Genomic DNA, 72,089 nt, shown 5'->3' on the forward strand with positions numbered 1-72,089 from the left:
GAAACTTACTGGAGCGTCTAGGTGGAATAGGTGGGAGACCACCAATATCCACCTAGATCATTCCTCCCCCCTTAGGAAGCAATGGCTCCCATTGCATGCAGAGCCTCCCTGAGGTGAAGAAATTTTTGTTGAACGTGGTCGCTGGTGAACCACTTGCCCTAACGAAGGAGTTGGCCTGCTTTGACAACTTGATATAGTTGTATCCTCTATTGGCGATTCTTATTGATCTGTGTATCCATGATATGATCAGTTGTGGCTTGTTCCATGCAGTCTAGGCTGAGCTCTATTACTGTGAGTTGTTCTGCAATTTTGAATGTATCCAAAAATGGTGGAAAGTATGGTTGAAGGTTGTCTACATTAAACACTAGGTGCAGACCTAGGAATAGTTGGATGCTGAGCTCGAAGGCATTGTCACCGACAGCCTTGGTGATGGTGTATGGCCCATATCCAAGCGGGAAAAGTTTGCGGTGGGGTCCATTGAGGTTCTCCTTCTACAAATGTAGCCAAACTTTATCACCCGCTTAGAACTTGTGTGGCACTTGATGTTGTTGGGTGTAATATAGGGCATATTAATGGACCAACATTTAATTGTCAATCCAAGAGTTTGTAAACTTGGAGGTGCAACAATGGAAATTCCAGAGAAGGACTTCAACAAGCTACAAACCCTACTTCTCTCTTTCCTAATTATGCTTACAGAATCAAAAGAATGGAAAGAAAATAACACCAAAATAATTATGGTGTCGAAATCAAAATGAAAATACTTTTCAAAAACTCAATGAAAGGAACTTCAAATCAACATGAACAATCTTGATCAATGAAAGAAAGAAAAGCATATATTTGGGACTAAATGTTAGTGCAATCATAAGACAAAGAAATAATTAGGCTATGAAGTGAATTTCTCTTTATTACAAGATTTCCTTCCTCGTCTGAATCATCATTCCTACACTGCAACAACATTTCTGTACTGGAACAGAGTTCCTGCACTAGACCGATATTCTTGTACTAAAAATATGTTCCTGTACCAAATGTATGTTCTATTCTTGCACTGAATATTTTGGCTTTCATACAAGAATTATGGGTTCAGGGTACTCTATTCATGAACCAAGGTATTGATTCCTATACCGAAATAGAGATTCTTTTACTAAGAAATTAGTATTCCTGTACTGAGATTCCAAACCACTTTCATGAAATGTAAAGTGTGCTAACTAGAAATTAACTTGCAAGGAAAACTAGAGCAGAGAAATAATTGCATATAATAAAAAAGACTCCTGATATAGTCATTCATTCGAAAGTGAAATGTACTTCAAAAGCCAAAGGAAATCTCCACTGCAACAGAAAGATTCTTCATGTGAAAATGATAATCTACTCTAAATTCAAAGTATCCCTTCTTTCCTAGATGATTGTTGTGATATTAACTAGATCTGCATTTTTACGAAATAGAGGTTTCAGTTCAAAGGTTCCTTCACTAAATTCCAGTCTTAAACTGAACTATTCCCACAAGAAAATAAAAAAAATCACATATCCTCATAATATGGACAACATTTCATTAACGCTCAGGGAAATACAAATAAATTAACCCCAAGTTATAGAAAAAGCACTTGCATAGAATACATTTGCATACTAAGGAATGAAACACACTTACATAAGGAAAATAAATCCACTTGCAGAAATAAACACCCTTACGGAAGTAGCCTTCACTTGCAGAATTAAAACACATTAGTGCAAGTAAACTGAAACACACCCTTTGCAGAAAGAAAAATACACATCAAAGGAAAGGAATGCTACCACAACCTTCAGTAAATGAACACATCCACACCTTCACACCTCGAATCCGAGTCACATGGTTTATGAAGAAGGAAACAATCTATTAGCTATATAAAAGAAATAAAATACTTATTTATCCAACCTTACATATGAAAATACATCTAACACACCTTACAAAAGAGGGAGAATGAGCTGGGTTGGTTGGGCCTTAGCCAACCAGCTCGTTTCCCTTTTACGAGATCTGAAAAATCAAATGCTTGAATAGTGCATCACATAAAATATTAGAACAGGAAATGAGTAACTAGCATAACTCCTTGTATTAAACTCAATAATTGCAAATGTAGATCGTGGATTGCTATATCTAGCCTAGAAGTATGGTGATACAAAAATTACAATGTAAGCCAAAAAAATCTCCAAAGTATCGCCCCTAAGTCTACCCTAGAATCCCTAATTTATACATAAAACTACGCCCTCGGCCGTATAAAACTTAATAGAAAAATTTAGTGACCAGCCTCCATCTTTAGTTCATTCATAATGCTCCAAGCCTAATGCAGATAATGGAACAAACCCTCGATGAGAGATGTGCACCAATCTTTAACATTTATGATATTTTTGGAGTCAATCCGGAATGAATCGGTCGGTTTTCCACCTGGTACAGGAACGGTGGATGGTATAGGAATGGTGGACGATACAAGAATGACGATTGGTATAGGAATGATAGACGGTACATGAAAAATGAATGGTACAAGAACGACGGATAGTACAAGAACTTTAGATCCTGCATCTTTAGCACATCCATAACACTCCAATCCTGATGCAGAAAATGGAACAAACTCTCAGTGGCAGGTGCGTGCCATTCCTTAACAAATATGATATTTTTGGAGTCAATCCAGAATGAATCGTCTGATTGTCCACTTGGTACAGTGATAGCGATTGGTACAAGAACTTTAGATCCTACACCAACCGAACTTCACTTTATATTAATGACATTTACTCACCATGCCTGAAGGAAATATGAAAAGGTAAGTTACAAAGGAACTTAAATCTATTTAAACATTTTAATAACGAATAAGCTCCTATGATCCATATTCAATAAAATCACAGAAATAGACCAAAAATCATCTGTAAAGGTTTAATTTTAATTGTAAAACAGAGGCTTAGGTAGTGCAGTTAGGATAAAGATAGGGTTAAAAGAAGTAAAATTGTGGAGACCAACAGATGTTGAGCATGGTGTTGCTTGTACTTAGCATTGGCTCTGTCCAATATATCATGGACCTGCTGGCAGATGTGTTGAATGCACTCAATGAAGCTATTAGCCCTTTCGATTTCAGACTGGACATGAGAAGAATCTACCTAAGTGGCTGCAAATGGTATTGCCACATCAATGGGAAATAATGGCTGAAATCCCAGCCCTACCTGAAATGGGTTGTGGCTTATTGAGCTATGGAGATCTCTATTGTAGTTGTGTTGGACATAAGGGAGACTTTCATCCCACGTGCGTGGATGCTTCGAGTTGTACATGTGCAGAATGTGGACACTCATCATGTTGACAACCTCTGTTTGGCCATCAGTTTGGGGATGGAAAGTCGTGGACATAGTAAGTTTTGTATCTAGCATCGACCAAAGACTAGACCAAAATGCACTCAAGAATATTCTATCCTGATCTGAGACAATGGACTATGGGATCCCAAATTTTACTCACACTAGCTCAAAAAGATTTTAGCAGTGGCCTCTACTATGATACTCTTCTTGCAGGCAGCCATGATGGCCATCTTAGAGAATATGTCTCCGATTATGAAAACACAATCGTTGTCATGCTTAATACAAGGAAGGCACGACATGTAATCCATGGAGATAGATTCCCAAGGCCGACTAGGAGTAGGTACAGGAGTATACAAGCCTTTCTTCTTGATGGTTGGTTTGGCAATGACGCAGGCAGTGCAGGATCTAATGTACTTCCCAACATCCTGACGAAGTTTTGGCCAATAAAAATACTTTTTCAATGCCGCCACTAATATAATTATACTTCTGCAATCACAAATCTAAATAATTATACTAGTAAGGTAATATGAACTAGTGCATAGAGTAGTATTATTTTCAATCTTCAACTTGAAACTTCTAAACTATGTTTTGATGAATAAGTTTTTGTTCCTTTTTACTTCAATGATGTGTTTATGATGGAATGACTAAGTGACACGTAAATTTAAGTGTAAACTCTAAATAGAAAGTAGAATATCGTACATCCAAAATCATACACAACCAAACAAGTACAATGTATAACTTTAAAAATCGTTTCCAATTTCAAAATAAATCTAAAATACAATCAACAAAAGAAAATGGTTACACTTGATGCAATTGACGATAAGGAGTTAAGGGAAAAAGGAAGCTAAGGTATTATAACGAAGTGATTGACTGCAATCTTGAAAACGATAATTACCTTTTTGGCTTGACCAATGCTTGGAAGAAAATGAAAATTGCCAAGATAAGAACTAATTATCACAAGCTTCGAAGTGAAACTGGGTGTTGGTCTAATCCCAAAACCCCGTGGGACGAAAGAGTTTGTCACCTTCATGATTCTAAGAGGGTTTAAGATGGAAATAACCTTCTCTTGGATTTCCCAACCCTTATTCACATCCATTCTAATTTTCAAAATATTTGCCACACTACCAACCTTCTTGACTTGTTAAGTCAGCAAAACTATGGTGATATATGAACACTTATATCCCTTCTTTTCAATCATAGAAATAAAATGTTAAAGAATCTCAATTAATCTCTTACTTTCTTAAGGTTTGATAAACCATATTGGTCTTAGTGGACGTTAATCATCATCATCATCATCAATATGAAATGGTATTGGCCCATCATATTGTAACAAATCCTATTTACAATTAAAAATCCTAATAATAAGAATCCCTATGGTTAAAATTATTATATATATAATTTAAAATAAAATAATAATTTAATTAATTTTTACTTTTATTTTTTTAATCTTTAACAAAGGTTATATAGTAGCTAATACCTGCAACTTAACTTAAATATATCTTAATTAAACTTAAAAAATAATAAACAAAAAAATTTAATAACAAAAATAAAACAACTAAGAAATGCTATTAACTAAAATTGTTTATATTAACTTTTATATATATATATATATATATATATATATATATATATATATATATATTTGTGTGTTTTATTTTTTATTAATGTATATAATTTTTTATAATTAAATTTATTGAAATATGTTTTTAACATAAAATAGGTCATATTAAATTGAAAATATGGAGAAAAATATTAAAAGTCACCAAAATGGAATAACAGAAAAAATCAAAAAAATCAAAATTAAAAAATTAAATAAAAAGGAAATAAAACAAAAACAAAAAATTAATGACTAATAGAAATGGAAGTTACTAAACAACCCATAATAAGACCTCAACCAATCACCTTACAAATAAATAGATTTAAATAATAACAAAAAATTATTTCAAATGTTAAACTATGGATAAATGACATAAATTTTTTGTCAAAGACAAACTGAGACATAGTCAAAGTAAAATTGAATGCGTAATATCATGTCTGCCCCAAGTATAATAATGTGAGATGTATCATGATGTAAGTGTTTTAGCACCTATTTATATTACCATCAATTTAATTTACATTAATTTTATTTAATTGAAAAGTTAAAATAATTTAATAATTTTATTTAAGGTCATTTTGATTGTAATTTTTACTTTATTAAAATTCTAATTAAAAAAATCTAAGTAAAAAATAAATATTGAATTTAATCTTTCAATTTAATGAATATATAATAAATAATGAATTAATTAAATTACTAATCAAACCATTTCCTTGCTGCTCTTTCTTTTCTTCATGGTACGAGCAGGCGCCATTGAAGAGCTGCATTGACAATAACTTTTCAAAAAAATTCCTCGGGAATCAAAACTTGAATTTGTTGATACAAAAAGGGGGACCATTTTTCTGCAAGAATATCTCTATTAGAAAGCCAGACATCCTGAACCCAGGGTCCTGGTGGGTATCAAAGGCACTGCAGCACCAAAGGCTGGTAATGCCCACGAATTGCCTGAGCATATCTAGAAAACCCATGAGGCGTCCGTTGTGTTCCAAACGTTGCTCTACACTACAAATGGATTCCTTTATTATGTATTCTCCATTAGGAATCACAAGAACTTCCACAACAGGTCTGTCGGTGCAACCATTTGTAGAAGAGTTTCATTTTTTAGCAGCAGACTAATTGATACAGCGAGAGGATATTTCTCCATTTACAGTTAGTTACTTTTAAATATTTTTTCTCTTGACCTTCTGCATGCTCGAGCTTCATTCAAGTTTTGTACTATATTGAAATTGCAATAATATCCTAAATATTTTGACACCACACTGTAAATAGCACAATGTATAAGCACAATTAAATAGCAATTATTAATTGTAGTTGATATAGGTTGATTAGTCATTTATTATTTTATAAACACAATCAAATAGCAATTATTAATTGTAATTGATATAGGTTGACTTTAGTCCTTTCTTATTTTACCTCCTCCCTAGTCTCCAAGGCTTCAAAACCCTATTTTTTGAGGATTTCTTTTCTGCTAGTGGAGGAGTAGGGATGGCATCGAAAGCCCTCACGACCCACTCTTCTAACATATTCAACAGGTTTCACAACCTCCTTACCACGGCCTATCCCCTTCTATCATTCCCCTACACTGGCGGTAATCTTCCAACCACACTATAGCAAGGTGCCATACCACTGACCCTTTTCTTTTCACCAATACTCACGGTCATGGACTACGCCTAACATTCGTACTTAGTTTATTTCTTCATTACCAAGTATTAGTTATCCTTTATACACGATGAAAACCATGAACATTCATCATAACAACATTAACATATAGAAATGCACAACAATATAAAGTGAGGGGCAACTCCCCGATGTGAGTCTGCTGGTATATCAATATATACAAATCTTCAACTTTTCAGAATACAAGTTAAATCTTGGAGGAAACCCCAAATTTACACTTAGCCAATTTTCACATTCATCGGCAAACTTGGTTGCCCAACTCGTCGGCACCTCCGAACAGTCACCGCACGTTCTGCCCAACTCTCCATTTACTCTCGAACGCCTTCATTCAGCTCGTCGAACGAACTGTGTCGTTTTCCCAACTTGGGCGTGCTCACCGTGTCCGTGTCACCCAACCTGGGCGCCCTCCGCATGCCATGCCACACCGCTGTTCACCATACTCCACTTCACCGTTCAACCATTCGATAGGCACACCTCCATGTCGCCTCGCACGAACGTTCACCCGAACAGGGCGCGCCCACCCAGGGGTCGCCCGTTCACCCAGTCGCATTATCGTTCAACGAGCACCCGTCGTGAAGCCCTGCCCGAACCATTCAACTACACACGCCTAGCATGTTTCGCCCAGCCACCCAACATTCACCTGACGTGCTACTCAGTCACCCTCCATTCACGTTTGCCTTCGCCTGGTTTTCCTAGCCGTCGTGCGGGTTCATCACACCTGTGCCCTGTGCCTTAGACCGCAGAACTCTTGTGTCCAACTCACACTTTTCTTCGACTTGTTTGCTTGTCGAATGATGCCTCTCCGCCATCCATTGCACAATATTCAAAACACTTCGCGTGACCTGCAGCTTTCCTAGCTCGTCCGCGCCCTCGCCCTGTCGCCCTCGCTCACCGCCAACCGCAGCTCGTCCACACATCGTGCAGCTCGCCTGGCGGGTCACCCGTGCCGCCCGTCTGTCGTGACAACTATAGGGCATTACACCTTCCCTCTAGTCCACCCCATTCCTCTCAACAAAGCGGCCCCGAATTCCTCCACGGGGAAGCTATCATAAGCATCCAGAGAAGCCTCCTCCGGTGATTCCTCCATGACCTCTGTCACAATCTGTTCCTCAGACTTTTCCATGAATTCCTTTCCATTGCTTTTCCCATTCTGCTTTGTTTCCATGGAATCAAAAACATGATGAGATCTTATATTGAGGCCATACTCCCCATCCTCTGTTATGATTGCATGTGAAAGTAATATAAAATGTCACTCTCACCTTTTACATTCAAAACAAATGGAATGGATATGGAAAAGGAAAATGGGTGAACTATCATTAGGAACGTCTCCATTATAATTTCATGTTTGTTTTCAAAATTCCTTTAATAAGGCGTGTGAGATGCGTGAACTGGTGACGATCATAATTTTTCAAAGCACGTTGAATAAGGCTTTTATGTGGAGAAGAAAAATAGTGGTGCTCGAGACACTTTAACATATTTTAAAATTGTACAGATCCTTTTGTAGAGTTCTTTAAGCAGTTATATTAGTAGATAATGTATTTTAATTTTTCATCGGCTTACATCTCGGGCTCGAATTGCAGCTCGTATTTGGTCATCTGAATGTTTTTCATCTTTTTCTCCGACCGCCATGAATTCTCCAGCTTGGGGATGACCTTCAGCTTCTTGGCAGCGGGTTTGCTGTTGGGATACAAGGAATACAAGGAAACCATTCACCATGCGCAACGATTATGTAGATCGATCAAAGGCTATAAACGATGAGCTCAAAGTCCAAAATTGACTTGCTCGTATTAAGTATAATTAATAATTATCAGTTTTTCATGAACTCTATAGTTGCCATTTAAGTTTTTTTTGTATGCCATAGTTTAAGTTATTTCTGAAAAGAATTTATGGTTTTTGTTCATCCAAGGGTTAATCTTCATTACAAAATTCTATTATTCTAGTTAAAAAAAATATTTTTAGGTAAGGGTAATCTAATGGCCTTTTTTATCAGTTAAATTTTGCAGACTATGTTTTTATTCCTTATTTTGGGTATTTTGTAAGTAGTGTATCAAATCTATTTTTTTTATTTAGAGTATATATGAAATTAAAATAGCACCATTTATCATTTATATATAAATTAAAACAAACTCTAAATATATTTTACGTAAAAAAAAAATTAAATAATATTAATTAATAATATAATTTAGATTGCAGATTTTATAATCCAATTATTTTAATTAAAAAATATTATTAATTGATTATATAATTTATACCATAAATTTTATAATCCAATCATTTTAATTGAGTTTAAATAGTGGTTTCCAACGCTCATTATTTTCTATTTTTAGTATTTTGTTAGAGGTATATCAAATTAATATTTTTAGTTTGAGCTCTAGAAATTATATATATATATATATATATATATATATATATATATATATATATATATATATATATATATATACATACAACTAAAATATCATCTTTTATAATATGTATACAAATTAAAATATGTCAATACATATGGCATATGGCATACATATCTACAAATGCTTTCCTCATGCAATTTTTCCAATTTAAAAATTTGAACAGTCTCTCTTTGCACCTTTTGGAGCAATTGCTAGATTTACTTTTTCTTGTGTCACAATCATCCTTGATTTTGGTCGATTTTGTCTCAAACTTAATTAAAGATCAAAAAATTTATAATTTTAAATTTAGTTTTTATAGTGGTGGAGTGTTCTAGTGGCAGCCAATTAACCCATTGGTATTCTCACTCTCATGACATGCATCCCTTGTACCTTTGCATGCACTGCAAAAGCTAATTGGAGCTTCTTTTCCCTTGCCCGCTACTTCGTTAATGCAAAGATACAGTTCACATCAAAGATAGCTCTAAAGAAAGTTCCATTATTTTTGCTTATAAATAAATGCACTGCAAAAGCTGACTGGAGCTTCTTTTCCCTTGCCCACTACTTCGCTAATGCAAAGAGATAGTTCACATCAAAGATAGCTCTAAAGAAAGTTCCATTATTTTTTTTTATAAATAAATTCATGAAGATCACTCATTATATCAACAATCTGAAGTAGGGTTATACCATCTAAATTCAATAGTGAGAGTTTGCACCTTGGCCATATTTTCTCTAACATTTGATATTTCACTTCTACCACCACGTTTGGTGTTGGGCTCTCCGGCAAAATGACTTTGGAGCCCATTTTGCTATAACAACCAATATTGAGGTGTTATTTGTATTCCTCATTTCAATTACCATAAAAAATAGTTTTCATTATTTATTTTGTCTTATGATTTAGATCATAGATGCATAACATTTTATTTATATTTTATTTCTTACATAGAAAAAAATGTAAAACAAGCTAGCTATTGTGTTGTATTTTTGTTGACTTTATTGGGGAATTTGACTCATCGCCTAATTCCTTGACTTTGTGTGTGTTTCATTGGGCCTTTGGTAGTTTAGTTTTCCTTGCCTTTTTTTTACTTGTTTTAACAATAGCTTTTAAGTGTATAGGACAAGAAACCCTACGTTTTTTGCTTTTGGTATAGGTGTTTTTAGTGTCTTAAATTTCTTACCATAGCATATTTTCTTTAAGAAAAGTGCACACATATAGTTAACCTAGTGCTTCCAATGCTCATGTGTATCCAAGACTTCTTTCTGTGCTAGACTTTAATCCATATTTTACAAATGTACTCATTCAATGATATCAATATATAATATATGTACTTGGCTTCCTTTATATCTAGATCTCATTGAAAACTCATAAGTGGGTAGTGACAACATCTCATAAGTAGATAACGATAACAACTCATAATAAGGTGATTTCAACTTTATGATTGTCCAAGGACTCATGGTCAAACATTTCTCTCCTTAATCACAAATCTAAATAACTATACTAGTAAGGTAATATGAACTAGTGCAAAGAGTAGTATTATTTTCAATCTTCAACTTGAAACTTCTAAATTGAGTTTTGATGAATAAGTTTTTGTTCCTTTTTACTTCAATGATGTGTTTATGATGGAATGACTAAGTGAACACGTAAATTTAAGTGTAAAAACTAAACACAAAGTAGAATATCATACATCCAAAATCATACACAACCACACAAGTACAATGTATAACTTTAAAAATTATTTTCAATTTCAAAATAAATCTAGAATACAATCAACAAAAAAATGGTTACACTTGATGCAACTGATGATAAGGAGTTAAGAGGGATAAGGAAGCTAAGGTATTAAAAGGAAATGATTAACCAAAATCTTGAAAACCGGGATTAACTTTTTTTCTTGACGAGTGCTTAGAAGAAAATGAATATTGCCAAAATAAGAACTAATTATCATGAGCTTTAAAGTGAAATCGGGTGTTAGTCGAATCCAAAAACACCTTGGGACTTTGATGATGAGGATTTAAGAGGGAAAAGGAAGTTAAGGTATTAAAAGGAAGTGATTAACCCTAATCTTGAAAACCGGGATTAACTTTTTGTCTTGACAAGTGCTTAGAAGAAAATTAATATTTCCTAGATAAGAATTAATTATCATGAGCTTTAAAGTGAAACCGAGTGTTTGTCTAATCCCAAAACACCTTGGGACTTTGTCAGCTTTGTGATACTAATAGGGTTGAAGATGAAAAGCACTTTCTCTTGGATTTCTCAGCCCTTATTCACATCCATTCTAATTTTCAAAATATTCTTTTAAATCATAGAAATAAAATATTAAAGAATCTATATTAATCTCTTACTTTTTCAAGGTTCAATAAACCATATTCATTTTAGTGGACGTTAATAATCATCAACATGCAATGGTATTGGCCCATCATACTATAACAAATCCTATTTACAATTAAAAATCCTCATGCTAATAATCCCTATGATTAAGAATCTTGTTATATATATAATAATTTATTTATTTTTATTTTTTTAATCTTAATAATGTAAGATGTATCATGAAATAAGTGTTTTAAAGTTTATCTATATTACCAGCGATTTAATTTACATTAATTTTATTTAGTTGAAAATTTAAAATAACTTAATAATTTTATTTGAGCTCCATTTTGATTAGAATTTTTACTTTATTACAATTTTTTCTAATAAAAGTACAAAAGTAATATTAAATTTAATTTTTCAATTTAATGAATATATAAGAGATAATGAATTAAACAAAGTCTTTCAGTAGAAATCGCATGAGAGAATTTTTTGGCCGATGTGTTTCAAACCAACAAGTGTGGTTCATCATCAGGACCAAATGAAGAGGTAGACCATGGCAAAGGCCTAAATAGAGAGCAATGTAGAGACATAATTTCAAGTAACAGTTGTATTTTTTTTTTATCTATATAGGCATTGGCATCCTTTTTTATAGTATTCATTGTTGATTTATTCTTCATTAGAGTTTATTTTCTTGATCCTTCGTGTTTTTTGTGTATTTTATCATTCTATTCGTTCTTAGCTCCATTTAGTATTTTTGTTATTTGTTTAATGGGCCCGAGCCCCATATTTTACTATTGACCCCGTTTTATTTATTGATTATTTTTTTTGGATATATATATATATATATATATATATATATATATTTTATTTATTTCTATGTATTTATTTATTTATATATATATATTTATTTTGACTTGTGTATATTTTTGTTGTATTTTATTTATTTTTCCATTAATTATTTTTAATTTATTTTATTTTATTTCCATTAGTTATTTTATTTATCAAATGATCTTGTCTCGATTAGGGTCTTCACTTGTTTTTATAATTTTTGACTCTCCTCCTTTAAAGTTTGACTTTGATTATTTAATTATTTATTTTAAAAACTGTTTGTTTAATTTTTATAATTTTTGACTCTCCTCCTTTAAAGTTTGACTTTGATTATTTAATTATTTATTTTAAAAACTGTTTGTTTAATATAGCGGTTACTTATTAATATTTGTTTTTAATAAACTAATATCTCAGTTTAAATATTATTTTTCGAAAACTAGTAATATTTGGTTTTAATAAATTAATTTAAATATTATTTTTCAAAAGCTAGCCGTTTAATATAACCGTTACATATTAATATTTTAATAAATTAATATCATTATTTAAATATTATTTTTCAAGAACTAGTAATATTTGGTTTTTAATAAATTAATTTAAATATTATTTTTCAAAAACTAGCCGTTTAATATAGTTGCTACCTATTAATATTTTTAATAAATTAATGAAATAATACCATTATTTAAATATTCTTTCAAAAACTAGCCGTTTAATATAGCCGTTACATATTAATATTTTAATAAACTAATATCATTATTTAAATATTATTTTTCAAGAACTGGTAATATTTGGTTTTAATAAATTAATTTAAATATTATTTTTCAAAAACTAGTCGTTTAATATAGCTATTACCTATTAATATTTTTAATAAATTAATGAAATAATATCATTATTTGAATATTTTTCAAAAACTAGCCGTTTAATATAGCCATTACTTAATAATATTTGTGTTTAATATATTAATATATTAATAAATTAATATTATAATTTAAACATTTTTTAGCCGTTACTTGAAATTATGTCTCTACATTGCTCTCTATTTAAGCTTTTCCATGGTCTATCTATTCATTTGGTCCTAATGATGAATCACACTTGTTGGTTCGAAACGCGTCGGCCAAAAAATTCTCTCATGTAATTTCTACCGAAAAACTTTATTTAATTCATTATGGATCGCAAAAGATTGAATACAGAAGAAAGTGAATTATTTAAATTACTAATCAAACCATTAATAAATTATATAAGTAAAAGAATAAGAGTAACTTTAATATTTCAATTTAATAAATAATAAATTAATTAAATTACTAATTAAACAATTTAATATAAATACAAAGTTAATATTAACTTCAATCTTTGAATTTAATGAATATATAATAAATAATAATTTTATTAAATTCCTAATCGAATAAAATTTCAAGTTTTATAAATTTATAATAAACAATAATTTAACTAAACTACTAATCAAATCATCTAATAATTTTATTAAATTATTAATCAAATAATTAATAATTCTACTTCACCTTATTCCAATTACAAAATCAATAAATCTATAATAACAATAATTTTATTAAATTACAAATCAGTCAAAAAAATGTATTAAACTACCCATCAAAACTAAATAAATAAATAAATATAAGTTACCCAAATAAATATATAGAGCTACAAAATCTACATTAACTTTATACTTGAAAGAATTTGCAATTGGAAGGAGGATGGGATGGGCGAATTGTCCGGATACTATTTTTGGTTGGAATCTCGGTAAAAAAATTCAACAAATTTTACAGAAACAGTGTTTAAATCATGTTTTTGAAGGTGACAATGGATTCGGCACCATCAAAATTTTTTGGGTCACCCAAAATCTTGAAATTTAACAACTTTAAACTGGATTTACAAAAATCCCTGCGGGAATTTTCATGATTTTCCAGAAAAAAACAGTCTGGTTAGCCTACGGCGTAATGCTATGCATACGTTGACATACCTGAGCTGCGCATTGTTTATATGTTGACATACCTGAGCTGTACATTGTTTATTGGTCACCTCGCACCAGCAATTATGTCAAAAAATTATTTACCAAACTTCAAAATTTATCCATTGGCTTGAAATTGAATATTGATTTAACTTAAATTAAGAAATTGACTTTAAAAATTATTTATGGACTTGACTATAATATTGACTTGAAATGAACTTGACTATACTATTGACTTGAAATCAACTATGAGTTTGACTTGGCTATTGACCTGAAATCAACTATTGACTTGACTTTGTTAAATACACAAACCTAATCATTTACAGGGAAAATCAAGTACATAATGTGAGTGATCGATGCTCCCCAATGGAGCATCATTAAATAAATATGTTAAACATGGGCTACTCGGTGTTCATTGGTGACCTCACAACGGCAGTCATGTGAGCCATATCCTGACTTGAAAATGTATCTCCGCCTCTAACTTCAGAGTCGTCCATTTAAATTTTAAAGAATTTTTCGTCTTTATCCTTCTGCGGGCATTCCCATAATTACTGTATTTTACGTTTACATTATTTTACTTTTTCCTTAGAAGAGTTTTTCAACATTGAATTATTTTTAACAACATTGTGTTTACTAGTAATTGTTTTTAAATATGCAAAGATGCATTCAATTAATAGAAGATTTAAGAAATCATCTTGAGAAACTAAATCACTAAATATAAAAACTCTTATTTCTAATAAAATAAATATTTGATAAAAGATTATTTGAAAAAAATTGAGAAAACTCTATTAAGAAGAGCAACCTTGTGCTTGGTTGTTTACCTTTTGATGGAAATTGTCCATTGCAACATTTGTTTACGCCCGAAGTAAAATGATTGATGAAAAATTACGCAGGTAAATAGCTAAATGACCACATAATTAATACAATTCCTTATTTAATTCTGGATTAGACTCTGGAATTAAACATCAGTCATTGATCCATCCTCCTCCAAATGATCTATTCTGGACTCCAAGTTCTCAATCATGTCACAAACTGTGCATGCTACAAGACAAGAGAATCCATCACCTCCATCTTTTCATGAACACCATTGTCCAACTATTGATCTATTTGATTAGTCATCTGAATAGACATCATCCTAACAGTCGAACATGTGGCTCCTTTCAAAGTCCTCAACACAATTAGATATTTTCATGATAGAATTAACAAACATCCCAAGTGTGGAACTAGTACAACCCTCTCTACCATCAATAACTCTTGTTCAAACACCAACTCATCGTCATTCATATGCACAATGGTGAAGCTCATTCTTCCCTACCATTTAGCAATATGTATTAGAACATCATCGATCATCCCAATCACATGCATCTCTCTCAAATTAACAAGCTTGAAGGATGCCTAGGCTGGTTTGAATTTCAGTTCAACCTGTATAGCCACATCCTCTCTCATGAAGTTGTGCATAGCCCCACTGTCAACTATGGCCACCATCTGAATAACATTAAGATCTGTACTCACAAAGTCAAGTCAAGTCTTATCTGGATATTTTTTTTAGTAGCATCCCTCATAGAAGTTGCTCCTAATACTTGTAGTTCTCCAATTGTTGGCACATCTTCTTGCTCCAAAGAAGCCATCTTCTATTTCAACAGGAAATTCTTCACCAAATGCTCCTTTCCTCATATCCAACATGAAAGGGGGCTTCTTCTCCCTTGGTGTACATATCTCCTTTGCTGCATCCTCCTTATAAGACTTAGCCTTCTCTTGGTCCTTCGCCTTCTTGCCCTCATTACTATGGCTTCCTTCTTGGTCCTTACTTCTAGACTTCCCTTCCTACCGAAATTCCAAAATTGTATCTGCTATGGTAATATGACCTTCAAGAGTTCAAACATTATGTTTCCTCAACTTGTTTTGATACCATGGTTGAAATCCATTGATGAAATGGTACAACTGGTCTTCATTTGAAATCTCTTTGATCTCCAACATAAAGTTGGAGAACTCCTTAATGTGTGATTGAATCCTCCTTTTATGCCTCAAAGACATAAGGTGATTCTTAGTTATCCATGCTTGATTCCCTGGACCAAACTGCACATACAAAGCCCTCATCTCTACCCATGTTGAAATATTCTCAATGATATGACCAGATGCCAAATCCTCCACTTGGGTCCTCCACCAACACTTAGTTGTCCATATTAGATACATGGTTGTAGCATTAACCTTAGCCTTGTCCGAGTACCCACTCATATGATCCAAGTATTGCTCCACATCCCAATAGAAATTCCCAAGTACATTGGCACTCTTGGTCTCATCATATGGTTCTGGTTCCTTGATCTTCATTCTCACTAAAGTATCGTACGAACCTTGTCCAACTGCGTTCTCCAATACAATGATCATGTATGCTCGCTCATTGGTCAAGGCTACAAGAGAAGCCACCTCATCATCTAGTTACTTCAAATGATCTCCCCATGCATCATCCTAGAGCTACTCCACTATTTGAGCAATCCCCTCAACCTCACTAATGTCATGAAGGAAAGCTTCCCTCATAGTGCCCATGTCCCTTCTTATTTATGCTAATTCATTTTTGCGTGCTTGCATAGATTTCATCATCTGGACCATATGTTCTTCAACAACGACAACCCTTTCTTTTAGTCTAGGTCCATCTTAATTTGTTGACACACTGCCACCTGAACTTGAGTTTTCCATCTCACCTTGCTAAAGAACCCTACACAACAACATCAAATATATCCTTGCTACCAATCATACACCAAACCTCAATATGCTATTATAGGCATTCTAAAACCACCTCAGTGGTGATCTACTTTGATACCACCTATCTCGGATAGCGGTGAAGAGCATCCAAAATCTATATGTGATCTCGACTATGATACCACCTATCACACCCCTAGAGACTATGCACAATTTTAGGCATCCTGTGATCTCCAGTCATTATGGCACCATCATGTTTCTCATTGATGTCCCAACCACTTCAAAATAGGTCATCGAGATTATGCCTCACATAGAAACTTACATTAAACATCTTAGACAAATTATATATCAAAATCTCAAACTTAATTTAAAACCAAGTGTATCGTTGTCTCTTCAATAATATCCACATTCATATGCATATTATAATTGATTTATAACATGAATTTACTTCTCATTATACAAGCCAATATAATCATCACGCAATAGATAATTGTGCAATAATTATATGTGGGAGAAGCTTGTGACCTTACTCCAAAATACACACACACACATATAAAATACTACAATAGGTTTACAACAAGACTTAGTTTAGGTCTCCAACTGAGTCACTCGATTAGTCATCTTACAAAATAAAATAATACAAAACAATACAACGCACAGGTTGTTTCCAGTCGTACCATCATGCATTAAATTGGTGCTAATATGTGGCTATAATAGCTTGCAGCCTACATTAGACCTTGGCTACCTGTCTCCACAACTCTTAGATCGTGCGCACACACTAGTTGTAGGTCAGATCTTTCCCAAAATCCTTGAGGTTCGCTCTCCAACCATTCCAATTGGAAGAGCGACTGCGAGTCCCCAAAGAATAGAAAGACCCAAAATATTGTTTCCCTTATTTTTCATTGCAGTGCTCTCAATCCACTCGTGTTACGATGCCTTCAGTTTTTTTCGTTGCTCCCTTCCTTCGTTTTTCTAACCTCCATGGCATCTCTCTCTCTCTCTCTTTGTATATATATATATATATATATATATATATATATATATATATATATATACGAGTTGAAGGGAATACCAAGGGGTGCAACCCTTGGCATTCCATAAACGTTGGAGTCCCTCCATCTTCAAGCTGGAGCATTCCACTGTCATACAACTTGTTGGTGCATGTCTTGGCACATTAGCTCAACCGCTCAACATAAGTCGAGGGGAATACCAAGGGGTGAGGGCCCTTGGTATTCTGCAAACTTCGCATCCCTTCATCTTCAAGACAAAGCAATCCACTATTATACAACTTTTCGTTGCATGTGTTGGTATGTCGACTCGATCACTCGATTGGGCGTGCATGCCCATCGTCGTGCTCATACACATTATGGGACTTTTGAAGTCTAAAATGGGTCTCCTAAGAAAAATGTACATTCAAAATAAACTTTATCACAACCAATAGGATTCAAGATGATTATGTCAACCATGGGGGATGATTCACCATTTTTGGAGTAAAAAAGTAAAAAGATTAAAAAATAATAAAACTAATTTTTCAACTCATATTCTCAACTTATCTCCCTAAGGTTTTACTCAAATTTTGAGCAGGAGTATGTTGGAAATAATACTGAGAGGGGGGGTGAATCAGTATTATCTAATTCTTTTAATAAATCTTACTTATTTGCTCTTTGAATTAGTTTTGCATGTCAGTACCATAAAATAATGAGCATGAACAAAGAAAACAGATAGTCACACCAAAGAACACAAGATGTAAGGTGGAAACCCAATGTGGGTGAAAACCACCTGCTGCAATATGTCTCTATCTTCTTTCAAATTAGAAACTCCTTTTACAATGGTTTTTTACTGGTGCAGTCCTTTACCAGTACGCAGGCTGCAACCTACAAAGAGCTACAACTCTCTCTCGTTTTCCAGTCTCTCCTGGAAGGGAGCTACAACCCCCTACTTCTTTTCTTACAAGGACCACTTTTCATAAATTTTCAAACTGGATCCATAAGCATCAAATGATCATCAAGTATAAGAGAATCACCCAATCAACTGTAGTAACCAGATCAACAATAATAGGACCAAACCCAGAACACAACAATGATAAACAAAGATTTTAAGAGAAGTAAGCACCCTGTTCAACTGCTCGCCTGCTTACGTAAGCACCCTGCTCAACTGCTTGCCTGCTTATAGTAAGCACCCTGCTCAACTGCTTGCCTGCTTACAGTACGCACCCTGCTCAACTGCTTGCCTGCTTACAGTACGCACCCTGCTCAACTATTCGCCTGTGTACCTCGCTCTGAGTCCTTTCAACTGCCTGCGGACCTCTGCACCTGCAACCCTTCTGTGCCTGCGTACCGGCGCACCTGAAACCCTTCTGTGCCTGCGTACTGGCGCACCTGAAACCCTTCTGTGCCTGCGTACCGGCGCACCTGAAACCCTTCTGTGCCTGCGTACCGGCGCACCTGAAACCCTTCTGTGCCTGCATACCGGCGCACTTGAAACGCTTCGTTCCTGCGTATGCACGCACTTTTCTTTCACTGTACCTGCGTACCTTCGGGCATAGATGATTTCAAGACTTCAGAAGTAACCCAGACAGTGAGATCTATAGATCTGAACATGCGCCGAAGAGATCTCAGTCCATCAATAGATTCGCCTTATTTAGATCTAGACTAGATCTAGCCCTCATAAGATATTCAACCCAAAAACATGCTCAAGCCAAATGATCTCCTTTGCTTTATATAGGAAAGCTCTTCCTTAAAACATGGATCAACACCACGAGCCGACACCATAATAACCCAATACCGTCGGCTAAATACCAAGAGTAAAACATAAGAAAACCCCACATGTGAATTTCTTTGCCTTGAAATGTGTGCACTGGGGGTACGCACCTCCTGAACGGGATAACTGCGGGTATGTACGCATTTTATGTAACACTGACCTGCGTGTACGCACCTTATGTAAGGTGTACCTGCGTACCCCTTATTTTCTTCAATATTTGATAGCTGATCATCAATCTTTGCTGCTGACTTGAAGTACTGTGATCTATCACCTGAATGGGTTGCCATCAAGGACAACACTTTAGCCATATTGCCAACAATCTCCCCCTTTGGACTTGATGGCAACCTCAAAGCTTCAGCTTCATTCTCCCCCTTTGACATCAAGGGCAAAGGGTTATGCTCCCCCTAAGAACATGCTCCCCCTGAATATGAACCAGATCTGCAACGAAGAACCATAATCCACCATGAAAGAGATAGATACATATTGCAGCTACTTCCAAGATCTCCTTCTGCCCATCCTCCATAATGCCAACAATTCATTATATGCTCCCCCTGAACCTGTACCATCAATCAGAAGAGGTTCAGCAATAAGATGATGCATCAACAACCCCCAACTTTTGCCTGAGGTATTCAAAAGTGTCCTTGGGCAATGGTTTGGTGAGAATATCAGCAACTTATTCCTTAGAAGGAACATACTCCAACTTGACCTTCTGTTCAAGCACTTGTCCCCGGAGAAAATGATACTTGATTGGTATGTGCTTGGTTTTTGAATGCATAACAGGATTCTTTGAGATGCTGATTGCACTTGTGTTATCACATAAGATGGGGATTGGTGGTGTACAAGTGATTTGAAAATCCTGCAAAGTCTGCATCATCTAAAGGAGTTGGGTGCAACAAGATGCAACAACAACATATTCCGCTTCAGCTGTAGACAAGGCAATCGAACTCTGTTTCTTGCTGAACCAAGATACCAGTCTGGAACCCATAAAGAACGCACCACCACTTGTGCTTTTCCTGTCATCCACGCTTCCGGCCCAATCTGCATCTGTATAAGCATGAAGTGTAAGATCTATATCTCTAGGATACCATAAGCCATAATTTTGAGTCCCTTGAAGATATTTGAAAATTCTCTTCACTGCCTGAATATGAGTCTCCTTCGGATTTGCCTGAAATCTTCCAACTATTCCAACTGCATGCATGATGTCTGGGTGGGTACCTGTCAAATAAAGTAAACTTCCAATCATAGATCTGTAGGTTGGTTGATGTACTGTTGTAGATTCATCATTTGCACTGAGGCTACATCCTGTGACCATGGGTGTACATACTGGTTTTGCATCTTCCATACCATATTTCTTCAAAATCTGTTTGAGATACTTGGTTTGAGATAAAAAGATTCCTCCTTCTTTTTGTTGGATTTGCAAACCAAGGAAATATGTCAGTTCTCCTAGCAAGGACATTTCAAATTCTTTCTGCATGACCAAGGCAAAGTTTTGACTCATAGCTTCTTCATTGCTCCCAAAAATAATGTCATCTACATACACAACAAGTATTAGCAATTTCTCATTTTCAACTTTTATATAAAGATTGCTATCTGCCGATCCTTTTGAAAAGCCTTACTGATGAAGATATTTGTCCAAACGGTAGTACCAAGCCCTTGGAGCTTGTTTGAGACCATAGAGAGCCTTTTTCAATCTGCATACAAGATTTGGATCATTTCCAAGAATGAACCCATCTGGCTGTTCAATGTACACTTCTTCTTCCAAGTCTCCATTCAGAAAGGCTGATTTCACGTCCATTTGAAATACTTTGAAGTTTTGAAAACTTGAGAGAGCAAGGAACATTCAGATGGCCTCAAGTCTTGCAACAGGAGTAAAGGTTTCTTCAAAGTCTATTCCTTCTTGCTGCACATACCCTTTACAAACAAGTCTGGCTTTGTTTCTAATTACTTCTCCATTTTCATTCAATTTGTTTTTGAAGACCCATTTTGTCCCGATAACATTCTTATCTTTTGGTCTAGGAACCAGCTCCCAAGTGTTTTTCTTTTCGATCTGCTCAAGTTCTTCATCCATTGCTTTCACCCAACATTCATCTTTGCATGCCTCTTTCACATTTTGTGGTTCAGTAGAGGAGAGTAATGCCAAATATCTTGAAGCTTCTGCAACTGTTCTTCTTGTTTGTACACCTGCTTCTTTCTGCCCCATAATCTGAGATTCTGGATGGTTCTTCTGAACATATCTGGATGGAGTCTTTTCTTCTATTCTTGTTTGCTCCTCTGGTTCTTCTTGAGGTTCTTCTTCTTCATCATTCTGTCGTTGGGGGTAGCCTTCATCTTCTTTGATGTCTTCATGATGTACTTGCCTAGGAATGTATCCCTTCTCATCAACCACTACATCAATGTTGTCAACAATTCTGCCAAGTCTTTTATTGTAGCATTTGTATGCTTTGCTATGTGGAGAGTAACCAAGAAGAATGCCTTCATCTTCTCTAGGTTCAAGTTTGCCAAGCTGCTCATCAGTATTCTTGATATAGCATTTTCTCCCAAAGATTTTGAAGTGCTTTACTGAAGGAGTCCTACCACTCCAGAGCTCATGAGGAGTTTGAGTGTTGTTCACCCGGACATTTGTTTTGTTGAGAATAACAACTGCAGCATGTGCAGCTTCACCCCAGAAAGTTGCGGGAGTTCCTGACTCATCAAGCATAGCACGAGCCATTTGTTGGACTGTTCTGTTCATTCTTTCCACAACTCCATTTTGCTGAGGAGTTCTTGCTGTAGAGAATTCTCTTCTTATCCCATGTTCTTCACAGAAATCGAAAAATTCATTTGAAGTAAATTCCCCACCTCTGTCGGATCTGAGGCACTTAATTTTGTGACCTGATTCATTTTCAACCAAGGCTTTGAAGGATTTGAATTTTTCGAATGCTTCATCTTTGTGCTTCATAAGTCCTAACCAGACAAACCTGGAGAAATCGTCAATGAATAATATCAAGTATTCTTCTCCTCGAGGTGTTCTTTTCCTGAAAGGACCACATGTATCTATATGTACTAGCTCAAGGGGCATGCTATCTGATCCTTCTTTCTCTGGAAAGTTAGTTCTGGTTTGTTTTCCAAACTGACATGATTTGCATATGGTGTTGTCAGGAATTTTGATATCTGGAAGATCGCGAACTGCCTGATATTTGCATGCTTTCCTTATTTGTGAAAAGCTTAGATGTCCCAACCTCCGATGCCATAACCAGTGCTCATCATCCTTGCTGAGATAGCATTGTTGTTGTCCTTCTTCAAATATGTACAGATTATTTGGAGTTCTTTTGCCTTTGATCACTGTTTTACCTGTATCAAGATCACGAACAAGACATCCATTTGATCTGAATATAACCTCGATTCTTTGATCACACATCTGGCTGACACTTAGAAGATTATGCTTCAATCCATCAACATACAAAACATTTCCAGCCTTGACCTTTTCTTTTAACTGAGCAATGCCTTTTCCTTTTATAGTTGCAGGAGTATCATTTCCAAAAGAGACTTTCTTTCCTTTTTCTAGAGCAGAAAATGACTCAAGTTTTTCTTTATCACCTGTCATATGCTTCGAACATCCACTCTCAATGTACCATAGATTTTCCTGTCCCTCTGCATAAAATGCTATCCCACATCTTTCTGTTTGTGGTTCCTTTATTCTCCATGTTTTGGTGCTTGAGGCTTGTTCCTTTTTCTGCTGAAACCTGCTCCTGCATTCAGAGTCTTCATGACCAAAGTTATTGCAAATAGAACATTCACCTTCATTTTCAAGAACCGAAAAGTTGTTATAGGTCCTTTTTGTAACCCCGGTCATACTTCTTTGTTTTTGAGCTTCCCTAGTCATGATTGTTTTATATGCAACACATTGAGCTGCTTTGTGACCAAAGTTATGGCAAGAAAAGCATTGTCCATTGAAGAAACTTCTGCGGTTATCGAATCTACCAGCCAATTGATTGTAATTTCTATTGTCATCTATTCTTGAACCAAATTGAGAATATTTTACCTGTAGCTGGTTGTAGCTTTTGTTCACCCTTAAGATGGATTGCCCCTGATAGTTTCTGTTTGTAATTCGTCCCTGCTTTACCTGATGATCTTCATTGTGATTTTGCTCATTTCTTCTTGCTGCATCAAGATAACTTTTTGAGGTGGATGCTTGAGAAGTTTCTCCATTATAGCCCAGACCTGTCTTGTTTAGTGGAGACCGCTGCACATTGATAATCTCATCCAAAGTTTCAGATCCTTTGACAAACTTGAGATTAATAGCTTTTGTTTTCTCAATCTCTTTTCTAAGACCAACAATTTCACCTTCTAATTTTTCAAGATGTTTTTCCTTTTCATCAATTTGAAATTGTAGAGTATCAATGATCATGTTCTTTTCTTCTATACATCTCTTGAGTCTAGTAATTTCATCATAAAGGTTATCCACATCTATAGCATCCATATAATCATCATCTTCAAATGCCATTAACAACTTATATTCATTACCTTGTTCATCTTCATCACTGTTTGATAGACCATCACTATCTTCATGAGTGTAGTAGCTTTTCTTATTTGCATTCTGTTTCTTGTTCCATCTAGCAGGTTCCTTTCCCTTATCCTTATAAGGACATTTTGCAGCATAATGACCTACTCTTCCACAAGCAAAGCATTTAAAAGGTAACTTACCTCTGAACCTTCCAGAACCCCTTTGAAGATTTCTGACAAAATTTTATTCTTCTTCCTCTTTTTCTGGGACGTGGCATGCTTCATAATAATCTCCTTTGCCTGATGCCTTGAAAGCAGCTTCTCTTTTGTCTGATGGACCTCCCTTTCTCATTTCATAAGCAGTTAGAATTCCATGTAGCTGAGACATAGTAAGAATTCGTAGATTTTCCTTTTCTTCTATTGCAGATACTTTAGATTCAAACTTGGGGGACAATGATCTTAGAACCTTTTCAACCACAATAGCCTCTTGTATTTCTTCACCCAAAATTTTCATACAATTAACAACCTCATCTACCCGAAGAAAATAGTTAGCCACACTTTCATCATTATACATTTTGAGAGTCTCATACTGAATTCTGAGAGTTTGAAGTTTAGCACGCTTTACCTATTCATCTCCTTCATAGCTCGTGACAATTTTGTCCCATATCTCTTTTGCGGATTTATAGTGCATTACCTTCATGAATTCTGATTGAGATATACATCCTAATAGAGTACTGACTGCTTTCGCATTTGTTTCATACTTCTTTTTCTCGGCTGCATCTGTAGGAGTAGCTGAAGGAAAGGCGTAGCTTGTTTCTACGATGTCCCAAACTTCTGTACCAAGAGATTGAAGATAGGCAGTAACTCTTACCTTCCAATAATTGAAGTTTGTCCCATCAAAAACTGGTGGCCTGATTAATGCTTCTCTCTCGTAGTTGCTCATGATGAACGATCTACCTTCAAGCGATCAAGCTTCTCTGAAGGACCTGCTCTGATACCAATTGTTGGAAATAATACTGAGAGGGGGGGTGAATCAGTATTATCTAATTCTTTTAATAAATCTTCCTTATTTGTTCTTTGAATTAGTTTTGCATGTCAGTAACATAAAATAATGAGCATGAACAAAGAAAACAGATAGTCACACCAAAGAACACAAGATATAAGGTGGAAACCCAATGTGGGTCAAAACCACCTGCTGCAATATGTCTCTATCTTCTTTCAAATTAGAAACTCCTTTTACAATGGTTTTGTACTGGTGCAATCCTTTACCAGTACGCAGGCTGCAACCTGCAGAGAGCTACAACTCTCTCTCGTTTTCCAGTCTCTCCTGGAAGGGAGCTACAACCCCCTACTTCTTTTCTTACAAGGACCACTTTTCATAAATTTTCAAACTGGATCCATAAGCATCAAATGATCATCAAGTATAAGATAATCACCCAATCAACTGTAGTAACCAGATCAACAATAATAGGACCAAACCCAGAACACAACAATGATAAACAAAGATTTTAAGAGAAGTAAGCACCCTGTTCAACTGCTCGCCTGCTTACGTAAGCACCCTGCTCAACTGCTTGCCTGCTTACAGTAAGCACCCTGCTCAACTGCTTGCCTGCTTACAGTACGCACCATGCTCAACAGCTTGCCTGCTTACAGTACGCACCCTGCTCAACTGTTCGCTTGCGTACCTCGCTCTGAGTCCTTTGACCTGCCTGCGGACCTCCGCACCTGCAACCCTTCTGTGCCTGCGTACCGGCACACCTGAAACCCTTCTGTGCCTGCGTACCGGCGCACCTGAAACCCTTCTGTGCCTACGTACCGGCGCACCTGAAATCCTTTTGTGCCTGCGTACCGGCACACCTGAAACCCTTCTGTGCCTGCGTACCGGCGCACTTGAAACGCTTCGTTCCTGCGTATGCACGCACTTTTCTTTCACTGTACCTGCGTACCTTCGGGCATAGATGATTTCAAGACTTCAGAAGTAACCCAGACAGTCAGATCTACAGATCTGAACATGCGTCGAAGAGATCTCAGTCCATCAATAGATTCGCCTTATTTAGATCTAGACCAGATCTAGCCCTCATAAGATATTCAACCCAAAAACATGCTCAAGCCAAATGATCAACTTTGCTTTATATAGGAAAGATCTTCCTTAAAACATGGATCAATACCACGAGCCGACACCATAATAACCTAATACCGTTGGCTAAATACCAAGAGTAAAACATAAGAAAACCCCACATGTGAATTTCTTTGCCTTGAAATGTGTGCACTGGGGGTACGCACGTCTTGAACGGGATAACTGTGGGTATGTACGCATTTTATGTAACACTGACCTGCGTGTACACACATTATGTAAGGTGTACCTGCGTACCCCTTATTTTCTTCAATATTTGATAGCTGATCATCAATCTCTGCTGCTGACTTGAAGTACTGTGATCTATCACTTGAATGGGTTGCCATCAAGGACAACACTTTAGCCATAATGCCAACAGAGTACTCATTGGATGCAAAATTTAATTCCTCATCCAAATAGTACCTATGTTGCGTACTTTTGATGGACCCTGCTACATGAAAACTAAGAAATACATGAAAAATGTGATTGCAATCACGTTTTTCATATATTTCTCAATTTTCGTGTAGAAAGGTCCATGAAAAACATGCAACATGGGTACCCCTTGGATGAGGAATCAAATTATGCATCTAACAAGTGTTTCCGCTCGAAATTTGAGTAAATCCATAGGGAGATAAGTTGAAAATACGAGTTGAAAAAATAGTTTTTTCTTTTTTCCCTCTAAAATTTGATTATGTCATCTAATCTTATTTTATTATTTCCATTATTATTTTATAATTTCTGTAGGAGGCCCATTTTAGACCTCAAAAATCCCCTAATGCCACTTGTCTCATTTCGTCTCGTTTTTATTAGGCATGTATACTCATTGATGCTTCCACATGCAAACTCATCTTGCCTTTGACTCCTCTTGATTGGGTGTGCACACACACTACCACACCCACACACCAACTTACCTCGACTTGGTTGGGCATGCATGACCACCGTCAAACCCAACATGATAAATTGTCTCATCTTGGTGCGCCCACATCACCAATCTCACTATATTCTAAGTGCACTCATGCATATGAAAACCCCAAATTTCCACTAAACATCACATCAAATGTTGTAAAGTTTATGATACCAATGTTGTCACACATGCCCATATCAGTTATGTGCACCTCTCACCTTAAAAACCTGACATATTTTTAATCATATATTTTATTTCACTTTTTTCTATTTTAAATTTTATAATATTACTTACTTAAACATATATCAAAACCTACCCTACATTTTATAGTTTATTTTTAATCATATAATATGTTTTATTATTTTAATTTCATAATATTATTTACTTAAATATATCTCAAAACTTATTAACATTCATTTTATTTGAGTTTACCATAAATTTTATACTTTACTTTTAATCATATATTATACTTTATTATTTTAATTTCCTAATATTATTTACTTAAATATATTTCAAAATTTATCCAACCTTCATTTTGTTGAATTGAGGCTTTTATGATCCATATCAATTTTATGAAAAATTTTTGGCGAAAATCACATGAAATTTCATTTGTCGACGCGTCTCGAACCAACAAGTGTGGTTCATTGTAAGGACAACTTGTCGTGACAATGAACCACACTTGTTGGTTCGAAACTCGTCGACAAATGAAATTTCATGTGATTTTCGCCGAAAAATTTCTCATAAAACCTCCATTTTATTTTTTTTATTATTTTAATTTCCTAATATTATTTACTTAAATATATTTCAAAGTTTATCCAACATTCATTTTATTATTTTTTATTTATTAAAAAAATCATTTCATTTTTCCAAAATAACGTATCATACTCCAAATTTTATTTTCTCTATTCAGTGATTTTATTTTCCCCTTGTGTATTTACAATTTTATTTTATCAGCACAACGCATTTAGTTCTCCCAAATGGTTGATTACACTTATTAAAACTGGAATTGAACATGTACCATCACATGATTTCTTTACAGATAAATTAACTTCTTGTTCATAAGTCCTATAAAGCTATGGGGTCACAGTTAACACATTTGGTTCTCCAAAATAGTTTATTACACTTTTTAAAATTGGAATTGAACCTGTACCCTCACATGATTTCCTTACTTAATAAATTAACTTCAGATATTATTGTTCATTAATCCTATAAAGTTACAGGGTTACAACTTGGTTTCTTGCTCAAGTTCCATTCAAATATTCTCGTCAAAGAAACTATGCCTACCGGAGAATATTACAAAACTATATAAAATTTAACAATACTACGCCACTGAATTCCACTTTAAATTTTCATACTTAGCTCATTTTTAAACAGTACTACAACACTGAAATACACTTACAAATTTTCTAGTCGCAAAAAAAAATCATTTATAGAAACTATTTCTCTTTGAATTCATAGTGATAAGATCGTTTGTAGTTTGGCATTTGAATAGAACCGTAGCTTAGTAACTGAGCTTATCAATGTCTTCGGCGAGGATAGACGACATTAACCGTAAACACAGTCACTTTCGTCTCCTTGCTTGATGGTGAAATCCCGCAATTTTTTTGTTTAGCTGGGGAGGCATCTATTGTAAAAGGCTTGCGACGGACACGAATCACTGCATCTCCCAGTTTGTTCAAAGGGCACTGCTGTGGAAGAGAATCTGAAGCGGCTCTGGAACAACAAAGCTGTCGAGCTTCAAATTAAGGTATGTACTCAAATGATTAATTGACATAAGGTTGAAGTTACTGGGTCTAGGTAAAATAACTTAAGCCTGGACTAAATCTCGTTTTCTAGGAATTAAAATCACATACTTCTGTAAAAAAACAGGAAGTAGAACAGGTTATATATGTTTGTCTTTCTCGGAGGTTTTGAATATAAGATGATTTAGCAATGTTGTTTATATTTCCTGAAATTCTCATGCCTCTGGCTTTATTGAAACTATTCTCCATTATCCTTCTTATTTGCACGGCCATATACATTCTGGTCTGCATTTACAAGACACACATGTTTCTCTCCTCTCACAGACCGAATGCCAGCCTGCACTAACCTTTCAGCACCTTCATGTCCATCTTTTTTCCCAATTGAAGCACCATGTTTACAGACACACGCTCTGTATGCATTCTGGTATAAGTGGACTAACACTTTCTTCGTGTCACAACCTTGCAAAAGCTTTGCCATTAGAGTCTGCTTTAGGTGGTGGTCTTGCCAGGGCTGGTATTGTGTATGTTGTTTTGAGGGCCCTGAGTCCTGAACGTGCTGGGAGGGTGGCTTTTGAACTCACTGGTTTTTCCGAGGAAGTGAAGTAGCCGGCTTCCGATTCCACAACTTTCTGGGGGCTTTTTAAATTTATTTAATTTTAAAATATCACAATCCCCGATAGTTGGTGCCTGTCTGAAGGGACGGGTGTCCTTATCCTTACACTTTGCACATTCTTCTTGACGTCCTCACTTGTCCCTCCTACATGTTAACTCACTGTTTTCGGACTATTATTCTCTCCGGTTCCGAGGTGTTATCTTTCCAAATCAGGGTCTTGATTTGGCGGCGTTGACATTCTCTTGGGCGGTGAGTTCCAGGTGGGTTGAGGCATGGGAACTACCTTCACTGCAGGAAGATAGGGGATCTTTTATTGCCTGCAGAAGTTTGTCCTGGTAGGAGAGACGAAATTAAGTCTTGAAGGGTGTACCTGTTGCACCATAAATCTTGATTGGCGATATTGACATTCTGTTGGGCGACGAGTTCCAGGTGGGTTGAGGCGTGGGAACTTTCTTGACTGTAGGAGGACGGCGATTCCTATTTCCGCCACAGTTTTTTAATTAATGCCTCCTGACATGCGGGGGCATTAGGGAAATATAACGCGAGAAAAAAAACTGGAGGAGAAAAAAAACAGCTCGCGTTATATTTCCCTAATGCCCCCGCATGTCACGGGGCATTAATTAAAAAACTGTGGCGGAAATAGGAATCGCCGTAGAGGACGGGTGATCACTTTTCTACCTACAGTGGTTTGTCTTGGTAGGAGGGACGACATTAAGTCACGAGGGGTGTACTTGCTGAACCATAAATGTCAATGGACCCTTTTGAGTTTGACACCTCTCTCCACGAGGCCTTCATCCAAGCCACGTTGGACGCTGAGTCACAACGCCATACACACTTGGATATGACTAGGAATGTGGCATGCTCCCCTCGACTGACAACCTTGGGTGACGGAAGTGACATGTGGGCAGATATCGGAAGTCACTTACAAAATAATTTGGAGGAAGGGAAAATGGTGGCAAAAGGCGGGGTGGCAAAAAACATTGTGCCATCAAGATTAACGCACCTGCACCAATACTATCTTTCAGCCATGATGTTCTCCTTGATAGAGTAACGAGTCTCCAGAAGAGGGCTCTAGTGGGTAAGTGGTATTTTTCGGAGACAGAAGAAGTGGAGTTGAGGCAGTGGCTAGCAAAGAAATGGAAAACCCTGTTGGGATATGTACCCACGGTGGTAAGGCTAATAAGAGATTGGGTCAAGGATCGAGGATCTCAGGAAAATCGTAGCACTGCCATGGGTCAAGGATCGAGGATTTCTGGCTATGTATGCCTGGTATGTGGGCTTCAATCCGTTGAAGCAAACGCCTAAAAACAAGCTTATCTGGGTCAAATTGCCTAGATTACCTTTAGAATTTTGGACAAAGGAAGTGTTTACCAATATCGACAATGCCATTGGTTAATTCATATATGTTGATCCACGATGTCTCGGAGCCAGGGATAAAAGGATTTCATGGGTCCTCATTGAAAAATATTTTGGCGAGGCTTCCTGGATCACATTGAGTTAAGATGGGAGAACATTAACCTTAGACAACGCCTCGATTTTTTGGGAATACCATTTAGGTGCCTCAATTGCCATCAAATAGGACACTTAATAGAAAATTGTCCTCAAGGAAGAGGCAGGTGGCGGCCTTCATGGTAGCGTAAAGGGACTTATCATCGCTATCAAAAGGAGAACAAGTCGGACTGTTTTTCTCCACGTCATGGATTTGCCATGAAACAGGGTGGAAACATTTCGGGTTCAAGTAACTCCATTCACACTAACCAGGTTTCTTCTGAGTCGTCTCCCCACTTCGTAAAAAATGTTTCTTTCCCTATTCATGTACACTCCTCCTCGATGTCAGAATAGTCTGGTTCTCACATTGTTGCCGACTCACCATGTCGGGAACATCACCAACTCCTTTCCACCCTAGCTTTGCCCCCACCTGTCGGTACTGTCACAACACACTCTTGTTGACATTCCATCTACCTCTTATGCCACGTATACACAAGCTCGAAGGCTCCCTTCATCGGCTACTCAACCAAACTCTCCTATAGCTATGTCTCCCACACAAAAGTCTCTGGTTTCATCACCTAACAACTCTGTAGATAGCGACCTCGACTTTCTACTTCAAAGGAAAACCCTCAATCTTAAATCTCTCACCATTCATAAGCCAAAGGGTTTCGGGTCCCTTGTGATTAGTCCCTCCTCTATCGGGAATATAACTGTTAGGCGTACCAATAACAAAGGTAGTAGAAATTTCAGAGGACTCCTGCGTCAAACTCATACAACCCTGAAAAAATTGTCGTCCCTCATTGATATTCCCATTTCTTCACCTATCTCTCCCAGGGCACTTAGAGCATGTATGCCCTCTAATAGGCCTAAATGAATCCCATCCTCTCTTTGAATATCAGGGGTTTGGGGGCCCTTCCAAAATTCCTTGCCTTAAAAGACCTTTTTCTCTCATCTTATTCCAATATTATTCTCATTCAAGAATCAATGCACTCTGCATCACAAACTATTAACAACTTTCAGAGGATGTTTCTGACATGGTACATTGTGGCTACTGACACCACTGGTAGGTCTGGGGGTTTAGCAGCTTTTTGGGATCCAAAATGGGCAAATATGAAGGCCTTTTCCCATTCGACGAGTATTTTCCTGGCTGGAAGCATTAGAGGTATCCCGGGAAGAACGCACATCCTTAATGTGTACGCTCCTTATAAAGAACGGGAGTGTTTCTGGGATATAATGGACGCATCTGGGATCCTTCATTCATCTTCTCTTATTTTGGCAGGGGATCTTAATTGTACCACAAGGATAGAGGAGCTATGGGGGCAATCCAGGATGGTGGATAAGATGGCACAAAAGCTTAGAGACATTATTTTTGTTCATAATTTAGTAGACATTTGTCCACCAAAAAATTCTCCGACCTGGGATAATGGAAGAAGTGGTAATAATTATATAGCAAAGAGACTTGACAGATTTCTCGTACAAGAAAATATGGTGGAAAAGATTCGGGATGTAAGATCCCACGTTATCGAAAACTACATATTAGATCACCACCCAATCACACTCTTTTGGTGCAAAGTTGATATCAGAGTCAGCTTGCTATTTAAGTTTAATAGAGTTTGGCTTGAAGACAAAGATTTTGAATCTCTTATCCGAACACACTGGCTAGAAAGAAGGGATGCAGAGAAAGGCCTTACTCTCACAGAAAGGTTTATAAACAGGCTTCGAAACCTCAAATCAGTGGTAAAAGGATGGGAGCGGAAGAAGAAGGCAGCTTGAGAATGGAGCTGACAGAAATAGAGGAGGCCTTAAAGCCACTACATAGCCAAATGGCCACCCACTCCCTGTCTATCGAGGTAAGGGAACGGATTCATGCCCTTTAGTTGAAAAAGAAAAATATTCTTCAAGTAAGAGAGATGACATGGCACTTGAAGAGCAGAGCCACCTGGATTCGTGAAGGGGACAAAAATACTAAGTTTTGTCATTGTTTCTCTAATCATAGAAGGAACCTAAACACAATTTGGAAAATATCAAATGGTGAAGGGAATTGTTTTAAGAAACAACCAGAAACTACTGCCTTGGCGGAATCATATTTCCAACAATCATATAAAAGAATGGAAGTGGAGGAAGCAGATTCACAGGTATGGAAAGTAAATGAATATCCTACAATGTTTAATGAGGAGGATAATATGGAGTTGTTTAAGGTGATTAAGGTGGAGGAATTGATCTGGGACATTAAATCGATGAAAGGGGACAAAAGCCCGGGCCCAGATGTATGGACTGTGGAATTCTTTTTCCACTTCATTGACATCTTTGAGGAGGACCATCTAATGATAATAGAAGAGTCTAGAACTAAGGGAATCATACATCCTCATTTAAATTCTACCAATATCACCCTTATTCCAAAGAAGACAGAGGTTGCCACCTTTGTTGATTATCGCCCAATCTCCCTATGCAATCTTACATACAAGAATATATCCAAGATAATAGCCAACAGGATCAAGGCTTCTTTATCAAAATTCATCTCTCCAGAGCAATATGGCTTTCTAAACAATAGAATAATCCATGATGTAGTGGCAATTTCTCAGGAATGCATGCACAGTATCAAGACAAAAAAGATGAATGCAACAGTGATAAAGGTCAACCTCAAAAAGGCATATCATTATTTAGATTGGGGTTATCTGAAACTGGGCCTTCATAAAATTGGCATGAGAACAAACATGGTAGAATGGATTATGGGATGTGTTACGACAATTCGGTATGCTGTAATAATAAATGGGTACCCATCAAGGTTCTTTGCTTTGGGCAGGGGACATAGATAGGGGTGCGCTCCATCCCCCCTACTCTTCATACTGGCGATGGATGGCCTAAGTTTGATCATCAAAAAAGTTGTGGACACAGGTTAGTTTGAAGCGCTAAAAATTAGTAGTCATATTTCTATTTCCCACAATTTCTTTGTAGTCGATATCCCGCTGATGGGTATGATAAACAAACTCAAATGGCACACACTATCTTTGATTTTTAAGAAGTTTGGAAGAGCAGCTGACGTTGTTCAAAATGAACACAAATCTACCATACTATATGGGACTTGCAACCTCGATGATATCAGCTATATCCAGAGGAATTTTGGGGTCAAAGCAGTAAACTTAGATACTGGAATGAAATATCTAAGATACCACCTAAAGCCTAGGAATTACAAAAATGTTGATTGGATGTGGCTAGTGGATAGATTCCACTCAAGGATTAAGAGGTGGGGGAACATATGTTTATCAATGCGAGGTCCTATCACCCTCACACAGTCAGTTCTCACGCAACTAGGGGTCTATTGGGCTCACTTGTTCCGCATCCTGCAGTTGATAATAAAATCACTAAATCACATAATGGCAAACTATATTTGGTCAGGTGCAAGAAAAAGTTGTAAATATCATCTAGTCAAATTGGAGAGGATCACTAGACCAAAAAAGTTGGGCGGATGGGGTATCCTAAATCTTAAAATTTTTGGTTGGGCGCTGCTTCTAAAATCACTGTGGCAGGGAATCAACAGTAATGGCATATGGGGTAAATTGATTCGGTTCAAGTACATGAAGAATAAGGACTTTACCTGTTGGATGAGACAGGGATCAATTGGGAAAAAAAGTGGATCCAAGATATGGAACAACTTCAATATGGTAAAAAATATTCTACTTCAAAACATCTCATGGATGTTTGGTTCTGGAAATAGAATTATTTTGGGTATAGATAGTGTTATTGGATCCAGTGAGAACCCACTTGGTACAATAGTATTAATAAACCACCTGAATAGGAAGGGCATATTTGTTGTGAACCAGATGATCAGTGAATGGAGTGGTAATATACCAATCTGGCTAGACCCCATCCAGTTGAACCTCACAGGATAGTACGAACTAGATTGGTGCCAACTTGTGAAATCATTAAAAAATGTAGGTATATGTTATGACAGCAAAGCAGATCACATTACGTGGGCGGGCAAAAAGAAGGAATCCGTAGAGATTGAAGTGGCGGATTTCTATCTCAAACTATGTATGAAGGAGCTACAAGATGCGGACTGCTGCTGGTTCTAGAAATTTTGGCAAACTAATATTCCCATCAAGATTATCATTTTCCTTTGGTTAATATGGTAGAATAAGAATCTTACATGGGAAAATTTACAGAAGAGGAAACATTACGGACCTGGGATATGTTACCTGTGTAGGAAAGAAGGAGAGGGTAATTGTCACATATTCTTACACTGTCAAAGCTCTATTAGCATTTGAAAGTACTTCACCACCAAGAAGAAGATACCATACATACATTTTAATTCACTTGATGAATGTTTAAAATGGCGGAGTACACAATGCACAGTTTGGCGATATCTCGCACTGGCTGTTTTCTGGGAGATCTGGAAAGGCCGGGACCACCTGATCTTTGGAACCAGTAGATGGAGAGAAGATTTGATTTGTGAGGACATAGAACAGTGGACCAAATCGGATCAAAGAGCTAGCACCAAGCAAAAAGAGAAGGAAGATAAGGGGATGGTACAGGATATCAACTACCTGGTTGGGTTCTTTGATGGGGCATCACAAGGAGGGAGATGTGGATGTGGAATTTGACTAAAGGTGGCAAAAGATCAAGAGTATTGGATTCACTGGAATGTGGGAGAGGGGACAGGTATGAAAGCAGAAGAAATTGCTTTATGGGGACTACTATAGATTACCAAAGTTTTGGATATCCCACAAATACAAATCTATGGAGATTCCAGGTGTATGGTTGATCACATTTTGGGGAAGAATAATATTCAACAAAACTCCCTACAAGGCTGGCTGAACCGCATACAAAACCTATGGAGCACTCTTCAACAATCTTCCATACAGCACACCAGCAGAGCTTACAACAAGAATGCATATGAAATGTCAAAAAGGGACTAATGGCCATAGAAGAAGATATGCATATCTAGATAAAAATGGGGACAACAATGACAGAAGTAGGAAGCATTGAGATGCTAGGATAGAACTTTAAAGTCCTTGACGGTGGAGCAGTACATCAGCACAGATAAGTACCTTGAAACAATTTTTTGTATTACTTTTTTGCAAGTGTTTTGTACATGGTATTGTATAAAAAGACAAGCAATAGATCACTATATAAATTGTTGTATGAAGAACAAGCTCTATATTAGATGTATATTAATGTTTTCTCGTTTTCATATTGAGAATATGAGAAATATCTAGGAAAAGGCAGATGCTGTTGTAGGAGTGTATATTCTATTGCCTGATTTAGTATATGGCAATCGCTGATATATGGAGTGTATATGTAATTTCCTAATCAGTTAAATGATGGATACACTATCAAAACTATGATGATGTTCAGATCATCATATATATGCACTGGGAACATCATCATATATATGCACTGTTTTAATATAATTCAAAACAGACGGTTTTTCCTATATTAAAACAGACGGTTTTTCCTGCTGAAAAAGAAAATCCTTTGTAGTTTCAACGCACTTGCAATAATGAGAACTCTTAATGTTCAGGAAGCGTCCAAGTTATCATATGTTGGAGTTGTGTTGTACCAACGGTGAACCAACTTCATAAATTAATGACACAAAGAATTCCCGGGATCGATAGATACTCACCCTGCGATTCGAACTTAGGATGACCTGTTTCAAAGCTTTCACAATGGTTTGATATTTGGAATTCCACGTTATGGTTAACTCTGCTCGCATGGTAGCCAACAACAATGGACTTACCTATAGAGAGAAAAAAAATTGTATGGTGGGATATGAAAGGATGTACATTTTCAAACCAGATTATTGATCCTCAGAGTCTTGCTCATCTCAATCAGGCTTGGACCTTGTTTCCAACATTTTTCAACCATGCACGACGAACATGGCACACACATAATAATACTTTGCACTTGATCGTAGACCTGCAATAACATAATTTTTAGTGAGATTATACATTAACAATATTTTTTATGCCTCTTGTAAAAATAATAAACACATCACCTCAATGCTTCAATTTCTGCAGTAGCATCATCTGTGATGAAGGCGAGAACATGCCAATCTGGTCGCTCTTTGTTTCCAATTGCAAGTAAGGCCAACATCCATTTAGAAAGATCAGCTATAGTATTGCGTGATGATATCACCCACGCTATTGGAACCCCATTGTGATGCTCGTCGAAAACCATTAAGGTGTAAAGTTGATACTGCATTACAAAAAATGTGCATAATTATATTTATATAAGATACATGCATATATATGAGGTTAAATAAATAAATCAGATTTAGGATAAATATGTACTCACCCCGTACTTATTTGTACTAAAGGTTGAATCCATTGAGATAATATTATTGTGAGAGTATTTCAGCATCATTGAACACATCCACTTTGTTTGTATGCCTATGATAAAAGGGATATTTTCAACAAGATCTTGTTTTTGGTAGAAGAAAAAACTCTCTGGGTTTTCCTTATACCAGCACTCTACACTTTTTGGATCACTTTGATCTTTAGCATACTCTAGCCTTATGATATCATTGTAAATGTTACTTATATCTTTTCTTTTCATGAATGTATCTCGAGATATTCCTGTGTATAACTCACCAGATCCATCCTTCACATCAGAGATGAACTTGTCCCATATCATTGTAACATTAAAACCTCTTTTAACGAAATGTTGGACACTAGATCGCATATTCCAACTTAAATGTGGTGCATAATTGAATCTCATGGGCCTACCGATTGCATCTGTCCCATGACAAATAACATTGGATTTATCAATATGTCTACATGCAGTATATGTTATTACAGCATCATCTGGTCTCATTTGAAGTCGTCGCACAAAGAAGTGACATTGGCAACCAACTTTAATACTTTCATGTCGATTGCGGTTTGTCTTTGGATCTGATGATGCACTCCTAATTATCCTTGTTGACTCCGGGCCATATGAACACCAATAACTGTACGTAAAAAAATTACTACAAATTAGATATAATATTTATGCATATTGAAAAAATTATACGTATCTTGAAAAAGCATATAGAGACTCACACACTGTACTCCAGGTATGTTGAGTAATTGGTGCGTGTGATATCCTCTATTCCTCTACTTCGATGTTTCTTAAGAAGAAATCGAGTGGGTGCACTTTCATTTGATTCCTCTCCACTTATGAAATCATCAAGTCGACAATATGGAATCACCGCAACTTGGTCCCCCCCAATCTCTGTCCATGTTAAGTCTTCTGCTGAAAATTGTATCATATCTTCTGGGTCTTCAACTTCCAACTCGTTAATCTTCCCCCACTTACTCATTCTTAAAATACCTGTACGAATTGCATTGAAAATAATTTAGTTTGAGTAAATATTATGGTCTTGATCAATGCATAGCGTACCACTTTGGGATTAAGTAATATTCAGGGGATCTTAGATGACATTGTACGATAAGTAAGATATTAATAAGCTTAAATATCTCTGACAAGTTTAGACTAACCATGTACAGAGAAAATTTTAAGAACCCCTCCTAAATTTATATATATAATAAATGGGCGAATCTCCATGTTATATAGGAAAAATGGAAGGCCATTTTATCAATAATATAATATGTATATATAATTTTTTGGCGAATCTCTCACCAGGCATGGCGAATATTTTACTCAATTATAAAATCTTGTGTTTATTGAATACACAAATGAAATCATTGCATTTCTTTAAAATATCTTTTGAAATCAAAATTACCGAAATTACATATCGATAACCTAGTGGGTGTAGGATAAAATTCACCCATGTCATTCACAGAAAACATGAGAGAAAACCTAATACTATATATAAAACCAATAAAAATTCAAATTCATCACTTCTAGGGACCTCATAGCCACCCTGCCAATACACAAGTATGTTCCTATTTGCAGTTAGAAAAATTACCCAAATTACAATCTGTTTACTCCAGCATATGTTGGAAAGTTATAGAAGGATGACTAGTGCAATAGCAATCAAACCAGAAGGAAGATTTTCGGTGATAACTCTTTCTACCCTTGGTGAATCCGGAACACTAGAAGTAGGAGTAACAGGTTCAGATACGTCAGGTTCTTCGCCTATATCACTAGCAGATGAAAAACTACCAGTAAGCTCTGAAACTGCAACAGCTTCAGGATTATAACATGTTTCTAAACCTTGGTAATCCGGATGAACTACCACTGAAGACTGTCCTTCTTCAGGTGAACCTACTCTACTGCCACTAGGATTTACAAGGACTTTCCAACCTTCGAAATGACTCGGGACCTCTTCGGGAGGTTGGCCTCGAAGTCTACGAGACCTCCTCAACAAATCGGCCACGGTGACAACTTCAGGAGACTTGCCCCGACTGGTAGGGGACTGTCTCGGTAATTCAGCCACAGTTAAAAACTTTTAAACTACTGCACACGCAGACAAAGTAGAAACTCAAATCAAACCACCTAAAGTCTCTAAAGAACCAAACAAATTTGAATCAGACGCCTAAAGAATCTAGGGCGTCAAACCATACGCAAACAGTAACCTTCCAGACCGAAAACACTAGTTGGTGATGAAATCCAACGTCGTCGAATTCAGTGCAGAAGTGGTGGGTGAAACAGTTACCCCGGCAACCTGCTTAATGAATAGACTGGACCAAGTTCCTCCACTTTTAACCGTCTCGAGTGAAGTGAACCCCCCAGAAAATCCAAGTGAGTCTAGCCGACGTCTGTTCCAGGTACAGTGGGATCTTCCCTCCACCGTCACCTCGGGTAGAGCCCTAAAGATTATGGTCACTAAGGTCACCAATAGCAACAAATACACCTGGGGGAACAGTCTACGATCCGATACACACGCAAGGGCAGAGTAGCAAGCTCAATCCCCTTGCCGGCTCCTTGACAATAATCCAAGGTTTACCGACAAGTGACCCCAGGCTCCTCGACAATAATCCGAGGTTTACCGTTTGTAGTACGTGTATATCTGGCGTCGTTCCCAATGAAGGAGGATTGATCCCCTCACTGGTTCGGACACGATCTCGTGCTTCTCCTTTAAGAGGAGCTTTCCCAGAGCGTAATTGTAACAATTGGATTTATCCTACCACAAGATGAGCTACTTGTTTGGTTTTACTGTCTTGGAGAGTTAATTACTCTCCTACTCCAAGACACTAGCCTGATCTATATTGGTGTTTCAGAGCCCTAGTAAATAAAAAGTTACTACGTCAATTTTACTTTAAGCGTTAATTTTATGGTTGTTCTTTAAGTCAAAAGGTAGTGTAAATGAAACTGAATGGTGTGTAGACTCGACTCAAATCCACTAAAAAATGCACCTAGGATGATTTAAACTATTTTGCCTTTTTCAATGAATATCCTAACTAAGAGAGTTGAGAGAATGCAAAATTTATAAAATGACAACTTTCGTAGCAAAGACAATCAAAGAAACAATCTCTTTATCTTTTCCGACGCATACAACTCATGACCACTAATTATCTCACGAAAATTTCCTTTCTCTTTCAAAAACTCCAAACACTACTTAAAGCAAACTTTTTCCAAAAGAATTTTTATATTTTTCCTATACTAAGAAAACATATAAAACTATGTTATCAAAAATCAATTTTAACAAATCTATGAAAATCAAAGCAATTTTACTTGGATTATGGCCACTTACTTTTCCCCTTAATTAAGCTATGTGTGAAATGTAAAAATTTTAAAGTAAAGGCTAAGTAATTGCCCTACTAATATTGATTATTAAAACAATCCGAACTATATGGAAAAAAATTGCAGAGGTGAAGGCAATTCACTAAAGTTTGCCAGTCACCCACTAAAGAAAAATTACAATGATTGTTTTTGTTCTCTGTAAACCGTGGGGTTAGGCTCTGCACAAGCGAGCAAATCGTGTGTCAATCTGCAAGAAAATGATAATTGTTAAGCCAAATTATAGATATTAGGAGAGAGAATGATTATAAGCAATATGCATTATCAATGTTCTAAATTTAAACTTATATGATTAAAGAACAACGTATTTTATAAATGATACTATACTATAAATAATTTGACTAAAATTTACAATCTCACTAAAACAAATTAGTATTGAAGAACAAAATTTATTTATACATTCAAAAATATAATTTACCCAATAAAAAATTGCATTATAAAAATTTTGAATATAATTTAATAAAAAACCTACAATCTTATAAAAAAACAAAAATCATTAAATTTTAGGCCAAAAATAAAATAAATTAATTATTATCTTCACCCACAATTATAACTATGTACATTAACCCTTATAGGCATATCTACTACCTTCCCTCCAATACCATGGTCATTAAACTCATATTTGAGGACTCATTTTTTAGGACAATACTCCTTTTCAACAACTGCACCTATATTATAATTTAGTTGGGTTGGGATGAAAGTTGGGGCGCTTTACCTTTGGTCTCAACTATAACCGTGTACATTAACACTTACAACCATATTTGCAACTTTCTTTGAAACACCCTGCACATTAAATTGATTTACCGAGCAAGCATTCCTTTTCAGAAACTGGAAGTAATATTATACTTTAGCTGGGATGGGCGGCTCTTGGAAAATAAAAAAGAGGGATTAGATATTATAGTTAATTTATAATTTAGATTAGTTGATGATGAGATATATGGTTAAGATATTGTTTATAATTTATTTTTTTACTAAATTTGTGTTTCACTTAGACTTATATCAAACAGATATAAACACGCCCCCCAACACACACACACACATATATATATTTACATATATATACCAAGTGCTAAAAACAAGTGTGGCATTTACAACTAAAACAAACAAAAGAAATATGTCTTATGTTTGTTCGAATTCCATTGCTGGGACGTTCGGTATCCTCGTTTTAAAAGGTGCCATATAAAAGAAAAAGTATTTATTTAGAAGGATGACATAATATTTTCCAATACCATTGTTGCGTTTATGAAGTGGCATCCACAAATCTAGTTGAGCTACGTCAGTATATTCGCGGAGGTATTGAAACTTGAATTTTATGAAGCATATTAAATTTAAATTTTAGGTAGCCTTAGATAATTGTAGGAAGGCTTGATATTGAAATTAACAGGTTTTTAATTAAGGTTAAAATTTCTCTGTATTTATCTCTAGAGTAAAAATTTATTTAACCATTACCAAAACAGTGTCAAATTTTTTTGTAATAGTCTATCAGAAATAAATCTCTCTTATTGAATTCCATAACATTATCATGATTTTGCATTATTTCTCAATCCTTGTAATTCCTATTATCTAACTTGATAATAGCTATCATGAAAATGCAGGAAATGCAATTTTTTTTTACAATCATGGCCATATAAAACTTATAGTTCTTTTTTATAATTTTATTAATATAATTTATTTTTTTCTTACAATCTTTTTATATAATGAATTATATAAATATCGTTAAACTCATCATAGAATTTAGGTAAAGAATTATAAAATTATAAAAAGAAACAACTCGTAAAATTTAATAATTTTAATAATTACCTTTTTAATTTTGGACAATCTTTTACAGTATTTAACAAAGGAGAAATTGCACACTATGATTCCTTAGTATCCTATCCATGTTGTAGAGGGGAAAAAAATTGTTCAAATTTCTAGCACTATTCTATTGATTGCTCCTACTGATGGGGATGAACAAAAATTAGTCTAATCCTATATCCAATATAATTCTATGTATAGTATTCAAAACTATCAATGTAAAAAGTGTATGTATGAATTTGGGGTAATACATTGAAAAATTGAAGGCACTGTTCTTTCTCTTGTAAACTTCACTTGATTTGTCTGTAGATCTTCCAGTGTACCATCCACCATAGTTGTAACTTTTAGTGCCAAAAGTAACCCAAAAATGTCTTTGCACCATCCACACTAGGGAAATAAGGTGGTTCAAAATATATCTGACGTAGGGCATCACAAGCACCTAGATATGATGGACCATTCATTTCAGTGCTACCCATGGTTGTTAATACCAGCTGTTGATATGAGAAGAAAAACCTTTTCACCGCGGCTTCTATTGCGTGGAAGGCCAACAGAACATGTATTGTTGCAACATGGTAAGCACCTGAAGTGTCATGTGAGCGCAGTCCATGTGAATGAAACAAATGCATAAGTGCCTCCTGGAGCCTTGGTCCACCCTTTGGATTAGCCTCAACACCGATGACTTTGGGCACCAGATGACTTAGTTCCTTGCATGCATTTGTAAGGTCTCTAAGGGGGGCAGACCGAAGGCAATATGCGCCTGCAAGCGTACTAGTGCTGCTAATTGCCAACTGGTGTTTAAGGCAAAGGAAATCATCAAGGTCCATCACTAGAAGCAAGTTCACAATTTCTGTGAGCATGTTCCACATCCTTTCAACCATCCAACAGTCTTTGGATGCTCCTACGAAATCCCCAGAGTGTATTCTTTCATATACTCTCTGCAACAATTCTTGGCCTACAAATACCCAGGCCTCAAAGATCTAGAGGACATTGCAAAGTTTGGCATCTTCTAGATTATGGAACTGTTTATGTTGTTTTAAAGAGTGCAAATATCTTGGCTTGCAGATTCTATCATATTCAAGAAGAGGCTTACCTGACATATTTGGTTCCCCCAGACCTAAAGTGAAGGGAGTCCTCTGCATATGGCCTTCAATGGCAAGCCATATTCTAGAAACCATAGCTTCAGCGCTTTTCCATCTACCCAAACGAGGAAGTAAGCTCTCTTCACTTGTTCTGCTAACCACAGGTAAAGCACCAGGTCTCTGCCATACCTCGTGGAAAACTTTCCTAGCAAGAATACCACTACTTACTAACAACTGAAGAGTGGGAACCTGCTTGTCATTTTCACAAATCATTGAAATCAACTCAATCTGGGAACTAATTAAGGATTCAAGCCTTCTCTTCCATTCCTCTTTGTCAATGTAAGTCCTTGTGTCACAGAGGACAGACGGAACAAACCAAAAAGTAATCTCCAATGAATGTAAGGCAGCCTTTATTAACCCCTCTCTAGACCAACCAAGCCATTCCTTGAATTTCCACATGGCACTGAGCTCGGGGAGATGCACATACTGCTCGTAACCCGCACACTCCATGGGGGAGGGCTCTATAGAGTCTTCAACAAAGGAAAAATAAGATGCCATTTATTTACAGGACATATTTTTTCCCTGCAAACATAACCAGGAGAGTAAAGACACTAATTCTCTCCATATACCATAATCTAAAAAGAACAACATAATAATAGAATAAACACTAAAATCCATTTTAAACACTAAAATTTTGAAAACTGGAATAGAATAAAATGTTCTTAAATCCTTGATATATTTAAAAAGTTTTATATAATATGTTACTGGATAGAAAGCATATCTATTTGTTGCAACTCAACTTTTTCTGTATACGATAAAAACTTAACACATAAATTATCTTGCGGTTGCCGAGCCTCACTTATAAGCCTTATGGCGGTGTTAATGCCGTTATGACTACACAGAGATCCGGAAATAATCCCAACACCAGAAAATAATCAATAGAAGGGTATAATCAGTTCATATCGGAACTGAGTTAATCTAATGGAAACAATGCAAAACATGGCCTATATCGATGTGAGACACAAACTACCTGTTGTGATATATGTAAGCCGTGGAATTTTCTCTAATCTAGCAGAAGGACATGGTGCATCGATCTTCAAATCGATAAAATTAGAGGTGATAGGAGGGCGCTCTATTGAATGGCCGTGCCATATTGCATTTTCTATGTTTTTAGTATCGTCTTATGAAGAAGATTTTTGATACGGTAATAAATTCTGTAAGTTTTGTTTCTTGATATTCAGTGGCCCTTTTTAGACTGGTTACAATAATAGTTCTGAACATTGTGTATGTGGATGGGAAGCTTAGTATATCTTTTTATTTTGGCAAATATGGGAGAGATATGAATAGCATGTACTATTAAAATAGGTGATGGGTCCACTTGTTGTATTATGTTATTTTATTAATTCAAAAAATGATTGAATCATTGGAGCATTGTTGAGAGTTCGACATTAGAAGAAGTAGACTGAATTGAATGAGTTAACACTTCGATCATTATTTAATGTTTAAAAAAATAATTTATATTAAAATTTTGAAAGAATGGTCAACAACTTATGCATTTTTAAAGATGTAAACTGAAGTAAATGATTTAACACTTCGATTATTATTCGATTTTTAAAAAATAAATTATATTAAAATTTTGAAATTAAATGTTAATAGTGAAACGGGTTTTTATTTAAATTTATATGTATCTTTACATTTATGTAATATTGATTTAAAAAATTAATATTATTAATAGAAAAATATTTTAAGAATTCCAATAAAAATATTTAAAATAGTTCAAATTAAAAAGGAACAGAGAAAATCCATTTCATGAGACAGTTGATATTACTAATCTATCACTTAGCCTTAGTACAGCATATAACAAAACAAAAACATCATGCCCAAGAGAAAGCGGTCTTCTCTCATTAAACTATAATAGCTTTCAAGATCAGAACGATATCAAGCTGGATTTGACGATATGAACCGTGGCGCTCGAAAAATCAGAGACCAGAACGAATATTAATGCTGATTTCGATGGTTCAAGATAACCAAGTTCGCTAAATTCTCTTCTCTTAGTTACAGGGTCCTCGCTATGGTTGAAGATAACCAAGTTTGCTAAATTCTCGTCTCTTAGTTTCAATAAACTTTCAGAATTTCATTCTTCAAAAGCTTAATGCCTCGTGCTTTTTCTTTTCTTCATTGTTTCTCGTTTTACTTGTAATAGATCGGTTTAACAGTGTTGGACTTGGGAGACCAACACACCAGAATATATGATCTATGCAATTTTCAAGCACGCAGACAAGAATATATATATGATCTATGCAACTTTTAAGCACAGATGGCACAACGTAAATATTTCTTCACAGAAGGGAAAAATTATGGATCGATGGCTTACTAATCAAGAAATTACCTTGAGATATATTATTGAGATCAGAGTGACAACATCCAAAACAAACCCAAAAATTAAATCTAATTCATCTAGCCATTTTAGGGCATACACCATGAAGGAATTATATAACCCTTCTATATATAATCACAAAGTATTGAACAATTATGATCGTAAAGGTTTTAATACCGTGGCAATGGAAGTCACCCGTGATCACCAATCTCTGTTCGCCGCTGCAGAGCCGTGTTCTTCTTCGCTGGTTGCAGGGGCTGCTCTGCCGTGTTCTTCTTCGCGGGTCTGAAATCTCGATAGCGTATGGAGTTTATGGATCCCGACACCGGTAATTGCGTGGGTTGAAATCTCGATAGCGTATGGAGTTTATGGATCCCAGCACTTTTAATGCGCGGGTTGAGCTGGTAAAGTACGGAGGTGCCGACAGAGTTTAAGTCCATTAATGGATAGGTTGGTGAACTGATTATGTCCTCAAACCGGAGGCGAGCAGGGACACCGGCGCCGGACGCGGGCAGGAACGGGCATTGCCGCAGCTGAGTGATGAGATGTGCATCCATGCATCCATGCATGCGATGGGCTCTCCGGGTGACGGTAATCTGGTGCATTAATGATGCTATAGTCCATGAAATAGCACTTGCCCTACCCTGACTGCAGGAAGATAGGGGATCTTTTATTGCCTGCAGAAGTTTGTCCTAGTAGGAGAGACGAAATTAAGTCTCGAAGGGTGTACCTATTGCACCATAAATCTTGATTGGCGATGTTGACATTCTGTTGGGCGACGAGTTCCAGGTGGGTTGAGGCGTGGGAACTTTCTTGACTGTAGGGGGACGGGTGATCACTTTTCTGCGTACAGTAGTTTGTCTTGGTAGGAGGGACGACATTAAGTCCCGAGGGGTGTACTTGCTAAACCATAAATGTGAATGGACCCTTTTGAGTTTGGCACCTCTCTCCAAGAGGCCTTCATCCAAGCCACGTTGGAGGCTGAGTCACAACGCCACACAAACTTGGATATGACTAGGAATGTGGCACACTCCCCTCGGCTGACAACCCTGGGTGACGGAAGTGACATGTGGGCAGATGTCGGAAGTCAGTTACAAAATAATTTGGAGGAGGGGAAAAAGGTGGCAAAAGGCGGGGTGGCAAAAAACATTGTGCCATCAAGATTAACGCACCTGCACCAATACTATCTTTCAGCCATGATGTTCTCCTTGATAGAGTAACGAGTCTCCAGAAGAGGGCTCTAGTGGGTAAGTGGTATTTTTCGGAGACAGAAGAAGTGGAGTTGAGGCAGTGGCTAGCAAAGAAATGGAAAACCCTGTTAGGATATGTACCCATGGTGGTAAGGCTAATAAGAGGTTGGGTCAAGGATCGAGGATCTCAGGAAAATCTTAGCACTGCCATGGGTCAAGGATCGAGGATTTCTGGCTATGTATGCCTGGTATGTGGGCTTCAATCCGTTGAAGCAAATGCCTAAAAACAAGCTTATCTGGGTCAAATTGCCTGGATTACCTTTAGAATTTTGGACAAAGGAAGTGTTTACCAATATCGACAATGCCATTGGTAAATTCATATATGTTGATCCATGATGTCTAGGAGCCAGGGATAAAAGGATTGCATGGGTCCTCATTGAAAAAGATTTTGGCGAGGCCTTCCTGGATCACATTGAGTTAAGATGGGAGAACATTAACCTTAGACAACGCCTAGATTTTTGGGGAATACCATTTAGGTGCCTCAATTGCCATCAAATAGGACACTTAATAGAAAATTTTCCTCAAGGAAGAGGCAGGTGGCGGCCTTCATGGTAGCGTAAAGGGACTTATCATCGCTATCAAAAGGAGAACAAGTCGGACTGTTTTTCTCCACATCATGGATTTGCCACGAAACAGGGTGGAAACATTTCGGGTTCAAGTAACTCCATTCACACTAACCAGGTTTCTTCTGAGTCATCTCCCCACTTTGTAAAAAATGTTTCTTTCCCTATTCATGTACACTCCTCCTCGATGTCAGAACAGTCTGGTTCTCATATTGCTGCCGACTCACCATGTCGGGAACATCACCAACTCCTTTCCACCCCATCTCTGCCCCCACCTGTCGGTACTGTCACAACACACTCTTGTTGACATTCCATCTACCTCTTATGCCACGTATACACAAGCTCGAAGGCTCCCTTCATCGACTACTCAACCAAACTCTCCCATAGCTATGTCTCCCACACAAAAGTCTCTGGTTTCATCACCTAACAACTCTGTAGATAGCGACCTCAACTTCCTACTTCAAAGGAAGACCCTCGATCTTAAATCTCTCACCATTCATAAGCCAAAGGGTTTTGGGTCCCTTGTGATTAGCCCCTCCTCTATCGGTAATATAACTGTTAGGCGTACCAATAACAAAGGTAGTAGAAATTTCAGAGGATGCCTGCGTCAAACTCATACAACCCTGACAAATTTGTCGTCCCTCATTGATATTCCCATTTCTTCACCTATCTCTCCCAGGGCACTTAGAGCATGTATGCCCTCTAATAGGCTTAAATGAATTCCATCCTCTCTTTGAATATCAGGGGTTTGGGGGCCCTTCCAAAATTCCTCGCCTTAAAATACCTTTTTCTCTCATCTCATTCCAATATTATTCTCATTCAAGAATCAATGCACTCTGCATCACAAACTATTGACAACTTTCAGAGGATGTTTTTGACATGGTACATTGTGGCTACTGACACCACCGGTAGGTTTGGGGGTTTAGCAGCTTTTTGGGATCCCAAATGGGCAAATCTGAAGGCCTTTTCCTGTTCGGCGGGTATTTTCCTGGCTAGAAGCATCAGAGGTATCCCGGGAAGAATGCACATCCTTAATGTGTATGCTCCTTACAAAGAACGAGAGTGTTTTTGGGATATAATGGAGGCATCTGGGATCCTTCATTCATCTTCTCTTATTTTGGTAGGGGATCTTAATTGTACCACAAGGACAGAGGAGCTATGGGGGCAATCCAGGACGGTGGATAAGATGGCACAAAAGCTTAGAGATATTATTTTTGTTCATAATTTAGTAGACATTTGCCCACCAAAAAATTCTCTGACCTGGGATAATGGAAGAAGTGGTAATAATTATATAGCAAAGAGACTTGACAGATTTCTTGTACAAGAAAATATGGTGGAAAAGATTCGGGATGTAAGATCCCACGTTATCGAAAACTACATATCAGATCACCGCCCAATCACACTCTTTTGGTGCAACGTTGATATCAGAGTCAGCTTGCTATTTAATTTTAATAGAGTTTGGCTTGAAGACAAAGATTTTGAATCTCTTATCCAAACACACTGGCTAGAAAGAAGGGATGCAGAGAAAGGCCTTACTCTCACAGAAAGGTTTATAAACAGGCTTCAAAACCTTAAAGCAGTGGTAAAAGGATGGGAGCGGAAGAAGAAGGCAAGCTTGAGAATGGAGCTGACAAAAATAGAGGAGGTCTTAAAGCCACTACATAGCCAAATGGCCACCCACTCCCTGTCTATCGGAGTAAGGGAACATATTCATGCCCTTGAGTTGAAAAAGAAAAAGATTCTTCAAGTAAGAGAGATGACATGGCACTTGAAGAGCAGAGCCACCTGGATTCGTGAAGGGGACAAAAATACTAAGTTTTTTCATTGTTTCTCCAATCATAGAAGGAACCTAAACACAATTTGACAAATATCAAATGGTGAAGGGAATTGTTTTAAGAAACAACCAGAAATTACTGCCTTGGCGGAATCATATTTCCAACAATCATATAAAAGAATGGAAGTGGAGGAAGCAGATTCACAGGTATGGGAAGTGAATGAATATCCTTCAATGTTTAATGAGGAGGATAATATGGAGTTGTTTAAGGTGATTAAGGTGGAGGAATTGATTTGGGCCATTAAATCGATGAAAGGGGACAAAAGCCCGGGCCCAGATGTATGGACTGTGGAATTCTTTGTCCACTTCATTGACATCTTTTAGGAGGACCTTCTAAAGATAATAGAAGAGTCTAGAACTAAGGGAATCATACATCCTCATTTAAATTCTACCAATATCACCCTTATTCCAAAGAAGACAGAGGTTGCCACCTTTGTTGATTATCGCCCAATTTCCCTATGCAATCTTACATACAAGATTATATCCAAGATAATAGCCAACAGGATCAAGGCTTCTTTATCAAAATTCATCTCTCCAGAGCAATATGGCTTTCTAAACAATAGAATAATCCATGATGCAGTGGCAGTTTCTCAGGAATGCATGCACAGTATCAAGACAAAAAAGATGAATGCAACAGTTATAAAGGTGGACCTCAAAAAGGCATATCACTGTTTAGATTGGGGTTATCTGAGACTGGTCCTTCATAAAATTGGCATAAGAACAAACATGGTAGAATGGATTATGGGATGTGTTACGACAGTTCGGTATGCTGTAATAATAAATGGGTACCCATCAAGGTTCTTTGCTGTGGGCAGGGGACTTAGATAGGGGTGCGCTCTATCCCCCCTACTCTTCATACTGGCGATGGATGGCCTAAGTTTGATCATCAAAAAAGTTGTGGACACAGGTCAGTTTGAAGTGCTAAAAATTAGTAGTCATATTTCTATTTCCCACAGTTTCTTTGTAGACGATATCCTGCTGATGGGTATGATAAACAAACTCAAATGGCACGCACTATCTTTAATTTTTAAGAAGTTTGGAAGAGCAACTGACGTTGTTCAAAATGAACACAAATCTACCATACTATATGGGTCTTGCAACCTCGATGATATCAGCTATATCCAGAGGAATTTTGGGGTCAAAGCAGTAAACTTAGATACTAGAATGAAATATCTAGGATACCACCTAAAGCCTAGGAATTACAAAAATGTTGATTGGATGTGGCTAGTGGATAGATTCCACTCGAGGATTAAGGGGTGGGAGCACAGATGTTTATCAATGGGAGGTCGTATCACCCTCACACAGTCAGTTCTCACGCAACTGGGGGTCTATTGGGCTCACTTGTTCCGCGTCCCGCAGCTGATAATAAAATCACTAAATCACATAATGGCAAACTATATTTGGTCAGGTGCAAGAAAAAGCTGTAAATATCATCTGGTCAAATTGGAGAGGATCACTAGACCAAAAAAGTTGGGCGGATGGGGTATCCTAAATCTTAAAATTTTTGGTTGGCCGCTGCTTCTAAAATCACTGTGGCAGGGAATCAACAGTAATGACATATGGGTTAAATTGATTCGATTCAAGTACATGAAGAATAAGGACTTTACCTGTTGGATGAGACAGGGATCAATTGGGAAAAAAAGTGGATCCAAGATACAAAACAACTTCAATATGGTAAAAAATATTCTACTTCAGAACATTTCATGGATGTTTGGTTCTGGAAATAGAATTATTTTGGGCATAGACAGTGTTATTGGATCCAGTGAGAACCCACTTGGTACAGTATTATTAATAAACCACCTGAATAGGAAGGGCATATTTGTTGTGAATCAGATGATCAGTGAATGGAGTGGTAATATACCAATCTGGCTAGACCCCATCCATTTGAACCTCACAGGATAGTACGAACTGGATTGGTGCCAGCTTGTGAAATCATTAAAAGATGTAGGTATAGGTTATGACAGCAAAGGAGATCGCATTACCTGGGCGGGCAAAAAGAGGGAATCCGTAGAGATTGAAGTGGCGGATTTCTATCTCAAACTATGTATGAAGGAGCTACAAGATGCGGACTGCTGCTGGTTCTAGAAATTTTGGGAAACTAATATTCCCATCAAGATTATCATTTTCCTTTGGTTAATATGGTAGAATAAGAATCTTACATGGGAAAATTTACAGAAGAGGAAACATTACGGACCTGTGATATGTTACCTGTGTAGGAAAGAAGGAGATGATAATTGTCACATATTCTTACACTGTCCAAGCTCTATTAGCATTTGAAAGTACTTCACCACCAAGAAGAAGATAACCATACATACATTTTAATTCACTTGATGAATGTTTAAAATGGCGGAGTACACAATGCACAATTTGGCGATCGCTCGCACTGGCTGTTTTCTAGGAGATATGGAAAGGCCGCGACCACTTGATCTTTGGAACCAGTAGATGGAGAGAAGATTTGATTTGTGAGTACATAGAACAGTGGACCAAATCGGATCAAAGAGCTAGCACCAAGCAAAAAGAGAAGGAAGATAAGGGGATGGTACAGGATATCAACTACCTGGCTGGGTTTTTTGATGGGGCATCACAAGGAGGGAGATGTGGATGTGGAATTTGGCTAAAGGTGACGGAAGATCAAGAGTATTGGATTCACTGGAATGCGGGAGAGGGGACAAGTATGAAAGCAGAAGCAATTGCTTTATGGGGACTACTATGGATTACCAAATTTTTGGATATCCCACAAATACAAATCTATGGAGATTCCAGGTGTATGGTTGATCACATTTTGGGGAAGAATAATATTCAACAAAACTCCCTACAAGGCTGGCTGAACCGCATACAAAGCCTATGGAGCACTCTTCAACAATCTTCCATACAACACATCAGCAGAGCTTACAACAAGAATGCATATGAAATGTCAAAAAGGGACTAATGGCCATAGAAGAAGGTATGCATATCTAGATAAAAATGGGGACAACAATGACAGACGCAGGAAGCATTGAGATGCCAGGATAGAACTTTAAAGTCCTTGACGGTGGAGCAGTACATCAGCACAGATAAGTACCTTGAAACAATTTCTTGTATTACTTTTTTGCAAGTGTTTTGTACATGGTCTTGTATAAAAAGACAAGCAATAGATCACTATATAAATTGTTGTATGAAGAACAAGTTCTAGATTAGATGTATATTAATGTTTTCTCGTTTTCATATTGAGAATATGAGAAATATCTAGGAAAAGGCATATGCTGTTGTAGGAGTGTATATGTAATTTCCTAATCAGTTAAATGATGGATACACTATCAAAATTATGATGATGTTCAGATCATCATATATATGCACTGTTTTAATATAATTCAAAACAGACGGTTTTCCTATATTAAAACAGACGGTTTTTCCTGCTGAAAAAGAAAATCCTTTGTAGTTTCAACGCACTTGCAATAATGAGAACTCTTAATGTTCAGCAAGCGTCCAAGTTATCATATGTTGGAGTTGTGTTGTACCAACAGCGAACCAACTTCATAAATTAATGACACAAAGAATTCCCGGGATCGATAGATACTCACCCTGCGATTCGAACTTAGGATGACCTGTTTCAAAGCTTTCACAATGGTTTGATATTTGGAATTCCACATTATGGTTAACTCTGCTCGCATGGTAGCCAACAACAATGGACTTACCTATAGAGAGAAAAAAAAATTGTATGGTGGGATGTGAAAAGATGTACATTTTCAAACCAGATTATTGATCCTCAGAGTCTTGCTCATCTCAATCAGGCTTTACTCTGCATATTCAGAATCAATGGCTATGTCCATCAATTATGTGCCTATGAAAATTTTGATAGAGCGTACGAAACAGTGAAGCAGACGCTTGTAAATTCAGCCATTCGACTCCGACATGTTCCACCAGGTAAGTTCAGAATTGAAAATTGGTTATTTTTCCTACAGTGCTTCCCATGCCATATTGAACCCCATAGAGTGGACAAGCCTGAGAGCAATTCATGAGGCTTCCTGTATAATTCCCATGGGCATCCCTTCGAAAACCTGAGTTCTTATAGTGAAGCAGGCATGAGGATTGTCAAACTCATTTTGCAGAACAACCTCTTAGGGATACTCGATGAGGGAAATGTAGTGAAACCAGATTCAGTAGGGTGGGATTCAGTCTCTATTGATGAAGAAGTTGTTGAGGAGCAATAAATAGGCGAGAAGAGGCACGAAGATCATGTAGGCGATCATGAGATTTGCCACTGCACCGGACAGGAAGGTGAGGAAGCAATTGCCGACCCAGGAGGAGGCAATGGTGGTGAGAAGGAAGAAGAAAAATCCCAAGGACAGAGATGAGGACATATTTCACGTGTCAAATTTTAATTCGACTAAGGACGATGAAAATGAAACATCGCACAGTGTTTTCTCAGCCAACCAGGTAGAAAAGACACCTTTGGTGTAATTAAGTATGATGTAAGTTCATTTTGTTTTCAGTTGACTGAAAATGTTAGATTTTTTTTAATGCTAATGACTAAGTCTAAGAAGGTGTGCTTATTCTATCCACTCTAGATTTTAATGTGCATATATTTTACCTATTCTAGATTTTGAACCTATGCTTGGTAAGAGGAAAAAAGTTCTTAAACATTAAGCCCATCGGAACTATACTATCTAAAATTAATCAATTTAGTTTGGTAAAAACAAAATTACATTTAAATTTTATTTTTATATTTTAATATGGTGGAAATGAAATTTTCACTTATTATAGTTTTAATAAATAAAAAAATATCTTCATAATTACATTGTGTATATTTTAGAATAAGTTTTTTAGAATTTTAATTTAATTATCAATAATTATTAGGTGGATGGTAGAGATTTAATCTCCATGGAATATGTTGAAATATTCATAGTAGTATTCACAAATCAAGGGTTAAAATTTATCTTCAAGTTAGTTATGCTCTTTTAATTAATTTATCACAAACAAATTAATTAAAAAAATGTCATATCAACACCTGTCATATTGGGTATGTGGTATTGATAAGTCATGGTATTGTGCCATGGTTTCATAACAAATTAGACAACAATAAGTGGTTCAAAAAACCTTGAGATGAAAATCAATATGTGACGTGGAAAAAAATTTGGTATAAATTAAACTATTTACAAGTTAAAAATTTACATGGTAATTGGATGAATCTCCATGGTTAAAATGTTGCTACATGTTTTATAAAATGTATATATGTTTAACTCATATATTATTTCTTTTTATAATTAATAATAATAACAATAATTTAAAATAAAGTTATAATTTAATTATTTTTTTCATCACAATGTGAGATGTATCACGGGGTAAGTGTTTTAATGTTTATCATGGATTGATTCCTATAACATTTACCAACCATTTAATTTGTATGGTTATGCTATTGTTATCTCTTGTACTATTAAGGATATAGTGTGTTAAAAATAAATGATGTTTAGCTTCACAAATTTTACAAATTCATCCATACCAATGTGCTTTTAGGTAAGTATAGCTATCTATTATACTCTTCAAAATTGTATTTCCAATGAAATGATGAGATCACCATCCCTGGGGCACATCAAACTCTAGTTACTTTTCCTTGCATTGAACTAGATTGCCATATTCTTTGAGGGCACCATATTTGCAATATCTACTCCTTAGAACTTAACACCAAGGACAAGTTTATATTTTGATGCTCCTATTATGAGATTAGAAGAAGATAATTTTGTCGCTTTAAAGGTTTACTTGGTTCCTGGACACCTGGCTTATGGGGACCATAAATGCTCACTTATTATTTTTTCATGACTACTTTTAGGTAAAAACATCACTTTGATAGCCTTAGCCCTCATTATTATCATCATGCAACCGCAATATTTTTAAGCCAAGTCAAACCCCATATTTGAGTGAAAGTTGCATCATGTTATTCAACCGCTTTTCTATGCATTATAGGCCTATAATAAAAAAATCAATATTTTTATGGGTCACTAATGCTTGTGCTCTTCCCAAAAATGGTGTAGTGGAAAAGTGTGATCCTTATGAAGCTATTATTTCTAATTATAAGGTAAGATTTATTCTTCATTTGTTATCCTTACCCCATTACTTCATTGATGCAAAGAGATAGTTCACATCAAAGATAACTCTAAAGAAGCTCTATTATTTTTGTTTATAAATAAATTCATGAAGATCACTCATTATATCAACAATCTGAAGTATGGTTATACGATAAAAATTTAATAGTCATAGTTTGCAGCTTAGCCCTATTTTCTCTAACATTTGATATTTCACTTCTACTACCATGTTTGGTGTTGGGCCCTCCAGCAAAATGACTTAGGAGCCCATATTTTCATGACTGCTTTAAAATCAGCAATGAGAGAAGCATCATTGCTAGTAAAAATGAAATCATCTACATATAAAACAACAATAAGCATCTTACCGTAATTCTCCTTTATGTAGAGTGCGGGTTCACCATCACACTTATCAAACCTATTCTCAATTAGATAAGCATCTATTCTGATGTACCATGCTCTTGGAGCTTGCTTCAGCCCATAAAGAGCCTTCTTCAGTTTGAAGACTTTATGCTCTTGGCCTTCAACTTCATAGCCTGGAGGTTGTTCAACATAAGCCTCTTGTTTTAACACTCCATTCAGGAATGCAGATTTAACATCCATCTGATAAATCTTCCATTTGTGTTGTGCTGCAATAGACACCATTGTTCTGACTATTTCCATCCTTGCTACTGGTGCAAAGGTTTCATCATAGTCTTTGCCTTGTTGCTGCTTGTAGCCTTTCACAACAAGTCTTGCTTTGTGCCTGTCAATCTTGCCTTCAGCATTGCTTTTGGTCTTATAGACCCACTTAACTCCAATGGCATCTTTACCTTCAGGGAGGTCCACTAACTCCCATGTTTTACTCTTCTCAATTGCACTAATTTCTTCATTCATTGCTTCAATCCATTTATCTTCATTTACAACATATTCAAAATGAACTGGGTCATCAACATGACAATACAAAGCAAATAATGAATTCAGACCGGTATTGTTACTTACCTCTCCTTGTTCATAAATCTCATTCAGATTTCTGAATCTTGGTCTTCTTGGTGTGCTTGGAGTTCCATCCGAACTTGAGGGTATTTCTGATCCCTGTGGTGTGCTTGGAGAAGCACTTCCTTGACTTCTCAAGGCTGTTCGAATTCTAGCTTGTGGTGTGGTTTGTTGTACTTGCTGTGGTGGAGGAGGAGCCACCAAGGAGGGATTATTTGATGCTGTCCCTTCCTCTTCTTCTTCGTGAGACACAATTGTCTTCACAATTACTGTCTTCTCTAAGCTTCCATCCCAAGCTTCATCTTCAATGAACTGCACATCTCTGCTTACTATTAATTTCTTAGCTGATCCAGTACATGTGCATATGCTACACAACCGAATACTCTCATCTGAGTGACAGTTTGCTTTTGACCACTCCATGCTTCTTCTGGTATTTTGTTCATGAAAACTTTAGTTGGGCATCTATTCAAGATGTAAACTACGCAAATGACAGCTTCTGCCCAATACTCATGCGGCAAGTGTTTTGCCTTCAGCATAATTCTGACCATGTCAAGAATGGTCCTATTCTTCCTTTCGGCAACACCGTTTTGTTGAGGTGTATACCTCGTGGTGAACTACTTTTGTATGCCATTATCTCTGCAAAAACGCATAAAGTCTTTGGAGATGTACTCTCCTCCTCTATCTGTTCTGAGCACTTTGATATAATGCCCACACTGCTTCTCAACAAGAGTTTTGAAGTGGCGGAATTTCTCAAACACTTCACTCTTCTGTTTCAGCATATACACCCATGTCTTTCTGGTGTAATCATCAATGAAAGTTAAAACATATTTATTTCCAGCAAATGATGGTATTTGCATCGGTCCACACACATCAGAGTGAACAATTTCCAAGGGTGCTTTTGCCCTTATACTCTTTCCTGCTGGAAAGCTTTCTTTATGTTGCTTGCCCAAGATGCAGCCTTCACAGAGGTTGTCCTGTTTCTCGATCAATGGAAATCCCTCTACCATTCCCTTTCTGTGCAACAGATTCAAGCCTCCGAAATTGAGATGTCCAAATCTCAAGTTCCACAACCAATTCTCATCTTTCACTTGTTCCTGAAAGACTTCTTGTGTAACAGCTGTAATAGTTCTTCCTTCCTTCAAATCTACCCTGAGTTTGAGAGGAAACATTCTATTGCTGGTCATCTGCACCTGTGCAATGACCTTCTTACTTGGAGGTATGTCTCTGATTGTACACATATCATCTTTAAAGAACACATTGTAACCTTTATTAATGACTTGTCCAATGCTCAAAAGATTACATTTCAGACCAGGTACATAGTATACCTCTGGTACAATCATCTGTTCTCCATTTCTTGCTCGGATACTGACTCTGCCCTTACCCTTGATAGATATCTTACTATCAGTTCCTGTTGTTACTTCAGATTTCACATTTTCATCCAGATTGGCAAACATTGCAATATTTCCAGTCATGTGATTTCTACAACCTGAGTCTAAGAACCAAAAATCTTCTTGTTTGTCTTGTGCAATGTTACATGCTAACAGCACAATCTTTGGATTGTTATCTTCTTCATTTGAAAAATTAGCATTCTGCCTACTATTCATGTCATTTTGTTTTTTCCTACATTCATTGGCGTAGTGCCCATATTTCTTACAATAATGACATTGGACTTGGGATTTGTCATACTTTTGTCCATGAGCTTGATGTTTGCTTGAACCTTCATTTTGGTTCTGATTGCAGCTCCTTCCACTTGTGCTTGTAGGATTATTTATGCCTTTGTTTTGGCTTCTTCCACGACCTTTGTTATTTGCTGTGCCTCAACCTTTTCCTTGGCCAAAAGACATCTGAGTCTTGAATGCTTGCTCAAAAGAGGAATCTGTTCCTCTACTTAGTCCGTGTTCATGAGACAAAAGAGAAGCACTCAGTTCATCTACTGTGAACTGTGAGAGATCCTTTGTTTCTTCTATTGCTACCACAATAGATTCAAACCTTGAGGATAAAATTCTCAAGATCTTCTCTACAATCCTTCTTTCTTCAAGAATCTCACCATGAGATTTTATCTAGGTTATCAACCCAATAACCTGAGTGAAGAATCAATCTATTGTATCAGAGTCCTTCATGCTTAGTGTTTCAAAGTCTCTCCTCAACATCTGCAACTTTGCAGTCTTCACCTTCTCCATGCCTTGATAGGAAGTTTTGAGAATATCCCATGCCTCCTTAGATTTTGTTGCTGCTGTAATCCGTGGAAAAACACTTTCATGTACTGATTGGAAGAGAAAAAAGAGGGCTTTAGTATCCTTCTTCCTGTCGCTCTCCAACTGGTCTCTTTCTGCTACTGTCAAAGCAGCCAACGCTGTTACATCTACAGGTTCAACATAGCCGGTTTCAACCAGCTCCCATATTCCTTGAGAAGCAAACAATGCTTCATTGTTATGGACCAATAACTGTGATTTTTCCCATTAAACTGTGGCAGTTGGGAATTTCTCAAACCTGTTCCAGCATCTGCCATCTTAACCTGTATAAATAAAGATGAGATACTGACTGTATAAATAAAAAACTTTCTCTGCTGGAGAAAATCTGCTCAATAAGCTTCTTACAGCTCCTACAGTGAAAAAAAAACTCTGTTTTTAATTCACTCAGTGCCTAGACCAGCTCTGATACCATGTTGGAATTTCTGATAATTGTAAACAAAACTGAAAAACATAACAATAATTTGTTTTAACACAGCGGAAATAAAAATCGTTTGCGGAATACGGTGTTTCAGCAACGCATTTTCGTCAGTTGTTGTTTGCAGTGTATCAGCAACGGTGTTTCAGCAATGCTGAAACTCGTGTATCAGCAACACTCTATTTTGACGTCAAGACTATTTTCTAGTTACGGTGTAACAGCAACGCGCAAATAAAACTTCTATTTATAAACAGTAAACCAACTGATACAAATTCATCTTCCTCACATAGAGGGATTTTCACAAAAGATTATGCTGAAGAGCATCTTCCTCTTGACAGAGGGATTACAGCAGGAACGCTTCAGTTCCACAAACCGATTTTTCACTATCTGAAAATTACAGTTTCAGCACTGCTGTGCGTTACAAAAAGGAACTCTCTATCATTCTTCTAACTTAAAACAGAACTGTTGTTCATTACATTTATATGTTAAAACATATTTGACTTTAAACAATAAGATAATAAAAATATCTTCTAAAGCTTATCTGCGTATTGAATGCAGCAAGCGGTGATGCCTTTTGAAGAAATGAAGTCGGCTGTTGCAGGGGAATTTAATGCTGAAAATTTAATGCACATTAATGTGGAAAATATCAAGCACGACTTTGAGGCATCCAACAGTCTGGAATATCTACAGCAAATCAGATTTATGTTCTGTTTTTCAGTTTTGTTTAGAATTATCAGAAATTCCAACATTCTTCTCCATCCTCGGTAGTTCCTTAAATGATTTAAGCAAAAAAATTCTAATCAAACTTTTGTAGAGTAATTAAGCTTAATTTGCTTCCTGCAATACACTCGTTTTGAGGCTACTAATCTACATCCAACGCTCAGAGACCATCATGTATTATTGCTATAATTTAAGGTTCTGAACAATGAAAACTAGTACAAACTTTCTTAGCCTTATATGTTACCTTGTATACAGGGCCAAAGCCTTCCTCTCCGGGCTTGTTGTCATCATGAAAGTTATTCGTGGCACCTCGTAATGTTTCCATCTTAAATACCATACGTCTATCAGGATCGGTTGCTGTGTTTTCCTCATCTGTATCATGAAAATACAAGGTTACCTTTTGAACAAGCAAAAAATGCACTCAATAACCAGCCATACCCAAGAGTTGTTAATATAAATACCTTCGTAGCCTTTTCCGAATGTGGTGGATTTCAGTCTCTTCCCAATTGCAAACAAGCATGCCATTAATACCAGAGCCAAGCCCCCCACAACACCTAAAATTAAAATTGTGTGTGCTGTTGAAAATGTAATTTCACCTGCGCATTTATTCCTACCAAAACAGCTGCCGAAAACCACCAGACCTTATCGGACCGCTTTTCATGAAAAGTGGTTTTCCTCCAAACGCGCCCGATGCAATTAGAACCTGCCACTAGTCAATGTACTTTCAGCAAAACAACTTTCCATCGGGATGTAAAGTTCGGTAGAAAAGGCCCATCCAATATCGTTCCGAGCCATCCGATCGCAAGGGAGGTTGTCCGCTGTCGATTAATGCCAAGTTGCGTACAGGCCTACAGTTAATAAAGATTGCATGGAGTAAAACGAATTTTAAGATTGTGTGGAGTAAAACGAATTTTGGTTGACTGCCGTTCATGTCAATAAAACAATTAATGCACTTTATTTGGGTTGGTAAAGTTTTTTAATTTTAATGTTTTTATTTCTTACGGAGGTATGGGCATAGTAAATATGTATTTACGTGTTATGTTTTTTTTATGTATTGCATATGCATTGTATGTGTCATGTTTTTTTGTGGTGTTGACCATTCTGTAATGAAACGGTGGAACGCACAGCAGTGCGAAGACGAAGACGAAGGTAGAAACCAGAACAGAGCACCGTGGATGTTTTGATGTCTTGTTTGGGAATGAAATGAAGTAGCAGAAGCAGCGCGTGAGTAAGGAGAAAGGAAATGCTCGGCAGAGCCTGAATGTAAATTTTTTTTATTTTGAATATGAATGTAAAAGTGCAACACCATATGTAAGAATCCTTTTTATTTTACAGCAGTAAATGTAAACAAAAATTTACACACAGCTGTGTAAATTTTTGTTAAGGAGACAGAGTAATTTTGTTGAAATGTTTTTGGTGAATCCCTCTGAGAGAAAGAGGATGAATTTTGTATCACGCAATATATTTTAATGAATACAAAGCTTTTGTGGGTGTATGTAATACTCTGTTCTCATAAATCAGTTATAGCTTCCCTGTGCTAAGTTCCTGGAGAGAAACAGAGAATTGTCTCTGTGTTCAGTTAATTTGTTTTTGGAATTTTACTGAAAAATTCCCAATAGTGGTATCAGAACAGATCCAGGCTCTTTGAAGGTGTCAAAGAAGCTGAAGGAAGGAGTTTTTTTGCTGCAACAACTTCTCCAGCAGAGTGAAGTCTCAGGCAAAAGAATCCAAGGTATTTCTCAAAGTTTTTTTTGTGTAGCTGTTGAAGACAGTCAGTGTTTTTTAAATACACAGTCAAATATTTGAAGCATAGGTGAGAGTGAAAGGAATAGCTAGCACTAGCACTAGTATGGGTATTTTTAATACTCAGCTCCCACAGTTTAATGGGAAAAACTATGACTATTTGGAAATAACCATGAGAGCCCTGTTTGCCTCACAAGATTTATGGGAATTAGTTGAGGATGATTTTGAAGAACCAGCAGATGAAAATGAGTTTAATAGATTAACTCAGGCGGAGAAGGATCTGTTGAAGAGCAATAGGAAGAAGGATTCAAATCATTTAATTTGCAAATATCTAGTTCCTCAAAGTTTTTCACGATGCTAAATCCATTTTATGCATTCAAAAGTATATTTTAAACAACATAAAATCAGAATGTTGCTAGAAATTGTATTGTGAGATTCTCACTAAAATCTATTAATTAGACTATGTCTAACCTTAAGAATAGTAGAATCATATAAATTAAATGGTTAATAAATGCAATTAAGAATAAAAAAAATTACATATAAATCATATAAATTAACAATAAAAAATCATATAAATCAACTTCATATAACTTTATTTTAAATTATCATTATTATTAATTATAAAATATAAAAATAATTAATATATGAATTAAACTTATATACATTTAAAAAATATGTAACAAGATTCTTTACTGTGGAGATTCAACACACTTAAAATTTCTTAACTTGTAAAGAGGCATTGTTAGGCTACTATATACCAATATCATGGCTTACTAATAACACATGCCCACAAAACATTAACTCATGTTTATATGGCACATGTTCACATGACATTTTTTAATTAATTAATTTAATTAAGAAGTCAGAAAAAAGATAATTATATTTGAGATATATCATAATAAATCTTAATCTTTAATATAAGAATATGCTAGAAACATTTCATCAAGGTTAAATCCCTACAATCCATTTAATAACTATTGTTAACTAAATTAAAGTTCTGAAAGTCTTATTCTAAAATAGAAATAGACAGATGCAGGTCCATAGACATAATAAAAGACCTCGTTAATCTGGAGGTTTTCAATATCAGCTGAACCAGATTGAGATTCAAAAAAATTCCAAGATACAATAGACAGGAATGAAATTAATTTTTATATATAAAATTCCAAAATCTTCTAGAAATCTAAGTTCTAAGTTTAAAAAATTCTCAAAATAAAAAATAAAAACATTTATAACAAAATGGTATAGGAAGAATAAAAAGTTCAGTGACTAATTCTTATATACTAGTAAATATATTAAATAAAACTTCGATGTCTTTATATTTTACAAACTGACTTACAGACCTTACATTTAAGCTCTTCTGTTTCATTTCTATAATACATATTAAAACATTAACTGAAACCTTTCTCTTATTTTTACTGCAGATTTAGCATTACCTGGGTACCAAATCACCCATGGAAGCAGTGGTGTTAGATGCTGAAGTGTGAGACTATGACACAGGAGAAGTCACAAAGGCAGGCTTTGTCGGATCCTGTAACTCAAGGAATCAGTTGAAAGCATATTCAAACAGACCGTGTACACAAAAGTTGGGATTATGCCTGTGTACACAAAAGACCAATCTATGCAATTCAGCGCTTGTTTCGTATCTCACATTTCAAGAAAGGGCCACGAGCTAATCGCACTATGATGTTGTAACGCTTCTGCCCATGGCTACGTTTGTTTCCGTCTGCATATGTGCATGACAATAATTATAAGTTTTCTTGATAAATCAATGGAAGTCAGTCACCGAATAAGATTGTATCAAGGCTCTTATTAGGGAGGTACTCTTAAACAATCAACCTTTCTAATCCCTCTGCATACTAGCCGCTATTATGTTGAATTTTGAATACAAGTTTAACTTCATTTAGAAATTCCTTCCTTCCATGGATGTGAAGGACAGTTTTTTCACAACCATTTCTTTTCCATCCTCGGTAGTTCCTTAAATGATTTAAGCAAAAAAATTCTAATGAAACTTTTGTAGAGTAATTAAGCTTAATTTGCTTCCTGCAATACACTCGTTTTGAGGCTACTAATCTACATCCAACGCTCAGAAACCATCTTGTATTATTGCTATAACTTAAGGTTCTGAACAGTGAAAACTAATGCAAACTTTCTTAGCCTTATATGTTACCTTGTATACAGGGCCAAAGCCTTCCTCTCCGAGCTTGTTGTCATCATGAAAGTTATTCGTGGCACCTTGTAATGTTTCCATCTTAAATACCATATGTCCATCAGGATCGGTTGCTGTGTTTTCCTCATCTGTATCATGAAAATACAAAGTTACCTTTTCAACAAGCAAAAAATGCACCCAATAACTAGCCATACCCAAGAGTTGTTAATATAAATACCTTCATAGCCTTTTCCGAATGTGGCGGATTTCAGTCTCTTCCCAGTTGCAAACAAGCATGCCATGAATACCAGAGCCAAGCCCCCCACAACACCTAAAATTAAAATTGTGTGTGTTGTTGAAAATGTAATTTCACCTGCGCATTTATTCCTACCAAAACAGCTGCCGAAAACCACCAGACTTTATCGGACCGCTTTTCACAAAAAGTGGTTTTCCTCCAAACGCGCCCGATACAATTAGAACCTGCCACGAGTCAATTGTACTTTCAGCAAAACAACTTTCCATTGGGACGTAAAGTTCAGTAGAAAAGGCCCATCCGATATCGTTCCGAACCATCCGATCGCAAGGGAGGTTGTCCACCATCGATTAATGCCAAGCTGCGTACAGGCCTACAGTTAATAAAGATTGCGTGGAGTAAAACAAATTTTGGTTGACCGCCGTTCATCTCAGTAAAACAATTAATGCACTTTATTTGGGTTGGTAAAGTTTATTAATTTTAATGTTTTTATTTCTTACGGAGGTATGGGCATAGCAAATATGTATTTACGTGTTATGTTTTTTTTATGTATTGCATATGCATTGTACCTGTCATGTTTTTTTGTGGTGTTGACCATTCTGTAATGAAACAGTGGAACGCACAGCAGTGCGAAGACGAAGACGAAGGTAGAAACCAGAACAGAGCACCGTGGATGTTTTGATGTCTTGTTTGGGAATGAAATGAAGTAGCAGAAGCAACGTGTGAGTAAGGAGAAAGGAACTGCTCGGCAGAGCCTGAATGTAAATTTTTTTTATTTTGAATATGAATGTAAAAGTGCAGCACCATATGTAAGAATCATTTTTATTTTACAGCAGTAAATGTAAACAAAAATTTACACACAGCTGTGTAAATTTTTTTTAAGGAGACAGAGTAATTTTGTTGAAATGTTTTTGGTGAATCCCTCTGAGAGAAAGAGGATGAATTTTGTATCAGGCATTATATTTTAATGACTACAAAGATTTTGTGGGTGTATGTAATACTCTGTTCTCATAAATCAGTTATAGCTTCCCTGTGCTAAGATCCTGGAGAGAAACAGAGGATTGTCTCTGTGTTTAGTTAATTTGTTTTTGGAATTTTACTAGAAAAATTCCCAACAGTGGTATCAGAGAAGATCCAGGCTCTTTGAAGGTGTCAAAGAAGCTGAAGGAAGGAGTTTTTTTGCTGCAACAACTTCTCCAGCAGAGTGAAGTCTCAGGCAAAAGAATCCAAGGTATTTCTCAAAGTTTTTTTGTGTCGCTGTTGAAGGCAGTCAGTGTTTTTTAAATACACAGTCAAATATTTGAAGCATAGCTGAGAGTGCAAGGAATGGCCAGCACCAGCACTAGTATGGGTATTTTTAATACTCAGCTTCGACAGTTTAATGGGAAAAACTATGACTATTGGGCAATAAACATGAGAGCCCTGTTTGCCTCACAAGATTTATGGGAATTAGTTGAGGATGGTTTTGAAGAACTAGCAGATGAAAATGAGTTTAATAGATTAAGTCAGGTAGAGAAGGATCTGTTGAAGAGCAATAGGAATAAGGATTCAAAAGCCCTTGTAGTTTTTGTATCAAGCAGTGGACCAGAGTGTGTTTCCAAGGATAGCAGCAACCAAGACATCCAAAGAACATGGCAAACTCTCAAGACAGCCTATCAAGGCATGGAGAAAGTGATGACAGCAAAACTACAATTGCTGAGGAAATATTTTGAGAATCTGTGCATGAAGGAGTCAAACAATATTGACTCATTCTTCACACATGTGATTGTTTTGGTCACACAAATAAGGACTCATGGAGAACTTCTTGAAGAAATGAGGATTCTGGAGAAAATATTGAGGGTCCTACCCTCAAAGTTTGATGTGATTGTCACCACCATAGAAGAGACAGAGGATCTCTCAAACTTTTCAGTTGATGAACTTCATGCATCACTGATAACACATGAGCAGAGGTTGAGTAGAAATGTAAACTCATCTCTAGAGCAAGCCTTCAAGACCCAGATGTCCTTTGGAAGAGGAAGAGGTCAAGGCAGAGGAAACAAGAGAGGAAGAGGCAGAAGCCAAAACAGAGGTGGAAGGAACAATCCAACAAATCCTCAAGGAAGAGGCAGCAATCCAAATCAGAACCAAGGCCAAGGCAGCAGTCAACAAAGTGGACAACATCATGCTCAAGTACAAAGGTATGAAAAATCCAATGTCCAATGTTATTACTATAAAAAATATGGGCATTATGCCAATGAATGTAGGGAGAAACAACATGATATGACTAATAGATCTAGTGCAAACATCACTAGAGAAAATATCAGCCAAGATAATGTCCTTTTAGATTGTAACATGGTTGAAACAAACAGTGATGATATATGGTTTCTAGACTCCAGTTGCAGTAACCATATGACAGGAAACATAGCCCTGTTTTCTGCTTTAGATCAAAGTGTGAAGTCACAAGTCACACTTGGGACTGATAGTAAAATTTCTGTTATGGGAAAAGGAGAAGTAAAAATATTTACAAAGAAAGGAGAAAGGAAAACCATAGCAGATGTCTATTATGTTCCTGGAATGAGATGTAACCTCTTAAGTATTGGACAACTTGTTCAAAAGGGTTACAATGTTTTCTTTGAGAATGATGTATGCACCATCATGGATAGAGCACCCAGCAAACGATGCATTGCTGAAGTGAAGATGACAAGGAATAGGATGTTCCCTCTCAAAATAAGGGCAGATTTGAAAAACAAGGAAGTAATTGCAACAGTTACCCAAGAGGCTTTCCAAAGCGTACCAAAGGATGAAAACTGGTTTTGGCACTTGAGATTTGGACATCTCAACTTTGGAGGTCTTAACTTGTTGAGTAGGAAAGGAATGGTAAGAGGATTACCATTGATAGAGAAACTGGATAGCCTTTGTGAAGGTTGTATCTTGGGGAAACAACACAGAAAACGTTTTCCATCAGGGAAAAGCATAAGGGCAAAAGTACCCTTAGAGATTGTCCACTCAGACTTATGTGGACCGATGCAAACTCCATCACTAGCAAACAGCGAATGTTTCCTAACATTCATTGATGATTTCACTAGAAAGACTTGGGCTTACTTTCTAAAGAACAAAAGTGAACTGTTTGAAAAATTTCGAAATTTCAAAGCACTTGTGGAAAACCAAAGCGGGCTGCATATCAAAATTTTGAGAACTGATAGAGGAGGTGAGTATATCTCCAAGGAATTCCTACGGTTTTGTAGAGAAAATGGAATTCATAAGCAATTTATAGCTAGGTACACCCCGCAGCAAAATGGAGTTGCTGAAAGGAAGAACAGGACCATCATGGACATGGTGAGGAGCATGTTGAAGGCAAAGCATTTGCCAAATGATTATTGGGCTGAAGTTGTACACTGTGCAGTATATATTTTCTATAGGTGTCATACAAAAGCAGTGATGAATAAAGTTCCGGAAGAAACATGGAGTGAGAGAAAGCAAGGAGTCACCCACATGAAAGTTTTCGGTTGTGTGGCTTATGCACACATTCCAGATTAGCTAAGGAGGAAGTTGGACAACAAAGGGGAGAAATGTATTTTCATAGGATACAGTGAGGAATCCAAAACTTACAGGTTGTATATCCCATCTACCAAGAAGTTTTTTGTGAGCAGAGATGTTCAGTTCATTGAGGAGGAAGCTTGGGATGGAAGCATAGAGAAAACAGTGAATGTTAAAAACTGTTTGTCTCATGATGAAGATGATGAGGAGATGGCTGAAATACATCCCCAAACAGCAGCGCCAACACAAGGACAGCAAGAGACACCCTTGAGGAGAAATGAAATTTCTTCTCCAAGCACACCACAAGGAGGAAATTCAAGTGCTTCTTCAAGTACTTGCACACCAAATGAAAGAGGTAAGAAATTCAGAAACTTAAGTGATATTTATGATGAAGGAATGAATTCCTTGTTTGCTTTGTATTGTCATGTTGATGACCCTATTCATTTCGAAGATGCAATTAAAGATAAGAAATGGATAGAAGCTATGGATGAGGAGATTAATGCCATAGAAAGAAACAAGACATGGGATTTGGTTGAACTACCAAAAGGTAAAGAAGTCATTGGAGTTAAATGGGTCTACAAGACCAAGAGCAATGCTGAAGGCAAAATAGAAAGACACAAGGCAAGGCTGGTTGTCAAGGGATACAAGCAGCAGTATGGGAGAGACTATGAGGAAACTTTTGCATCGGTTGCAAGAATGGAAACCGTGAGAGCAGTGATGTCCATAGTAGCACAAAACAAGTGGAAAGTTTACCAAATGGACATGAAGTCAGCATTCCTGAATGGAGTGTTAATGGAAGAGGTTTACATTGAGCAACCTTTAGGCTATGAGAAAAAAGGCCAAGAGCACAAAGTGTGCAGATTGAAGAAAGCTCTTTATGGGCTGAAGCAAGCGCCAAGAGCATGGTACAGTAGAATAGATTCCTATCTATTGGAAAAAGGATTTGAGAAGTGTGAGGGAGAACCCACCCTCTACATGAAAGAAAAGGATGGTAAAATCCTAATTGTTGTGTTATATGTTGATGATGTGATTTTTACAGGTAATGATGACTACCTCATTAAAAATTTCAAATCAGGCATGAAAGAAGAATTTGAGATGACTAACATGGGTTTGCTAAGATACTTCTTAGGAATAGAAGTAGATCAAAATGAAAATGGGATTTTTATCTCACAGGCAAAATATCTAAATGAAGTATTGGAAAGATTTAATATGCAGGACAGCAAGGCAGCAATCACTCCCATAGTGATGGGATTAGAACTCAGTAAAGAGGACAGCAGCAAGGATTTTGATCCTAGTTTGTACAAGAGCATAGTTTCCAGCCTCATGTATTTGACTGCAACTAGGCCGGATATAATGTTTGTTGTTAGTTTAATTTCCAGATTCATGGAGAGGCCAAAAGAAGCACATTGGCAGGCAGCAAAAAGAATTCTGAGGTATGTCAAAGGTACTAAAATTTTTGGTATTTTATATACTGTCTCAGAATGTTCAGATTTAATTGGATACACTGATAGCGATTGGGCTGGAAGTGTAGATGATCGAAAAAGCACATCCGGTTATGTTTTTTACATGGGTTCAGGAGTCATTTCATGGGCTTCTAAGAAACAGCCTATTATAGCGTTGTCTACAGCAGAGGCAGAATATGTGGCAGCTACAGTAGCAGCATGTCAAGCAGTTTGGATGAGAAAAATGTTAAGGAGCTTAGGCCAAGAGCAGGCAAAAGGAACAGTAATTTTTTGTGACAATAGCTTAGCTATTGCATTATCCAAGAACTCGGTGTTTCATAAGAGAATGAAACACATTGACACAAGGTTTCATTACATCAGGGAATTGGTGAACAATGGAGAAATTGTTTTAGAACATTGCAGGACTCAGGAACAGGTTGCAGACATTTTGACAAAGCCATTGGACCAGAAAAGCTTTGAATTTTTGAGGAAATGTTTGGGTATGACTGATAACCCAGCAGTTGAAATTAAAGGGGAGTGTTGAAAATGTAATTTCACCTGCGCATTTATTCCTACCAAAACAGCTGCCAAAAACCACCAGACCTTATCGGACCGCTTTTCACGAAAAGTGGTATTCCTTCAATCGAGCCCGATGCAATTAGAACCTGCCACGCGTCAATTGTACTTTCATCAAAACAACTTTCCATCGGGACGTAAAGTTCGGTAGAAAAGGCCCATCCGATATCGTTCCGAACCATCCGATCGCAAGGGAGGTTGTCCACCGTCGATTAATGCCAAGCTGCGTACAGGCCTGCAGTTAATAAAGATTGCGTGGAGTAAAACTAATTTTGGTTGACCGACCATCTCAGTAAGACAATTAATGCACTTTATTTGGGTTGGTAAAGTTTTAAATTAATTTTAATGTTTTTATTTCTTACGGAAGTATGGGCATAATAAATATGTATTTACGTGTTATGTTTTTTTATGTATTGCATATGCATTGTATGTGTCATATTTTTTTGTGGTGTTGACCATTCTGTAATGAAACGGTGGAACGCACAACAGTGCGAAGACGAAGACAAAGGTAGAAACCAGAACAGAGCACCGTGGATGTTTTGATGTCTTGTTTGGGAATGAAATGAAGTAGCAGAAGCAGCGTGTGAGTAAGGAGAAAGGAAATGCTCGGCAGAGCCTGAATGTAATTTTTTTTTTTTTTTTTTTTGAATATGAATGTAAAAGTGCAGCACCATATGTAAGAATCCTTTTTATTTTACAGCAGTAAATGTAAACAAAAATTTACACACAGCTGTGTAAATTTTTTTTAAGGAGAGAGTAATTTTGTTGAAATGTTTTTGGTGAATCCCTCTGAGCGAAATAGGCTGAATTTTGTATTAGGCATTATATTTTAATGAATACAAAGCTTTTGTGGGTGTATGTAATACTCTGTTCTCAGAAATCAGTTATAGCTTCCCTGTGCTAAGATCCTGGAGAGAAACAGAGGATTGTCTCTGTGTTCAGTTAATTTGTTTTTGGAATTTTACCTGAAAATTTGCCAACATGTGTGCCTTTGTGTGAAGACTTGACGTCATGTGCTTTATTAGCTACCCCTTGCGTGTTGTTCAGTGCAAACGTGTCTGAATTAAAAAAAACGATATATTGCATAACGGAGTATGCAGCTTTGATTCCAATATTGAATTCCTGCAGCCGTGTCTGAAGTGAACATTTTACTGATTGAGTATCACAGGCACCTTCTGCAATCACGAGTAGAGAGATCCCTGGTGCACTGGACCAGACCGTAAATCGTTTGGGACGCCGAATCCGGAGATGTAGACAAAGCAGATCGTTTCGTTTCGCTTGCTGCTTCAGTTGACAATTTCTCTAACAGATTCTGTGCAGTACCTTCGAAGTCAGGTGGGACAAAGACAACCGTGTTCCCGCTGAAGGTCTCAGCGTAATTACACCCCAAATTAGTATCCAGTTGTCCGATGAAATTATAGTTTCCATAGCGTAAGAAGCACTGAAAAGGCCAGATACTACCACCAACGGCATTCCCACAAATTTGTCGAATATTAGTGGTTGCAAATTGCCAACAACTGAAGCACTGGTCGACTGTCATGTCTTCTCTGCATTGGAGGAGGCCATATATTCTGTTATGGCTTTGGCCATACACAGATATATTAAACCCAGTTTTGTTGGCCCCTTCAGCAACACGATCAAATACAATGTTCAGGTTTTTCTCAAACGTACTACCTCCTGTATAGTTACTGCCATCACATTTAGTTTTCGGTTCACTTGTCGCTGCGTTGCAAATGTGTCCATTAAAGGTAATGTTGATGAAGGTCGAAACAAGAATGATGGAGTAGAAAAGCGTAATATTTTGGCCGATCAAGAGAGAGCATGCAGAATCCCTTCCATGAAACTTCATATTTGTTACAACTACGATCGCCATCGGGCACTGGAGAACCTGCACGGATGTTCTCCACAGAGCATAACTAAAAAAAATTATTCTGTTCTGCGCAGGCTATTAATTAATAAGAACAATACAACTAGACATCCCCTATCCACACACCTGCTCGGCAAACACATATCCACTCAATTTTAAAAATGATAGATAATGAATTACACTTACCAGTCTCACCCTAAAAGATAAAACTGCTTTAGCTAAAATTATTTATTTGAGTTTATTTTGATAATACATCTAGTTTAATAATTTTGTTTAGTTGAAAAAGTTAAAATGGTTTTGAGAGGAGTTGGGTTAGTGTGATTTTTTGGAGTTGAAAAATTTGAGGTGAAATTTTGATCTGTGTTATTTAAACTGGTTTTTTTGACTATATATATGGATTCAGCGCTTTGAAAAACCTCAGGGCACTTTGATTGTGCAAAGTTTGAGGTGAAACCTTGATTTGTGTTATTTAAATTGGTTCTTTGACTATATATATATGGATTCAACATCTTGAAAAACCCTTAGGGCACTTTGATTGTGCAGAGTTACCAATCAAGGTTGTGATTAGACTGGAAACACTTCCAAAAGGTTTTTGAAATATCTATCAGGAAAATATGACTCAATCTATCTGGAAGAGTTTTTCTTGATAATCAGGAATGGAAAAAGCCTTATTAAGTTAATTGCAATTTATAATAAT

The 72,089-nt window shown here is 36.7% G+C and overlaps 3 protein-coding genes across 3 annotated transcripts; 1 reads left to right on the forward strand and 2 right to left on the reverse strand.

Moving 5' to 3' along the window:
• The first annotated feature begins 31,837 nt into the window (after window positions 1-31,837).
• On the forward strand, window positions 31,838-32,626 carry LOC149171876 (uncharacterized). Its single transcript, XM_089426114.1, has one exon. It carries the CDS (start codon window positions 31,838-31,840, stop codon window positions 32,624-32,626), a length of 789 nt encoding a protein of 262 aa, XP_089282240.1.
• Window positions 32,627-62,923: 30,297 nt separating this feature from the next.
• Window positions 62,924-64,085, reverse strand: LOC149171877 (PTI1-like tyrosine-protein kinase At3g15890). Its single transcript, XM_089427618.1, has 3 exons — window positions 63,977-64,085; window positions 63,760-63,887; window positions 62,924-63,315 (listed from the first exon to the last, which is right to left on the reverse strand). Exons 1-3 carry the CDS (start codon window positions 64,038-64,040, stop codon window positions 63,271-63,273), a joined length of 237 nt encoding a protein of 78 aa, XP_089283744.1. The 5' UTR covers window positions 64,041-64,085; the 3' UTR covers window positions 62,924-63,270.
• A 6,602-nt stretch (window positions 64,086-70,687) lies between these two features.
• On the reverse strand, window positions 70,688-71,398 carry LOC149171878 (cysteine-rich repeat secretory protein 55-like). Its single transcript, XM_089426115.1, has one exon. The coding sequence runs from the start codon at window positions 71,396-71,398 to the stop codon at window positions 70,688-70,690; it is 711 nt and encodes a 236-aa protein (XP_089282241.1).
• Window positions 71,399-72,089: the final 691 nt, after the last annotated feature.

This window comes from Pinus tabuliformis, chromosome 4_2 (assembly GCF_031772625.1).
Source record: "Pinus tabuliformis cultivar Carrire ecotype Pingquan chromosome 4_2, CPIR1, whole genome shotgun sequence".
Classification (NCBI taxonomy): domain Eukaryota; kingdom Viridiplantae; phylum Streptophyta; class Pinopsida; order Pinales; family Pinaceae; genus Pinus; species Pinus tabuliformis.

Excerpts from the sequence above, each read along its gene's own strand:
- LOC149171876 (XM_089426114.1), top strand. The coding sequence starts at position 31,838 with ATGCACTCTGCATCACAAACTATTAACAACTTTCAGAGGATGTTTCTG.
- LOC149171878 (XM_089426115.1), bottom strand. The coding sequence starts at position 71,398 with ATGGCGATCGTAGTTGTAACAAATATGAAGTTTCATGGAAGGGATTCT.
- LOC149171877 (XM_089427618.1), bottom strand. The coding sequence starts at position 64,040 with ATGGCATGCTTGTTTGCAACTGGGAAGAGACTGAAATCCGCCACATTC. Across the intron at positions 63,888-63,976 it reads ATTCGGAAAAGGCTATGAAG|ATGAGGAAAACACAGCAACC; the intron begins GTATTTATATTA and ends TTCATGATACAG. Across the intron at positions 63,316-63,759 it reads GCTTTGGCCCTGTATACAAG|ACGGAAACAAACGTAGCCAT; the intron begins GTAACATATAAG and ends GCACATATGCAG.